Below are 72,089 nucleotides of genomic sequence, written 5' to 3'. Positions count from 1 at the left end.
TCCAGTGAAATACAAAGAAGATTATATATAGTTCTGGGCACACACATCTCATTTGACCCAACGATGTACATCAATGAAAGACTGAAGGCCAATCACCACTCCATGGGAGAATTTAAAAATAAATTTACTAATGAGGCCTTCACTTGATGTTATTCTATAAGATAAATCCTACGATCAAGTTTCAATTTTAAATTCTTACAATTTTAAATTCTTAAATCCTTATGAAGAAGCATCATTTGGAGGGAGCAGTTTTCATAATTTATCATCCATCAGCCTTTTTAAAATATTTTATTTATTTATTGGACACAGAGAGAGAGAAAGAGAGAGAGAGAGATCACAAGTAAGCAGAGAGGCAGGCAAGCAGGGAGGGAAGCAGGCTTCCTTTTGAGCAGAGCCCAATGTGGGGCTGGATCCCAGGACCCAGAGACCATGACTTGAGATGAAGGCAGAGGCTTAACCCACCACACACGTGATGAGAGAGCCACTCATGTGCCCCTCATTCATCAGTCTTAATTGATTGGAGGAAAATGTGTGGAGGAATAATGCCTTAGGGAGCTAATCTCTCTAAAGAATTTTCAAGTCTTTACCCCTTCAAGGTTTTTGTACAGTTCTGATAGCTTCTAAACATCCAGCGGATTTCTACAGTGACAGGCCTGTTAAAACCTGTCTTCAAACCAGGAATAGAGCTTAAAACATACCAGTCAAGAGCAACTTTGAGTCTTTTAAGGAGTTTATCATCATTTCTTTGTTTTTGGTTAATATCTGAAATAGTTCCATATTACACTTGCATAATTTCTCCAGAGCTGACTTTGAAGGAGGCATTCAGTTCCAGCTAGTTCCATAATTTGGCAAGAACTTAATTCTATATTAAAAAAAATCATATTTTAGGGCGCCTGGGTGGCTCAGTGAGTTAAAATCTCTGCCTTCGGCTCAGGTCATGATTCCAGGTTCCTGGGATTGAGTACCACAGTGGGCTCTCTTCTCAGAAGGGAGCCTGTTTCCATTCTTCTCTCTCTCGGGCTGCCTCTCTGCCTTCCTGTGATCTCTGTCAAGTAAATAAATAAAATTTTTTAAAAAACACATTTTATACCAGTTATTCATGTTTATTAACTAAGATATCACAATACAAATAATACAAACAGTTGCTCTTTATTAATACCTTCAACCAAGATCAAAAAATATGTCATATTTTCTCCAAAAATTTTATATTCTGATAGGTCAGATATATATAAAATTACATTTAAAGTTTTAAAAATATCAGCAAATATTTTCATTTAAATGCAAATTTGAAAAAAAATCTACTTTTCCAAACAGAACTTTTTATCCTATTTATTTTTAATTTTGTCGACAACTGATAAAATGTTTAGCGAGACTATAAATGTTAGATCGAAAAAAATGATTAATAGATGTAGGTTCAAATTATTATGTTCCATTAAAAATGATTTAGTCTTTGATGAACATCTGTTTGGTAATATGTTGTATCCAGATATAGTAATTTAATGACATATATAAAATTATAGGGAAATGACACCTTCCGTTCCATTATGAGTAGAGCTTTTAAAATGCTATTTGTCACAACCTGTCATCTTGTCATTATGTAGCATTATGTAGCAATTAAAAAATGTATACTCTTCACTTCGAAGTCTTGTAGAAATCTAAAATATGACTTTCTATGGTTTGTGTCTACATATTCCTTTATTTCCAGTTTGAACAAATCCACATGCTTTGATTCAAAGGTAATAAATTCCTCTAATTTGGAAAAATGATGTTTATTTTTGTTCTCTCACCCTTAGCAGGTGGTTTCATTTTAGCACACTTCAGAGTTATAATTTCGTGCTTATTAAAAACATTTATTATGATCTACATAGATGAATGAAACTTTTATTTTATTAAATTATTTGACAAAACATCTGTTATTTTTAAAAATGTATTTCTTTGAAGGGTTATTTTAGAGCATTCAGAGAGGATCTAGGAGTGTGGTATTATGCAGTTTTTAAGTAGGTATGAAATGGTTATTTATAGGATTAATTCTTTAAGGCTTATGTATATTGTCCATTATATGCTATAAAATATTTTGAAAGTAAATTTAAAGTATGTTTTACATAGTTTGTTTTTTGGAATAAAATATTGAAATGACTTGTGACATTCAGTATACTCTCAACATTAATTTATTCTGAAATTTACCAGTTGTCTACTGAACCTATTATATGGCAGATATTACTTCAGACTACACTGGTAAATGAAATACTTGGCTTTGTAGAACTTTTATTTTAATGGGTGAGACAATTAAAAGCTATAAACCTTAATAAAAATTGCATAGTGCATTCAAAAATGATGAGTACAATGGAGAAAAAGAAAAATTCGATCAGGGTGAGAAAAATCAAGGTTGCTAGGCAGGGGATGGGGAGTTAAAATTTTTAATAGGAAGATCAGGGTAGTTACAATGAAGCTGACAATTAAACAAAGGTATGGAAAGGTGATGAAGTTGCCCAGAACTATCAGCAATAAAGTCACTCCAGACAAAGGAATTGGCTATCTTCAAGGCCATAAGGTTGGATCATGCCTGGCATATCTGAGGAATAGCAAGGAGGCCACTGTGAGTGACTGAAGAGTAGCAGGGAAAGAGGTCACAGAGGTTAAATGAGTGGCTAGATCATGTAAAAGCTTAGAAGTCATTGTAAAACTCTGGCTTTTATATTTGGAAACTTACTGTGTGATAGAATTTCTGCTAATAACTGAGAGTTCAAATGTCCATAAAATTTCAAGGATTCTTATTCTAGTAAGACAGAATAAAGAGAAAGAGTTCATATTTTCACATTTTTAATTTTATTTATTTGTAAGAGAGAGAGTGAGAGAGAGCACAAGCAGGGGGAGAAGCAGGGTGAGGGAGAAGCAAACTCCCGGCTAAGCAGGGAGTCTGTTGCAGAACTGAGTCCCAGGACCCTAAGATCAGGACCCGAGCTAAAGGCTCAGGCGTTTAACTGACTGAGCCACCCAGGTGTCCCTATCTGAGAAGAGTTCTGTATGTTATTCCTATTAATATGCAGTTTAAAGTCTAGGTAATTAACTTAATATTTTAGTGGCTATTACATAGATAGCACTATGTTCCAGGCAGAGAGGAAGAAAGAAATATTAAATCAACCGTATTCTATGCATTCTAAATGAAAATAGTTAACCAATCATAATAAATCCTTCTATTTATGGAATATCAACTTATAAGCTTTCCTCCATATGAACAATGCCAAATGCCAGAATAAAGGGTCATCTAATACAAATAAAGGATAGAATTAAAGAATTCTGGTAAGCCATTTAATTTTGAAAAATGGTGTTCTATTGTTGCTGAGTTGTGGTTTTCAGTTACATAATATCTGATAAGTGTAGAAGTAACATGAGTGTTATGTGAGATGAGAAATGGTATATAATTAAGATATTTTTAAAAGTACAGATAAATACAAATTTGTAAACATAGCATTATGGAGGAGTAAAAAGAAATGATAGCTACACACTCTAAAGTGAATAAAACCTGGAAAGCTAATAGAGAAGTAAAACAAGGACAGTGCAAAAAGTATGGTACATTTTTATGAAGTTCAAACAAATTCTGTGAAACCATAGATGGACTTAAAGATACTATTATGTATCAAATATTGTAAAAATTAAGCAAGGAAATAGCAAACATAAAATAACCAAAGCATACAAGCTTGGCTAGATACAATAGGTGTGATCATGTTCTACTTCATAAAGACATGAGTTAATAGATAAATAGAAGTAACTAGACTTTTTAGAAGTTAATAACACTTTGCCTGTTATTTCTTAGTAATATAAAATATATGGTTTTCTAACAAAAACGTTATCTTAAAAATATTTAAAAATAAATTTCAGGCTACTCCTAAGGTTCTATTTACTTTTCCACTGAAGGAAAAGCTGGTTGTTGTAGTTGTAGTTGTAGTTGTTTGTTTGTTTTAGTCTCCTCCTAGTTTTTATTATTATAATGTGGAATGAGGAATGTTAGATTGAAAAGTGACTTATTTTATAGACAAAAATCATTACTTAATTCACCTCCTGGTACAGCAGATGGAACTCCTGAAAATATGCCCTTTTGCCTTATGGAAGAGTAACAGTTATGCTTACTTCTGAAACATACTTGGTGGTGGCCCTAAATAGTGACACCATCTTAAACATTTTGAATATTTGCAATTAATTTTTATAGTCATAGGGCTCCAAAAGGCACTGCTGGTATCTTAGCAGGTATTTCAATAAAGCACCCTCCCAATTCTCTCTCTCTCTGTCTCAAATAAGAAAATAAACCAGTAATAGAATAATGATTGATGGTTGATGGTGATAAGTGTTACAAAGAAATACAAGAAAGCTTAAAGCCATTGGAAAATGCTGGGATGAAAGTTAATTTTATTTTGTGTTGGGTGGTTATATCTCATTTATGAGATGTTATTTGCACAAAGACCCAGGAAGTGAAGGAGAGTGTTATACAAATATTAAAGGAAAAGATTGCTCTAGGCAGAGCAAGTAAGTATATAGACTTTGTGTGAACAGCTTGTCTGTTACTTTTGAGGAAAAGCAAGGAGGCCAATGAGGAGTTCATAGTGGTGCAGAGAGGAAGAACGTATTGATGTATGACCTTCTAGTACATTGAAACGCCTTCAGTTTTTATTTAATATGAAAGGGGAAGATACCAAAAGACTTTCAACAGCAGAATAAAATCATCTGACTTGATTTTTAGGTTAAATTGCTGTACCAAAATAAATTTGCAGGGAGAAAGGAGTGCAGTATGTGTGGAAGTGGGGTTATCAATCAAGTCAATAATTCAGGAACATATGATGGTGTTTTTAGCATGCTGGGTGGTAATAGAAGTGGTGAGGTATGGTTTTCATTTTGTATATATTTTGATGGTGAATATTCTGGTGAACAGGATGGGGTATGTGCAGGACAGACAATATCAACATTTATTTTACCTGCACAAACAGAAGTGTGGAGTCTTCATTCCCTGATATGGAGAGAACTCTGAGTTCAAATGTTCTTTCTCATTAAATGGCATAGTGATGATGAGGATTTAGTCAGACAGTGAAAGAGAGCAGTAAGCATAGTGTTAAGCGGTAAGACAATATAATACATTTGAACATCAAAAAACGTTGTATTGGATCATTTGATTATGTGGGGTTCTGATAGAGGTAAAGAAGACTGCTATATGATCCAAAGGGGCACGTGCACCAAATGTTTATAGCAGTAATATCCACAATAGCCAAACAATGGAAAGAACCTAGATGTCCATCAACAAATGAATGGTATATATATATATATATATATATATATATATATATATATATATATGATGGAATACTATGCAGCCATCAAAAGAAATGAAATCTTGTCATTTGCGTTGACATGGATGGAACTGGAGGGTATTATGCTTAGCAAAATAAGTCAACTAGAGAAAGACACTATCATATGATCTCCTTGATATGAGGAAATGGAGGTGCAATGTGGGGGGTTTGGGGGACAGGAAAAGAGTAAATGAAACAAGATGGGATCGGGAGGGAGACAAACCATAAGAGACTATTAATCTCACAAAACAAACTGAGAGTTGCCGGGGGGGGGTGAGGAGGGTAAAGAGAGGGTGGTGGGGTTATGAACATTGGGGAGGGTATGTGCTGTGGTGAGTGCTGTGAAGTGTGTAAACCTGGCGATTCACAGACCTGTACCCCTGGTGCTAATAATACATTATATGTTAATTAAAAAGAAGAAGAAGAAGAAGAAGACTACTATAAATCAAATGCTATGGTTTTCAGCAAAGAGTGTGTTATCAGGCATATTTTATTAAAGTAACCAAGTAAAATGATGGTCGAAAATTGGAATAACAGAAAACATAAAAATCAGAGATTTTAAAAAGAGATATGGGACAGTGTAGAGAATATAGTCAATGATATTATAATAGTGTTATATGGTGACAGATGGTGGCTATATTTGTAGTGATCATGGAATAATGTATGGAGATATTGAAAACCTGAAACCAATGTAACACTGAATATCAACTACACTCAAATAAAAAAAAATAGTAAAAAGAAAACATTTTAATTTAAAAAGATAAAAAGAGGGACAAGAATTTGAAAAGTGAATTTCAAAAAGAGTAAAGATGAGGCTACAACATACTCTGAACCTTGAGGAAAACACCATTTTGAAAATTCTTCCCATTTTGAGAAAACTCAAATGAATCAATACCATAAAAGAACACATTTTAACTGAGAGATGTAATGAATGCTCAAGAAATAATTTTATGACAGGATAATTCTTCCCTATGAAACAGCATACAGAAACCCGGGGAAACACCTGGAAGCAAAATAAACTATACTGAAAATAAGAATTAGGAAAAAGATAAATGATGAAAGATAAGAAAATTAGACCTGCGACAGAGACCTAGTGAAGAGAATTTTTAGCTTGTGGTTTAATGTTTTTGAGGATAATCTAGAGTTCATAACTGCCTTGAGGCAGGCTGGTTGTAGGCAGTTTAGGCAGACCCCTAAGACAGGCCTACTTTGGGCAGGTGGTGTTAGAGGAGGTCATTGGGCTGGACAAAGACAAATCCAACCATTTGTCTAAAGTGTCTGTGAAGATGTTGAAGTCAGATGCAACAGAGAAAGACCTGTCAAACCTAATCTCAGAAATGGAGATGATGAAGATGATTGGACAGCACAAGGACACCATCAACCTGCTGGGTCCTGCACACAGGATGGTCCTTCGTACACTATCATGGAATATGCCTCCAAAGACAACATACAGGAGTACCCGCAGGCCCAGAGGCCTCCTGACCTGGAGTACTGTTACAATATCAGCCACAATGCAGCAGAGCAACTCTCCTCCAAGGACCTGGTATCCTGTGCCTACCAGGTAGCCTGAGGCATGGAGTACCTTGCCTCCAAGAAGTGCATACACCAAGACCTGGCCACCAGGGAAGTGCTGGTGACAAAGGACAACATGATGATGATCTCAGACTTCAGCCTTGCCAGAGATATCACCACATCAGTTACTATAAAAAGACAACCAACAGTGGACTGGCTGTGAAGTGGATGGTCCCTAAGGCCATGTTTGACCAGATCTACATCCACCAGAGTGACTTCTGGTCTTTTGGGGTGATCCTGTGAAAAATTTTCACTCTGGAAGCCTCCCATATCCTGGAGTGCCTGTGGAGGTGGTTTTCAAGCTGCTGCAGGAGTCATTTGATGGATAAGCCAATAAGTGCACCAGAGAGTTATACACAATAATGAGGGGTGGCTGGCATGTGGTACCTTCAAGCTGCTGGTAGAAGACCTGGATCATACTGTGGCCTTGACCGCCAACCAGGAGTACCCGGACCTGTCCTTGGCCCTGGAACATACTGTGGCCTTGACCGCCAACCAGGAGTACCCGGACCTGTCCTTGGCCCTGGAACAATACTGTCTATGCTTTCCCAACACCCAAAGCTCCACCTGCTCCTCAGAGAAGAATTCCACCTTCTCTCATGTGCCGTTGCCCAGGGAGGCCTATCTGCCCTGACACCCAGCCCAGCTTGCCAATGGTGGACTCAAATGACTAGTATCCCTATTACTCCTGTCCAGATTCCGTCATAAGCTGTAACCCTTACCCCCCACCCTCCCTGCAAGACTCACTGCCTTCTCCTTTGTCCCTTTCCTACTGGCAGGAGCCAGCTGCCTACCTGAGGCCTTCACCCCTTGAAGTTCACCTCTCTTCCCCTTCCTCTTCCTCCTCCTTACAACCTGCTCATGAAAGAAAGGAACAGAGAGGCAGGTACTTGCTCGTGGCTACTTCCTTCCCTCCCATATGTTGGACCAAGACCCCTCCCTGTCATCTGGTACTGCCTGGACGTCGAGGGAGTTGGAGATGAGGCATGCCAGTGAAAGCTGTCGGAGCTTTCCTGTTTTGGTTTTGTCTGCTTAGCATAACATGTAAGACTGAGTTCTGGTGGCAGGGACCTAGTCCTTGGGGCTATAGCACTAGCGAGGGGAGGTCAACTGCTCTGGGCCTTGGCTAAGAGCAAGCCCTGCTCCAGAGATATGGTGCCAAGGGCTTATTAATTTTGATACTAATTTGCTTTGCTGACCAAATACCTGGTATCAAAAGATGGGAAGGCAAAGACTGGAAGCAGTGTTGTGACCATGGGGTCCAGCCCCAAACTATGAAGAAAACACAAAGTGTATAAATCTGAGTAAGTATATATTTACACACCTTTTTAAATAGGTTGTTATCAAAGATTTAATCAATGGGTAATATGCTCCTCGTGGCTGGGAAGCATCAGTTGCCATATATTAAAAACAAAGAAAAGAGGTGTCTGGGTGGCTTCCTCCAAGAAGTGTCCCTTCTTTTCAGGTCATGATCCCAGGGTCCTGGGATGGAGCCCCACATCAGGCTCTCTGTTCAGTGGGAAACCTGCTTCTCCTTATCCCTCTGCCATGCTTATAGTTCCTCTTCCTGTCTCTCTGTCTGTCAAATAAATAAAATATTAAAAAAAAAACAAGAAAGAAACAAAATGTTTTTAATATTTTATTTATTTTTATGACAGAGAGAGATCACAAGTAGGCAGAGAGGCAGGCAGAGAGAGAGAGAGGAGGAAACAGGCTCCCTGCTGAGCAGAGAGCCTGATGTGGGACTCGATCCCAGGACCCTGTGATCATGACCTGAGCTGAAGGCAGCGGCTTAACCCACTGAGCCACCCAGGCGCCCCGAAACAAAATGTTTTTAAAAGGTCTTTTTTTTTTTTTTTAAATTTTCTAGGGGTGCCTGGATGACTTAGTTGTTTAAGCAGATGTTTGCCTTTGGCTGAGGTCATGATTCCAGTGTACAGGTATCCAGCCCTGCATGGGACTACTTGCACCCCAAGGAGCTTGCTTCTTCCTCTCCCTTTGCACGTGATTCCCCCTGCTTGTGTGCTTCTTCTTCTCTCTGTCTCTCTCTCTATCTCTCTCTTGCTGTCAATAAACAAAATAAAATCTTTTACTAAATAAATAAATAAATTTCTAAACCTACTTTCAGTTTAGGTCCCTTAACAAAAATTGCTACTGCTTCATTTAAAAAAAATAGGATAATTTAGAAAGATGCTTCCAGAGTTAAAAAGCTGTTTAGTTTCTTTGTCAGGATTAAATATAGAAGTGCTTTAAAAAGTAAAAGAAAAAATATGCTATATTAACTCTAATCACACTATAACTTTGGTGGTTATATCAAGATAATGAAAAGTGATTTTAAAGCAAATTTCATTATCAGACATAAAGATCAAGTCAAAATTACAGAAGCGTAAAAGGATGAATTCATCAGGGAGTATAATAATTCTTGACTTTTAATACTTAATAACAGATTTGGGAATATATAGGGAAAAACTAAGAACAAAAATCATAACTTCTGGGACGCCTGGGTTGCTCAGTTGGTTGGACGACTGCCTTCGGCTCAGGTCATGATCCTGGAGTCCCGGGATCGAGTCCCGCATCGGACTCCCAGCTCCATGGGGAGTCTGCTTCTCTCTCTGACCTTCTCCTCGTTCATGCTCTCTCTCACTGTCTCTCTCTCAAGTAAATAAATAAAATCTTAAAAAAAAATCATAACTTCTACCTTGGAAGACAAATGGAAAAAAAATTTCAACACCCTTATTTTAAGATTATATAGACAAATGGTCATCACATTGGTAAGATATGTAAGACTTGAACAAAATGATCAACTAACTAGATATGCTTGATATTACATTACAGTAACTGAGGTCAGTCTTTGGTGAATCACAGAAACAGGTGGAGTTGTCAAACAAAGGAATCTTTGTTTACTACATACAAGGAGATCACAGGGAATAAGTTCCAAAGCCTTGACTGTTTGAACAGGAGAGAGATTTTTATTTAGTATTTAAGATGAATACTCAGAAGGGAGAGTTTTATTATCCCGTGTATGGTTGGTCATAAGGTTGTGGATGCATGCACATCCACATATGTATTTGTGCAATGTGTATTGCATGTTCACCTGAATGAAGCTTGTATTCCACCGAGGGCAGAAACTTCAACGTTAGAATAAAGCAGAGGTAACTGTTGGACAAGGGAAAGGGACTCTGCAGGCTTCAAAAGCAGATATAAACTAGATGGGGTCTTGGGCTTATTTTCTGGTACAAGGAATGCAAGGCCTTGATTACTTTTGAAATAGCACTAGGAGTTTTACAACTGATTTATTGTCTAAAGATAAGGATTTACAGTTAAGGTCCCATTTATGATTTGACTGGTAGGGTCTGAATCATTTTTACAATTGTTTTGACTATTACTTGAAACCTATAGTAGTACTTGGGATATGTGTTGTGTCTTCTGTGAACATGTGCTATTTTTAGATTAGATAATTTCTGTCTCGAACCCCTGTTAATTTGTTTGTTTTTGTTTATTTGATAGTGGTTTCAGTAAATGGATATATCTGAAAAATTGCAAAGCCACTATTAAAATAAGTTATGATTATATATAGCATGGAATTGCACATTCCTCCTTTGAATCTGACAGAGCTTCACCATATCCTTAACAATTTGGGAAAAACATGCTATTATTTTTCTTTATAAAATTTCTCCTGTTAGGCTGTGATGGTTGTCATCAGCAGTAACTCCTCTGAAGGCTTTGTCAAAAGAGTTGAAAAAATTGGAAAGGTGTGAATGAAGCTGTTTGCTGAATATAAAGAAAAGAGCATTGAAGTACAATTCACACTCTTACTTCTCCTTCTATGCTTTCAGATGTTTGACATTTGAAAAGTTTGCTTCTAGAAGAGATGCCATATATAATTCTTACTTTAAGGAGCAAGTTGCTTTTATAATTTTTTTATTATTCTACCATTCAAGTATTTCCATTAAATTAAATTCAATACAATGGTATTGTAAAAAAAAATCAAAAGTGCAGCCAGTATTCAATTCCTGGGCTAAATAATTTTAGAAAGCTTTGTGTTATTGAACCTACAGGGTTTTTCTGTAGTTTTAACTCTTTCTTTCTGTGATTTTTCCCATTAGTCACGTAAGTGACTGCAATATAACAGACATTGAGGATAAAGAAGGACTGAATAGAACAATCCTTGGCCTCATGAAGTTGAGAATCTAGCAATGGAGTCAAGCAATTCAATCATTCAGAGACAATTTATTGAGTGCCTGGCCTAAGATGAGCACAACAAAACCCTAGCCCAGAGGAATCATTTTAATGGGAGAGATAGATAATAGGTAAGCCAACGTTAAAAAAAAAAATCGTACTGGTTTTTCTTTAATAGAGAAGCATATTTGAACTAAATAAGCACATTTTAAAAAGAGCAGTGATTGAGAAGAGGTTTTTTAACTGAGTGGTCCGAAAGGGCCTCCCTGAAAAAGTCTGTTTTGAACAGATTTCTGAATAATATCAGCTAGGAAGCTGTGTAAAAATCTCAGGGATGGGTGATTTTTCCAGTCAAAAAACTGTAAAGGCACCAAAGTCACAATAGAGCTATAAGTTTCTCTAATAAAGTAACTTCTGACAAAGAATGAGAAGAATTAACTAACCCAGGTTTGAAAGAAAAGGGACAGACTTTCTATGGAATTCATATTTAATTAAAGCTCTAAAGGACAAAAATACAATAGAGCAAAATTCTGGTCATGCTGATATACCTAACGAAAGTTCATAAACAAGGTGTGGGTAGCAAAGAGTGTGTGGGAATGTTGGTAAGAACAGTGGGGAAGAGTCATCCATGAACATGTTCTTAAATGAAGCAATTCTTGTGTTGTTTTAAAGGGTAAATTGGAGTTTGCCTAAGTGATTAGAGAAGGATGCCTCAGCTTATGGAAGTTCAAAGCCATAAAGATGTGATAAACTACTGCAGATATTTTCATGTATATTTGTTGTTGCTTCTAGTAATGGTGATCTAAAAACTCCTACTTAAGACAACTAAAAATCCAGACAAAATAGCTTTTAAAGTTAAAAATATCAGAATGATTATAAAAATAAGTGAGGGATTACTGGGCCAAAATACGAAATACAATGAGAGCCTAGAGATATATGCCCTGAAGCCATTTTAGCTATGAGAGCATTTGAAACTGCTAAAACACACTGAGCTGTGTTGTTAATAGACTCTTGATACTAGAGAAACAAAATTCAAAATCCAGCAGCAATCAAATTTGAGGACTTTGGTACAACCCAAATTTAAGTTGAGATCCCCAAAGCACAAGGAGAAGCAGAAATAAGACTATAGCCTACCTTGCCTTCTGTGTAAACTGAGAAAGCCAATCACTGAATTTGGAGTATGATTGTCTTGTAGAGTCTCAGATATAAGAGAAAATCCTGCCAAGGGGGACCATACCATTACTATAGCTCTTAATTATCCCTACTCAATAAGAGTTTCAAATATAATGTCTTGAACATAGCAAAATGTAACAAAGCGCACAAAGAAAAACCATTAACAAGATTTGATAGACAAAATGGGATTAAGTATGATGTTAAAATGATCAATAAAGATTGTAAAATGGCTTGATTACTCTGCTCAAAGAAATGAGAGGGGAAGCAAATTGAACAAAAAACTGAAACGAAAAATGATATTGTGAAAGGTTTTATAAATTAACCAAATGGATACTCTAGAACTTTAAAGATATGACAGCTAATTTAAGATACCGCAGGGGTGCCTGGGTGGCTCACTTAATTAAACCTCCAATTCTTTTTCCTTTTTTTTTAACACCTTAATTTTATTTTATCTCTTTAATTTGGCTCAGGTCATGATGTCAGGGTTGTGAAATAGAGCCCAGAGTTGGGCTCTGTGCTGAGCCTGGAGCCTGCTTAAGATTCTTTTCCCTTCTTTTTCTATCCCTCCCTGCGCTCTCACTTGCTCACTCTCTCTTGCTTGCAAATAAATAGATAGATAGATAATAGACAAAGCAAAATAAAAGCAGATTATGAAAATAAATATAAAGATTTTGAAATGAAAACAAGTTCAAAATAAAATAGAGAAGACCTACACAGCTAAAAGTTCATTCAGAAAATCTACTATTAAAGAAGTCAGTATGACACAATGTTAAGATATCAAAAGATTTGAGCACGTACTTTACAGAAAGGGTAATCCAAATGGCCACTCATATATAAAAACTGTTTATCTTTATTATGAATCTGGAATTAAATTAAATTAAATTAAAAATAAATTAAAACCTAAAATGACATACTATTACACACTTACCATATTGGACAACAGTATAATTGCCTTGCAAGAATGTGAAAGAATGAAAGTGCCCATAATAAAAATATTTGAGGTAAGTTGGACAATATTTAGAAAACTTAAAAATAAAAATAAAAATTTGGTCCATTCCTAGAAATACAACATGGAACTCAATGAATATTTTCACCAGGATATGCAAACAGATGATTATAGCTATTTCATTCATAACGGCAGATCAGTAGCGGTCTATTTGCACAATGTTACATTAAATAAGAGAGAATATAAACAAACTGGGAGGAGGGGCTAGGTTGTTATCATAAACAGATCTTCTATGGTGCTGATTATGTTCTATTTCTCAAAATCTTTAAGTTAAAAAAGTTTTCAAATTTATATCTAGATAGATAGATGATAGATAGACAGATATCCCAGAAGCTGCAATGCTAGGCTAAGACCAGGCTTTAAAGGGCTTTTCTATACTCTACTAAATACTTGAAACCATTCATTATATCCTAGCTCAGTGTTCAAATCTCCATTTGTTTCCTCAGTTTCCTAATATTTATCTTAAGGTGACCTGATCCAGACTTTTGATCACCTTTGTCTAAATATTTCTATTTTAACAAAATCCTTTTTAACACTGAGAGACTAAAATTTAGAAAAATACTCTGATTGTTATCTCACTAGAGTGGAAAATATATAGTTACCCATTAACTAATGATATCCATGTCTACATTAGATCCATGACATTTTTAATTCTTGGGAACTTTTGGTTACATGAAATTTTTAAGCTTCCTTTAAATGAAGCTTTAAGCCATCACCACATGAATAAAATTAAAGAACCAAATGAAAAGAGACCAAGTATTTACAGAGTAATAGAATGTGCAGTGGAAAGAGTACAATTCTGAAATCATAAAGCCTAAACTAGTGTGATGCATCTTTACTATTCATGTAATCATAAACCAGTTATCTAAATGTGTTAGCCTCAGTTTTTTCACCCATGAAATGGTGATGATAATACTTATTATGCAGCGTTGTTGTGTGGATGTGATGAAGCATGGAGCATGAGAGTCTCCTATTCCATGCTAAAATGATAGCTATTTTTATACTTATAATAATTCTAGTAATAGTAATTATATTGTTCAAAATGGTGATATTCATTTATATTGAGGCATTGTATTGGCTATTCATTTACCAAAATAAATTTCATTTTACTTTACCCCCTGTGAGGATATATATTCCCTAATTCAATATGAATCTCATTATGAATAATAATTATCATAATAAATATGCTGATTTTTCTTCTATTTATTTTTAGGGAGGTATCCTTTACTGTTGAACATAAAGAAACTTAAGCAAGTCTGTCTTATTCAAAATTTGCATGCTGCTTTCTTATGAAACTAGATTATAGAGTTGTATGAAATAAATTCATGCAATTAAGACATTGATGTTTGGAAAACTGGGTGGTCAGTTTAGTATTTCAAAAGAAGATTTTAAATTTAAACCTTAAAACTGAGCTCTTTCAGCCTTATTTATAGACCATCCTTCATGCTTCATAAGTACTGCTCCATTGTAAACTAAGTAATAGTTTTTGTCACAGTGTATATAACGAAAATGGATTTTATATTCTATTATTTCAGAGTTAGTTGCAGTTTCTACAGCCTTACTTCCTTTTTTGAAAAATAGATTAATTCTACAAAAAGTTTTTTCCAGCTTTATTGAAAAAAAAAAACAACATATTATAATTTGTAAATTTAAGAAATGATTTCTTATAACATTGCAAACTTTTAACATTGTGTAAATTTTGTACAATTTGATAAATTGGTATACATCTTTATTGCAATATAATCTACATAAAAATGTTAATACATCTACTATCTCGTATAGTTGCCACTGTTTTTCATGCATGTATCGTAAGGAATTTTAAGATCTACTCTCTTAGCAACTTTTATGTATATAGTACAGTAGAGTTAAACTTCAGAGGTCTTGTGGGTTTTGTTCCAGACTGCCTCAATAAAGTGATTATCTCAATAAACTAAGTCAAATGATTATTTTTTTTGGTTTCCCAGTGCATATAAAAAATTATGTTTCCCAGTGCATATAAAAAATAAACACTATACTGTACTGCTCAAAAGCATTTTTTTTAAAGAAAAACAATGTATATACCTTAAGTAAACTAGTTCTGAGTTTTCAGTGGGTCATAATTACTGATCACAGATCACCATAACAAATACAATAATAATGAAAAAACTTGAAATATTGCAAGAATTACCAACATGTGACAGAGAGACACAAAATGAACAAATGTTAGAAAAATGGTGGCAGCAGGCCTCTTTTATACAAGATTGCTATAAACTTTCAACTTGTAAGAATGTGATATATGCAAAGTTTAATGAAGGGAAGCACAATTAAAAAAGTATGTATATTTTATTAACTATGATCATCATGCTGTACATTAGATCCCCAGAACTTTTTCATATTATAGTTGCAAGTTTGCACCCTTTGACCACCTTACTCCACCCCAGGTTCACCCCTTGTCAACTCAACTCTGTTTCCATTAGTTTTCCTTTTCCTCAGATTCTCTATGTAAGGGATATCATAATACATAAATTAAAAAAATATATAAAATCTATGAAATATTTCACTTAGTATAATACCTTCAAGATCCATCCATGCTGTTGTAAATGGCAGTATTTCTTAATTTTTCATGGTTAAGTAGTATTCCATAGTATATATTTACCATACTTATTTTATTCATTCATCCATTAATGGATACTGAAGTTATTTCCATCTCTTGCTTAGAGTTAATAATTTTATAAATGAACATAAGAGTGCAGATATGTCTTTGAACAGTGACTTCGTTTCCTTTAGATAGATACGTAGAAGTGGGATTACTGAATCATATGGTAATTTTACTTTTAATAATATGAATCATCTCCATACTGTTTTCCATACAAATTTATATCCCTATCACAGTGCATAAGTTCCCCATTTTCCCCAATATTTACCAAAATTTGTTAGTTTCAATTTTTTGGTAGTATATATTCTAATATCTTGCTGTGTTTTTCAGAGGTAAACAACAACAACAACATAAGGACTTTGCCCTGAGATTTTTATGTTGAGCACTTTTTAATGCTCCTGTTGGTCATTTATATAACTTTTTTGAAAAAAAAAAGTCTATTGAGATCCTTTTGCTATTTTTTAAATTATATATTTTTTTCTATTTGTATCTGTTGGTTATTAACCTCTTTTCAGATATAAGATTTGGAAGTATTTTCTTACATTCTGTGGATTGTGTTTTCATTCTCTCTCTCTTTTTTTTGGCTATGCAGAAACTTTAGTTTGATGTAATACCATTTATTTATTTTTGCTTTTTTTGCTTGTGTTTTTGGTCTGGTATCCAAAAAACTATTGGCAAGACCACTGTCAAGGAGAATTCTTCCTATGTTTTCCTTTAGGAAATTTAGTTTCATGCATCACCTTTAAGTCTTTAATCTATTTCAAGTTAAGACTTATGAGTGATATAAGGTTCCAGTTCCATACTGTTTATGTGACTATTCAGTTTTAAATATCATTTATTGTACAGACTATCTTTACCCATTAGATATGTTGGCCCCTGTCAAATATTAGCTGACTGTATGAAAGGATTTATTTCTGGACTCTCAATTCTGTTCTACTTGTTTATTGGTCTGTTTTTATGCCAGTATACTTTCTTGTTTTGAGCATGAGGGCTTTGTAGTATAGTTTCAAATCAAGAAGTGTAATTTCCCATCTTCATTCTTTCTCAGAACTGCTTTGATTATTTGTTGTCTTTTATGGTCTCATATAAATTTTAGGATTCTTTACTTACTTCTGTAAAAAAATAATGTTGGATTTTTTTTTAAGATTTTTAATTTATTTATTTGACAGAGAGAGATGACAAGCAGGCAGAGAGGCAGGCAGAGAGAGAAGAGGAAGCAGGCTTCCTGCTGAGCAGAGAGCCTGATGCGGGGCTCGATCCCAGGACCCTGGGATCATGACCTGAGCCGAAGGCAGCGGCTCAACCCACTGAGCCACCCAGGCACCCCTAACATTGGATTTTTGATAGGAATTGGATTTACAGATGGTTTTCGGTAGTATGGACATTTTAACAATGTTAATTCTTACCATTCATAAATATGAGCTATCTTTCCATTTGTGTCTCCTTCAATTTCTTTATCAATGTCATAGTTTATGGAGTACAGATCTTTCATCTTCTTAGTTAAATCTATTCCTAAGTATTTTTTACTTTTGATGCTATTGTGAATTAGAATGTTTTCTTTATTTTTTTCAGATAGTTCATCATTAGAGTGTTAAAATGCTCCTGTCTTGTGCTTACTTTGGCAGCACATATACTAAAATTGGAATGATGCAGAGAAGATTAGCGTGATCACTGAACAAGGATGACATGAAAAACTGGGAAGCATTCCATATTAAAAAAAAATGAAACAAAACAAAATTCTTGTCTTTTATATATTGATCTTGTATTTGGCAGCTTTACTAAATTTGTTTATTCAAATTTTTTTGTGAAGTTTTTAGGATTTTTTAACATGTAAGTTCATGTTATCCAAAAAAAGAAAATTTTATTTCTTCCTTTTTTTTTTGGAGTCTCTTATTTCTTTGTGTTCCTTGTTTCTCTGGCTAGGACATCCAGTACTATGTCAAATGAGAGTAGTGAAAGTGGACACACTTGTCTTTCTTCTGATCTTTAAGGGGAAAACTTTCAAACGTTTTTGATTGAATATGAGATTAGCTCTGGGCTTGCAATATGTGTTTTTTCTTTAATGGATTTTTTAAATTATTTTAAAAAATTTTTTTATAAACATATAATGTGTTTTTATCCCTAGGGGTAAAACACCAGGTTCACACATTTCACAGCACTCACCATCACTCACCATAGCACCTGCCCTCCCCAATGTCCATACCCCCACCATCCTCTCCCAACACACCTCCCCCCAGCAACCCTCAGTCTGTTTTGTGAGATTCAGTCTTTTATGGTTTGTCTCCCTCCCAATCCCATCTTCTTTTATTTTTCTTTTCATACGCCCGAAACCGCCTATGTTGCATCTCCACTTCATCATATCAGGGAGATCATATGATAGTTGTCTTTCTCAGATTGATTTATTTCGCCAAGCATAATACCCTCTAGTTCCATCCACGTCATCACAAATAGCAGGATTTCATTTCTTTTGATGGCTGCATAGCATTCCATTGTACATATATACCACATCTTATTTATTGATTCATCTGTTGAAGGACATTTAGGTTCTTTCCATAGTTTAAGTATTGTGGACATTGCTGCTATAAACATTTGGGTGCATGTGCCCCTTCAGAATGCCACGTTTGTATCTGTAGGGTATATACCCAGTACTACAAGCACTGGGTCATAGGGTAGTTTTATTTTCAGCTTTTTGAGGCACGTCCACGCTGTTTTCCAGAGTGGTTGCACCAGCTTGCATTCCCACGTACAGTGTAGGAGGGTTGCCCTTTCTCCACATCCTCGCCAGCATCTGTCATTGACTGACTTGTTCATTTTAGCCATTCTGAACGGTGTGAGGTGGTATCTCATTCTGGTTTTGATTTGTATTTCCCTGATGCCGAGTGAGGTGGAGCATTTTTTCATGTGTCTGTTGGCCATTTGGATGTATTCTTTGCAGAAATGTCTGTTCATGTCCTCTGCCCATTTCTTCATTGGATTATTTGTTCTTAGGGTGTTGAGTTTGATAAGCTCTTTATAGATTTTGGATACTGGCCCTTTATCTGGTATGTCATTTGCAAATATCTTCTCCCAGATAACTTCTGACAGTCATCTTTTGGCTTTGTTAACTGTTTCCTTTGCAGTGCAAAAGCTTTTTGATCTGATGAAATCCCAATAGTTTATTCTTGCCCTTGCTTCCCTTGCCTTTGGCGATGTTCCTAGGAAGAAGTTGCTGCTGCTGAGGTCAAAGAGGTTGCTACCTGTTCTCTCCTCAAGGACTATGATGGATTCCTTTCTCACATTATGCTTCTTCATCCATTTCCAGACTATTTTAATGTATGGAGTAAGGAAATGGTCCAATTTCATTTTTCTGCTTGTGGCTGTTCAATTTTCCAAACCCCAAGGCCAACGGCTCCTTCTCTACCCCGGCGGCGGCGTGCTGTGCCTTCCCCAGACTTGCTCCTGGGGAGCGTAGTGACAGACGTGTGCAACCATGCTTCTCTCTCAGGCAGAGGGGAAGCTAGGGCAAAGAGTATTTCGCTCCATGCGGGAATCTTCCACAGTGCTACGGAAACTAACTCAGGCAAGCAGCAGCATCCCCAAACCCAACCCTGGTTTCCCAACGAATGCTGTGCTTTCCCAGGGGAGATGCCCAGGCAAAGAGGATTTCGCTCCACGTGGGATTATTACACCGTGCTGTGGAGACTAGGGAAGAGCCCCGGGAGAGCTGGTGCCTCTTGGGCCTTTCTTTCCCGGGCTCCAAGTTCGCGCCCGGGGTTCACCTTGCTAAGCCGAACTAAGCAGACAGTCACAACCCTGCAGCAGCCTCCGTGGCCTAGCATGGCACTCTATGCCTATTACCATCTCCTGGCGTAGGTAAGGCTTTGCCTTTTGCTCCGGCGCTCAGGCAGACACAGGGTCTAGGCCAGTGCTTTCACCACAGGAGAGAGGAGGCGAAAGGATCCCTGCACATGGCCCGGGCACTGGGATGGGGAACTGTGGGGGACTGTCTCCACTCCTGCCCAGGCACACCCCCTGCCACCCACCATGCTGCAACATCTTGGTGGAAGGTGGCATCTGACTGCCCGTTTCTCCATGGGGTTGTTTCTGCGAGTTCTGGGTTTGGAACCTGGTGGCAAGCCCAAGTCTGCCCTTGGGACAGGTGGCCAAGGAGATGCTTTCCCTTTCGGACCAGAGGCACAGGACAGGCCTGTCTTCTGCCCAACTCCTTCCTCAGAGTGGAGCATGCGCGCCTGCCCTAGTTGTCCCCTCATGTCTCCTTAGAAGGCAGGCTTCCATCTCTCTGCACGGGGAGCGGGTGACACCTGTCTTGCCACCGGCTTGCTGTGCGTGCCACGGCAGGTTATCCTGATTCCCCAGCGTTTCCCGAACCCAAGGCCAAGGGCTCCTTCTCTTCCCCGGGGGCGGCGTGCTGTGCCTTCCCCACACTTGCTCCTGGGGAGAGCGGTGAGAGACGTATGCAACCATGCTTCTCTCTCAGGCAGAGGAGATGCTAGGGCCAAGAGGATTTCGCTCCATGCGGGGATCATCCACCGTGCTGCGGAGACTCGCTCAGGCAAGCAGCAGAGGCATCCCCAAACCAAACTCTGGTTTCCCAACAAATGATGTGCTTTCCCAGGGGAGATGCCCAGGCAAAGACGCTTTCACTGTATGAGGGTTTCTCCCAACGCGATACTGGGCTCTGCAAGAAGCAGCAGCCCGCAGAACATTTCTCAGCGAATGCTGTGCTTTCGAAGAGGCTTTGGTTTGCAGTGAACAGCACTTCGCCGCTACTTCCTCAGCAAGGCTACAGTCGCATCAGGGAAGAAGAGCTGCGGGAGAGCTTGTGCCTCTTGGGCCTTGCTTTCCCGGGCTCCATGTTCGCGTCCTGTGATGGCCAGGTCTTTCTGGGGGTTGTTTCTCGAGTTCAGTGTAGGCGCCTGGTGGCAAGCCCCTGGCTCCACCACGGACAGGTGGCCAAGGAGCTGCTGTCTCCTTGGGACAAAGGCTCAGGACAGGCATGCTTTCTGCCCAGACTCCTTCCTCAGAGGGGAGCCCTTTCCCCTGCCCTAATCTTCCCCTCATGTTGCCTTAGCAGCCAAGCTTCCGTCGTTCTGCAGTGACAGACGTGTCCCTTTCCTTAAGGCTCTTTCCACAGGCGCCACCGCGCTTCTCTCTCAGGCACAGGGGATGCCCGGGCCAAGAGGATTTCGCTCCATGCGGGTTTATTACACCTTGCTGTGGAGACTAGATCCGGCAAGCAGCAGGCAGCATCGCACACACCCGACTCTGATTTCCCAAAGAATGCTGTGCTTTCCCAGAGGGGATGCCCTGGCAAAGAGGCTTTCGCTCTCTGCGGGTTTGTCCCATCTGCTGCGAGTACTAGTCTAAGGCAAGCCACAAAAGCAGCCCAGAGATACGACACTGATTTCCCAGCGACTGCTATGCTTTCGCAGAGGTTTTCAGCTTGGCGCGAACAGCACTTCGCTGCTGCTTCCTCAGCAAGGCTTTGGTCGTTCGCTCTGTCGCGGCAGGGAAGAAGAGCCGCGGGAGAGCTGGTGCCTCTTGGCCTTCCTTTCAGGGCTCCAAGTTCGCGCCCGGGGTTCACCTTGGTAAGCCGAACTATGCATACACAGTCACAACCCTGCAGCAGCCTGCGTGGCCTAGCATGGCACTCTATGCCTATTACCATCTCCTGGCGTAGGTAAGGCTTTGCCTTTTGCTCTGGCGCTCAGGCGGACTCGGGGACTCGGCCAGTGACTTCACCACAGGAGAGAGGAGGCGAGAGGATCCCTGCAAACCGCCCGGGCTTTGGGTTGGGGAACTGTGGGGACTGTTTCCACTCATGCCCCGGCACACCCCCTGCCACCCACAATGCTGCCAAATCTTGGTGGAAGGTGGCATCTGACTGCCCGTTTCTCCATGGGGTTGTTTCTGCGAGTTCCGGTTTTGGAACCTGGTGGCAAGCCCAAGTCTGCCCTTGGGACAGGTGGCCAAGGAGATGCTTTCGCCTTGGGTCCAGAGGCACAGGACAGGCCTGCCTTCTGCCCAAACTCCTTACTCAGAGTGGAGCACGCGCCCCTGCCCTAATCGTCCCCTCATGTCTCCTTAGCAGGCAGGCTTCCATCTCTCCGCACAGGGAGCGGGTGACACTTGTCTTAACACCTGCCTGCTGTGCGTGCCAAGACAGGTTATCAGGCTTCCCAAGCGTTTCCCGAACCCTAGGCCAAGAACTCCTTCTCTTCCCCGGGGGTGACGTGCTGTGCCTTCCTCACACTTGCTCCTGGGGAGCGCGGTGACAGACGTGTGCAACCATGCTTCTCTCTCAGGCAGAGGAGATGCTAGGGCAAATAGGATTTCGCTCACGCGGGTATCATCCACCGTGCTGCGGAGACTCCCTCAGGCAAGCAGCAGCAGCATCCCCAAACCCAACTCTGGTTTCCCAACCAATGCTGTGCTTTCCCAGGGGAGATGCCCAGACAAAGAGGTTTGCTGTATGAGGGTTTCTCCCACCATGAGACTGGGCTCTGCAAGCAGCAGCAGCCCGCAGAACATTTCTCAGCGAATGCTGTGCTTTCAAAAGGGCTTAGGTTTGCAGTGAACAGCACTTCGCCGCTACTTCCTCAGCAAGGCTACAGTCGCATCAGGGAAGAAGAGCTGCGGGAGAGCTTGTGCCTCTTGGGCCTTGCTTTCCCGGGCTCCATGTTCGCGTCCTGTGATGGCCAGGTCTTTCTGGGAGTTGTTTCTCTAGTTCTGAGTAGGCGCCTGGTGGCAAGCCCCTGGCTCCACCATGGACAGGTGGCCAAGGAGCTGCTGTCTCCTTGGGACAAAGGCTCAGGACAGGCATGCTGTCTGCCCAGACTCCTTCCTCAGAGTGGAGCCCTTTCCCCTGCCCTAATCTTCCCCTCGTGTTGCCTTAGCAGCCTGGCTTCCGTCGTTCTGCAGTGACAGACGTGTCCCTTTCCTTAAGGCTCTTTCCACAGGCGCCACCGCGCTTCTCTCTCAGGCACAGGGGATGCCCAGGCAAAGAGGATTTCGCTCCATGCGGGTTTATTACACCTTGCTGTGGAGACTAGATCCGGCAAGCAGCAGGCAGCATCCCACAGACCCGACTCTGATTTCCCAAAGAATGTTTGCTTTCCCAGAGGGGATGCCACGGCAAAGAGGCTTTAGACCTATGCGGGTTTGTCCCATCGTGCTGCGAATACTAGGCTAAGAAATCAACAAAAGCAGCCCACAGAACCGACTCTGATTTCCCAGCGACTGCTATCCTTTCGCAGACGTTTTCCGCTTGGCGCGAACCGCACTTCGCTGCTGCTTCCTCAGCAAGGCTTTGGTCGTTTGCTCTGTCGCGGCAGGGAAGAAGAGCCGCGGGAGAGCTGGTGCCTCTTGGCCTTCCTTTCCAGGGCTCCAAGTTCGCGCCCGCGGTTCACCATGCTAAGCCGAACTAAGCAGACACAGTCACAAACCTGCAGCAGCCTGCGTGGCCTAGCATGGCACTCTATGCCTATTACCATCTCCTGGCGTAGGTAAGGAGCTCAGGCGGACTCGGGGTCTAGGCCAGTGCCTTCACCACAGGAGAGAGGAGGCGACAGGATCCCTGCAAACCCCCCGAGCACTGGGTTGGGGAACAGTGGGAGACTGTCTCCACTCCTGCCCCGGCACACCCCCTGCCAACAACAATGCGGCCACATCTCGGTGGAAGGTGGCATCTGACTTCCCGTTTCTCCATGGGGTTGTTTCTGCGTTTTCCGGGTTTGGAACCTGGTGGCAAGCCCAAGTCTGCCCTGGGACTGGTGGCCAAGGAGATGCTTTCGCCTTGGGACCAGAGGCACAGGACAGGCCTGTCTTCTGCCCAGACTCCTTCCTCAGAGTGGAGCACGCGCCCCTGCCCTAGTCGTCTCTTCATGTCGCCTTAGCTGGCAGGCTTCCACCTCTCCGCACGGGTAGCGTGTGACACTTGTCTTGCCACCGGCCTGCTGTGCGTGCCACGGTAGGCTATCCTGCTTCCCGAGCGTTTCCCGAACCCAAGGCCAAGGGCTCCTCCACTTCCCCGGGGTCGGCGAGCTGTGCCTTCGCCACACTTGCTCCTGGGGAGCGCGGTGAGAGACGTGTGCAACCATGCTTCTCTCTCAGGAAGAGGAGATGCTAGGGCAAAGAGGATTTCGCTCCATGCGGGGATCATCCACCGTGCTGCGGAGACTCGCTCAGGCAAGCAGCAGCAGCATCCCCAAACCCAACTCTGGTTTCCCAACCAATGCTGTGCTTTCCCAGGGGAGATGCCCAGACAAAGAGGCTTTCGCTGTATGAGGGTTTCTCCCACCATGAGAGGGCTCTGCAAGCAGCATCAGCCCGCAGAACATTTCTCAGCGAATGCTGTGCTTTCGAAGAGGCTTTGGTTTGCAGTGAACAGCACTTCGCCGCTCCTTCCTCAGCAAGGCTACAGTCGCGACATCAGGGAAGAAGAGCTGCGGGAGAGCTTGTGCCTCTTGGGCCTTGCTTTCCCGGGCTCCATGTTCGCGTCCTGTGATGGCCAGGTCTTTCTGGGAGTTGTTTTTCTAGTTCTGAGTAGGCGCCTGGTGGCAAGCCCCTGGCTCCACCATGGACAGGTGGCCAAGGAGCTGCTGTCTCCTTGGGACAAAGGCTCAGGACAGGCATGCTTTCTGCCCAGACTCCTTCCTCAGAGTGGAGCCCTTTCCCCTGCCCTAATCTTCCCCTCGTGTTGCCTTAGCAGCCTGGCTTCCGTCGTTCTGCAGTGACAGACGTGTCCCTTTCCTTAAGGCTCTTTCCACAGGCGCCACCGCGCTTCTCTCTCAGGCACAGGGGATGCCCAGGCAAAGAGGATTTCGCTCCATGCGGGTTTATTACACCGTGCTGTGGAGACTAGTTCCGGCAAGCAGCAGGCAGCATCCCACAGACCCGACTCTGATTTCCCAAAGAATGCTGTGCTTTCCCAGAGGAGATGCCACGGCAAAGAGGCTTTAGCCCTATGCGGGTTTGTCCCATCGTGCTGCGAATACTAGGCTAAGAAATCAACAAAAGCAGCCCACAGAACCGACTCTGATTTCCCAGCGACTGCTATCCTTTCGCAGACGTTTTCCGCTTGGCGCGAACCGCACTTCGCTGCTGCTTCCTCAGCAAGGCTTTGGTCGTTTGCTCTGTCGCGGCAGGGAAGAAGAGCCGCGGGAGAGCTGGTGCCTCTTGGCCTTCCTTTCCAGGGCTCCAAGTTCACGCCCGGGGTTCACATTGCTAAGCCGAACTAAGCAGACACAGTCACAACCCTACAGCAGGCTGCGTGGCCTAGCATGGCACTCTAGGCCTATTACCATCTCCTGGCGTAGGTAAGGCTTTGCCTTTTGCTCCTGCGCTCAGGCAGACTCGAGGTCTAGGCCAGTGCCTTCACCACAGGAGAGAGGAGGCGACAGGATCCCCGCAAACCACCCGGGCACTGTGATGGGAACTGTGGGGGACTGTCTCCACTCTTGCCCCGGCACACCCCCTGCCACCCACTATGCTGCCACATCTTGGTGGAAGGTGGCATCTGACTGCCCGTTTCTCCATGGGGTTGTTTCTGCGAGTTCCGGGTTTGGAACCTGGTGGCAAGCCCAAGTCTGCCCTTGGGACAGGTGGCCAAGGAGATGCTTTCCCTTTGGGACCAGAGGCACAGGCAGGCCTGTGTTCTGCCCAGACTCCTTCCTCAGAGTGGAGCACGCGCCCCTGCCCTAGTCGTCCCCTCATGTCTCCTTAGCAGGCAGGCTTTCATCTGTCCGCACGGGGAGCGGGTGACACATGTCTTGCCACCGGCCTGCTGTGCGTGCCACGGCAGGCTATCCTGCTTCCCGAGCGTTACCCGAACCCAAGGCCAAGGGCTCCTCCACTTCCCCGGAGGCGGCGAGCTGTGCCTTCGCCACACTTGCTCCTGGGGAGCGCGGTGAGAGACGTGTGCAACCATGCTTCTCTCTCAGGCAGAGGAGATGCTAGGGCAAAGAGGATTTCGCTCCATGCGGGGATCATCCACCGTGCTGCGGAGACTCGCTCAGGCAAGCCAGCAGCAGCATCCCCAAACCCAACTCTGGTTTCCCAACCAATGCTGTGCTTTCCCAGGGGAGATGCCCAGACAAAGAGGTTTCGCTGTATGAGGGTTTCTCCCACCATGAGAGGGCTCTGCAAGCAGCATCAGCCCGCAGAACATTTCTCAGAGAATGCTGTGCCTTCGAAGAGGCTTTGGTTTGCAGTGAACAGCACTTCGCCGCTACTTCCTCAGCAAGGCTACAGTCGCATTAGGGAAGAAGAGCTGCGGGAGAGCTTGTGCCTCTTGGGCCTTGCTTTCCCGGGCTCCATGTTCGCGTCCTGTGATGGCCAGGTCTTTCTGGGGGGTTGTTTCTCGTGTTCAGAGTAGGCGCCTGGTGGCAAGCCCCTGGCTCCACCACGGTCAGGTGGCCAAGGAGCTGCTGTCTCCTTGGGACAAAGGCTCAGGACAGGCATGCTTTCTGCCCAGACTCCTTCCTCAGAGTGGAGCCCTTTCCCCTCCCCTAATCTTCCCCTCATGTTGCCTTAGAAGCCAAGCTTCCGTCGTTCTGCAGTGACAGACGTGTCCCTTTCCTTAAGGCTCTTTCCACAGGCGCCACCGCGCTTCTCTCTCAGGCACAGGGGATGGCCTGGCAAAGAGGATTTCGCTCCAACCTGAGTGATCGTCTCATCCTCGCCCTGACTTCAGATGCACGAGATCTTGATTCAGGTCTGTAGATTGTTCTTGACATGTCTTCACCCAGAAACCTAAGCCTAGCTTGTGTTCTCAGACTTCCGTCTTTAGGTTTCCCTGGGTTTGAAGGTTTTGTGTGACACAGACTGAGCCAGGACATCCAGTCAGCCACCCAGAGATGGGCCCCATTTCCTGAAGATGTGACTTCCTGTGGCCTTAAACCAACATCTCTACTCAACCTGGATATTCAGTCCTCTGTCCCAGACCGTAGCTCAAATCCATTCCTATGGGGGAACCTGATGCACAAGAGTACTCCTCCTTCCCAACTCTTTGAGTGGCAACCAGCTGCATGGCCCATGAGACCACGGTCACACATAGAAGACTCCCTGGATACACACAGGCATTGTGATCCTCAGCGTGAGCTTGCTTCCAAACAAAACCCCGCAGTAGCTGGATCAGGAGCCCACAGAGTGGGACTTCCAGGTCCCTAAGGCCAAATCCTCACCCTTGTTCATGTTTTCCAGGCACCCAGACCCAGAACCTGTCTCTGGAATCCCTATTTGGGTGTCCTCTGAGACGGAAAACAACATTCTTCCCTTCCCTCAGAGACACCAAACTCTTGGGAGCTGAGCAGAATCCCCAGAGGTGAAGAATTTCTCATGGACTCATGAAGCCACACCTACCTTTCGTGACCATCCCGGACACACACCCGACAGAAGAACCTGCGCTATGACACCTTAATTTCAGTACACTATGAGCTGCCCTCAGGGCCTGAACATCGGACCTGTGATCACCTCGGCCCTCACTCTAACCCTAGTTTGCTTTTGCAGATATCTCTCCCCAAAGCGCTGGCCCACATGCCCCCCCATGATGGGGCCTATGGTGCCACACCAGATGACTCTCCTTACACTCCCAAAGGAAACTCTGCCTTTCACGTTTGCCCAAACCCTGAAGATTAGGAGCAAAGTAAAATCCCCTGAGCCCACCTCAATTTCTAAGAAGGCTCTGGACCCAAATGCACATTCTGACACATAATCAGCCACTGCCTCCAGGCAGACATCCAAATCCAAGGGCCTGAGTCAGAAGTTTGAACCTACCATGACTATAGGACTTCATTGATACCCCAGTTTAGATTTTTAGGCACCTGTTCCCAGAGGCCTGTTCTCCAATACTGACTTATATTCCAACATGTGTTACTTGAGCCACACAACAGAACCGCTTCTGTCCCCAAAAGTATACCTTGCTTTTGGTAGCTGTGTCCATGTCTCAGTGTAGGAGAATCCTGCATGGCCTCTGACCACCCCAACATTCTAACGTCTCCCTGGATACAAACCAGCATTGTGATTCAACAGCATGAAACTCCAGGTCAACTCAGGCCGCTTGTAACCTCACCCCAGAGCCACCAGATCGAACCTGCCATGTTCCTTGCCTGCAGTGGTCAATGGAGTTGTGCTTTTCAGTCATCCATGCGGGAGAGCTCTGCACCCAAACTTTCCATATGGGGGACACTGGAGCAAGCATACCAGACTCACCCTGTCCAGTAGAAGGAAACCTTGCTATTTGGAGCATCTCACAAGCCTCAGGGTGGGAAATCCTCCATGGCCTCGTGACACCACCCCTCCATTTGGCGGTCATTGTAGACACAAACTCCAGTGTGAGCAAGCATCTGACATCTGCCCTTACTCAGGTCCTGGGTACCTCACATCAGCTGCTGCACACTGGAACTGTCTTTCGCTTGGCACTGAATTGAACCATAGATTATATTTACAAGTCCATCTTCACCTTCCTTGTCCCCAAACCCTCTTGATAGAGAACTTTGGAGCCACAATGCTGCATTCTGCCTACCACAAAGAAAGAAGACGTGCCTGTAGAGTCTGCCTGAAACCCCACATGAGGATCCACCTGCTTGGGCCTTGACGACACCTTAATATCATAGGCCACTATGGGCACTCAGGCTCTGTCTGACACAGTTTGAGCCATGACCTCCAGACAGCCACGCAGACAGTGGGCCCCATATCCTCTAGGTGGGACATGTCATAGCCCAAAAACCATGATCTCTATCCAACATGAGTATTCAGGCATCTTTCGTAGTTTTTAGGATTTTTTAATATGTAAGTTCATGTTATCCAAAAAAAGAAAATTTTACTTCTTCCTTTTTTTTTTTTTTGGAGTCTCTTATTTCTTTGTGTTCCTTGTTTCTCTGGCTAGGACATCCAGTACTATGTCAAATGAGAGTAGTGGAAGTGGACACAATTGTCTTTCTTCTGATCTTTAAGGGGAAAACTTTCAAACGTTTTTGATTGAATATGAGATTAGCTCTGGGCTTGCAATATGTGTTTTTTCTTTAATGGATTTTTAAATTATTAAAAAAATTTTTTTTATAAACATATAATGTGTTTTTATCCCTAGGGGTAAAACACCAGGTTCACACATTTCACAGCACTCACCATCACTCACCATAGCACCTGCCCTCCCCAATGTCCATACCCCCACCATCCTCTCCCAACACACCTCCCCCCAGCAACCCTCAGTATGTTTTGTGAGATTCAGTCTTTTTTGGTTTGTCTCCCTCCCAATCCCATCTTCTTTTATTTTTCTTTTCATACGCCCGAAACCGCCTATGTTGCATCTCCACTTCATCATATCAGGGAGATCATATGATAGTTGTCTTTCTCAGATTGATTTATTTCACCAAGCATAATACCCTCTAGTTCCAACCACGTCATCACAAATAGCAGGATTTCATTTCTTTTGATGGCTGCATAGTATTCCATTGTACATATATACCACATCTTATTCATTGATTCATCTGTTGAAGGACATTTAGGTTCTTTCCATAGTTTAAGTAATGTGGATATTGCTGCTATAAACATTTGGGTGCATGTGCCCCTTCAGAATGCCACGTTTGTATCTGTAGGGTATATACCCAGTACTACACGCACTGGATCATAGGGTAGTTCTATTTTCAGCTTTTTGAGGCACGTCCACGCTGTTTTCCAGAGTGGTTGCACCAGCTTGCATTCCAACGTACAGTGTAGGAGGGTTGCCCTTTCTCCACATCCTCGCCATTCATCTCTCATTGACTGACTTGTTCATTTTAGCCATTCTGAACGGTGTGAGGTGGTATCTCATTCTGGTTTTGATTTGTATTTCCCTGATGCCGAGTGATGTGGAACATTTTTTCATGTGTCTGTTGGCCATTTGGAGGTATTCTTTGCAGAAATGTTTGTTCATGTCCTCTGCCCATTTCTTCATTGGATTATTTGTTCTTAGGGTGTTGAGTTTGTTACGCTCTTTATAGATTTTGGATACTGGCCCTTTATCTGGTATGTCATTTGCAAATATCTTCTCCCAGATAACTTCTGACAGTCATCTTTTGGCTTTGTTAACTGTTTCCTTTGCAGTGCAAAAGCTTTTTGATCTGATGAAATCCCAATAGTTCATTCTTGCCCTTGCTTCCCTTGCCTTTGGCGATGTTCCTAGGAAGAAGTTGCTGCTGCTGAGGTCAAAGAGGTTGCTACCTGTTCTCTCCACAAGGACTATGATGGATTCCTTTCTCACATTATGCTTCTTCATCCATTTCCAGACTATTTTAATGTATGGTGGAAGGAAATAGTCCAATTTCATTTTTCTGCTTGTGGCTGTTCAATTTTCCAAACCCCAAGGCCAACGGCTCCTTCTCTACCCCGGTGGCGGCGTGCTGTGCCTTCCCACAATTGCTCCTGGGGAGCGTAGTGAAAGACGTGTGCAACCATGCTTCTCTCTCAGGCAGAGGGGAAGCTAGGGCAAAGAGTATTTCGCTCCATGCGGGTATCTTCCACAGTGCTACGGAAACTAACTCAGGCAAGCAGCAGCATCCCCAAACCCAACCCTGGTTTCCCAACGAATGCTGTGCTTTCCCAGGGGAGATGCCCAGGCAAAGAGGATTTCGCTCCACGTGGGATTATTACACCGTGCTGTGGAGACTAGGGAAGAGCCCCGGGAGAGCTGGTGCCTCTTGGGCCTTTCTTTCCCGGGCTCCAAGTTCGCGCCCGGGGTTCAGCTTGCTAAGCCGAACTAAGCAGACACAGTCACATCACTGCAGCAGCCTCCGTGGCCTAGCATGGCACTCTATGCCCATTACCATCTCCTGGCGTAGGTAAGGCTTTGCCTTTTGCTCCGGCGCTCAGGCAGACACGGGGTCTAGGCCAGTGCTTTCACCACAAGAGAGAGGAGGCGAAAGGATCCCTGCACATGGCCCGGGCACTGGGATGGGGAACTGTGGGGGACTGTCTCCACTCCTTCCCCGGCACACCCCTGCAACCCACAACGTTGCCACATCTTGGTGAAAGATGGCATCTGACTACCCGTTTCTGCATGGGGTTGTTTCTGCGAATTCCGGGTATGGAACCTGGTGGCACGCCCAAGTCTGCCCTTGGGACAGGTGGCCAAGGAGATGCTGTCCCCGTGGGACCAGAGGCACAGGACAGGCCTGCCGTCTGCCAAGACTCCTTCCTCAGAATGGAGCACGCGCCCCTGCCCTAGTCATCCCCTCATGTCTCCTTAGCAGGCAGGCTTCCATCTCTCCGCACAGGGAGCGGTTGACACTTGTATTGCCACCGGCCTGCTGTGTGTGCCAGGGCAGGTTATCCTGCTTCCCGAGCGTTTCCCGACTCCAAGGCCAAGAGCTCCTTCTCTTCCCCGGGGGCGGCGTGGTGTGCCTTCCCCACACTAGCTCCTGGGGAGCGCGGTGACGTGTGCAACCATGCTTCTCTCTCAGGCAGAGGGGATGCTAGGGCAAAGAGGATTTCGCTCCATGCGGGTATCATCCACCGTGCTGCGGAGACTCGCTCAGGCAATCAGCAGCAGCCTCCAGAAACCCAACTCTGATTTCCCAACCAATGCTGTGCTTTCCCAGGGGAGATGCCCAGGCAAAGAGGCTTTCGCTGTATGCGGGTTTCTCCCACCGCGAAACTAGGCTCAGGCAAGCAGCCGCAGCCCGCACAATATTCCTCGGAGAATGCTGTGCCTTCGCAGAGGCTTTGGTTTGGAGCGAACAGCACTTCGCCGCTGCTTCCTCAGCAAGGCTTCAGTCGCGTCAGGGAAGAAGAGCTGCGGGAGAGCTGGTGCCTCTTGGGCCTTGCTTTCCCGGGCTCCATGTTCGCGTCCTGGGTTCACCCTTCTAGGCGTAACTAAGCAGACACTGTCACAACCGTGCAGTAGCGCGCTTAGCCTAGGATGGCACTCTATGCACACTACCATCTCCCGGTGTAGGAATCGCTTGGCCTTTCACGCTGGGGCTCAGGCGTACTCGTGGACTATGCCAGTGCTTTCCCCAAAGGAAAGGAAAGGTGACAGGATCCTTGCACACCGCCCGTGCACTGAATAGGGAGCTTTCGGGGACTATCCCCACTCCTACCCCTTAAACCGCGTGCCTCCTTCAAGCTTATACATCCTGGAGGAAGACAGCATCTGATGGCCAGGTCTTTCTGGGATTTGTTTCTCTAGTTCAGGTTAGGCACCTGGTGGCAGGCCCATGGCTCAACCACGGACAGGTGGCCAAGGAGCTACTGTCTCCTTGGGCCCAAGGCTCAGGACAGGCATGCTTTCTGCCCAGACTCCTTCCTCAGAGGGGAGCCCTTTCCCCTGCCATAATCTTCCCCTCGCGTCTCCTTAGCAGCCAGGCTTCCGTCGCTCTGCTGTGACGGACGTGTCCCTTTCCTTAAGGCTCTTTCCACAGGCGCCACCGCGCTTCTCTCTCAGGCACAGGGATTGACCAGGCAAAGAGGATTTCGCTTTATGCGGGTTTATTACACCGTGCTGTGGAGACCAGTTCCGGCAATCAGCAGGCAGCATCCCACAGACCCGACTCTGATTTCCCAAAGAATGCTGTGCTTTCCCAGAGGGGATGCCACGGCAAAGAGGCTTTAGCCCTATGCGAGTTTGTTCCATCGTGCTGCGAATCCTAGGCTAAGAAAGCAACAAAAGCAGCCCACAGAACCGACTCTGATTTCCCAGCGACTGCTATGCTTTCGCAGAGGTTTACAACTTCGCTGCTGATTCCTCAGCAAGGCTTTGGTCGTTCGCTCTGTCCTGGCAGGGAAGAAGAGCCGCTAGAGAGCTGGTGCCTCATGGGCCTTGCTTTCCAGGGCTCCAAGTTCCGGCCCGGGTTTCTCTTTGATAAGCCGAACTAAGCAGACACAGACACAAACCTGCAGCGGCCTGCGTGGCCTAGCATGGCACTCTATGCCTATTACCTTCTCCTGGCGTAGGTAAGGCTTTGCCTTTTGCTCTGGCGCTCAGGCGGACTCGGGGTCTAGGCCAGTGCCCTCACCACAGGAGAGAGGAGGCGACAGCGTCCCTGCACAGGGCCCCGGGCACTGGGATGGGGAACTGTGGGAGACTGGCTCCACTCCTTCCCCGGCACACCCCCTGCCACCCACAATGCTGCCACATCTTGGTGGAAGGTGGCATCTGAATGCCCGTTTCTCCATGGGGTTGTTTCTGCGAGTTCCGGGTATGGCAGCTGGTGGCAATCCCAAGTCTGCCTTTGGGACAGGTGGCCAAGGAGATGCTTTCCCCTTGGGACCAGAAGCACAGGAAAGGCTTGCCTTCTGCCCAGACTACTTCCTCATAGTGGAGCATGCGCCCCTGCCCTAGTCGTCCCCTCATGTCTCCTTAGCAGGCAGGCTTCCATCTCCGCACAGGGAGCGGGTGACACTTGTCTTGCCACCGGCCTGCTGTGCGTGCCACGGCAAGCTATCCTGCTTCCCGAGCTTTTGCCGAACCCAAGGCCAAGGGCTCCTTCTCTTCCCCGGGGGCGGGGTGCTGTGCCTTCCCCACACTTGCTCCTGGGGAGCGCGGTGACAGACGTATGCAACCACGCTTCTCTCTCCGGCAGAGGGGATGCTAGGGCAAAGAGGATTTCGCTTCATGCGGGTATCATCCACCGTGCTGCGGAGACTCGCTCAGGCAAGCAGCAGCAGCATCCAGTAACGCAACTCTGATTTCCCAACGAATGCTGTGGTTTCCCAGGGGAGATGTCCAGGCAAAGAGGCTTTCGCTGTATGCGGGTTTCTCCCACCACAAGACTGGGCTCAGGCAAGCAGCAGCAGCCCGCACAATATTCCACGGCGAATGCTGTGCCTTTGCTGAGGTTTTGGTTTGTAGCGAACAGCACTTCGCCGTTGCTTCCTCAGCAAGTCTTCAGTCGCGTCAGGGAAGAAGAGCTGCGGGAGAGCTGGTGCCTCTTGGGCCTTGCTTTCCCGGGCTCCATGTTCACGTCCTGGGTTCACCCTGCCAGGCCCAACTAAGGGTAAAAGCTGACAGCCTAAGCTTTGAAATCAGGAACATGACAAGGATGCCCACTCTCACCAATCTTGATCAACATAGGATGTGAAGTCCTAACAACAGCAATCAGACAACAATGAGGATAGAAGTTATCCATGTTGGCAACCAAGAAATCAAACTCTTTCTCCTCATAGGACATACTTGATATGGAAAACCAAAAAGACTCTGCCCCCAAACTCTCAGAACTCATACCGCAATTCAATAATGTGACAGGATATAAAATCATAGAACCGAAATCAGTGGCTATCTCCTACATTTTCAATGAAAATACAGAAAGGGAATTTAGAGAATCAATTCCATTGATACAGCACCCAAACCATAAGAAAAATGGGAATAAACCAAACCAAAGAGGTAAAGGATTTGTACTCGAGATACTAGAGAACACTCATGAAAGAAATGCACGAAATCCAAAAAGACGGAAAGCCATTCATTCTCATGGATCAGAAGAATAAACATTGTTAAAATGTCTATACTGCTTAGAGCAATTGGTCCATTTAATGCCATTGCAATCAAAATTGCACTGGAATCTTTCAAAGAGCTGGAACAAACACACGCCTCAAAGTTGTGTGGAATCAGAAGTGACCCTGTATTGCTAAGAATTGCTAAAAAGAGAAACAAAACTAGGAGAAACACGTTGCCTTATTTCAAGGTTTACTCTGAAGCAATGATCACCAAGAGAGCATGGGACTGGCATAAAAGCAGACCCATAGACCAGTGGAACACAGTAGACAGCTCAGATATGGACCATCAAATCTATGGACAAATAATCTTCAAGAAAGCAAGGAAAAATATACAGTGGAAAAAAGAGAGTCTTCAATAAATGGTGCAGGATAACTGGGCAGCTCTATGTAGAAGAATGAAACTCGACCATCCTCTTACACCACACACAAAGATAAACTCATAATAGGTAAAAGACCTCAATGTGAGATAGGAATCTATCAGATTCCTAAGGAGAACATAGGCAGTATTCTCCTCAAATTCAGCAACAGTGACTTCTTTCAAGATATGCCTCCAACCCAAAGGAAACAGAAGCCAAAATAAACTTCTGGAACTTCATCAAAATCAAACGCTTCTGCAGTGCATAGGAAACAGTCAAGAAAGCAAAGAGGCAACCCACAGAATGCAATAAGATATTTTCAAATGACAGGACAGACAAAAAGTTCATATCCAGGATTTATGAAGAACTCCTCAAACTCAACACACACAAAACAGATAATCATATCAAAAAATGGGTAGAAGATATGAACAGACACTTCTTCATGAATACAAATGGCTATCAGACAGCTGAAGAAATGTACATCATCACTAGGCATCAGGGAGATTCAAATGAAAACCATATTAATTGTCACCTTACAGTTAGAATGGCGTAAATTAATAAGACGGGAAACAACATGTTTGGGAGAGGATGTGGAGAAAGGGGAATCCTCTTACACTGTGGGTGGGAAAGCAAGTTGGTGCAGCCTGTTTAGAGAACAGTGTGGATATTCCTCAAGAAATTAAAAATAGAACTTCCCTATAACCCTGCAATTACACTGAGGGGTTTGAAGTGGCATGGGGGTGGGAGGTTGGGGTACCAGGTGGTGGGTATTATAGAGGGCACAGATTGCATGGAGCACAGGGTGTGGTGAAAAAAAATAATGAATACTGTTATTCAGAAAAGAAATAAATTTAATTTAAAAAATATATGCAACAGTAAAAAAATTATCTGAGACATTGAAAGAGAGGGGTTGGGATGTTGGGGAAACACGTGGTGTGTAATAGAGAGGGCACGGATTGATGGAGCACTGGGTGTGGTGCTAAAACAATGAATACGGTTACACTGAAAAGAATTTGGAAAAAGAACACAAGTATATGCCAATAGCTAAGCAACCTAGGTGAAATGGATGCATTCCTAGAAAACTGTAAATACCAAAATTGAACCAGGAAGGAATGTACAACCTAAATGGACCATTATCCAGTAACGAGATTAAAGCAGTGATCAAAACCCTCCCAAATCAAGACCCTATGACCCGAAGGATGTCTTAGCGAATTCTACCAAACTTTATGTAAGAACTAACACCTCTTCTCCTGAAGCTCTTTCCAAAATATGAAGCAGAAGGAAAACTTCCAGACACTTTCTATGAAGCCAGCATTACCCTGATCCACAAACCAGGCAAAGTCCTCATCAAACAGGAGAATTTCAAACCAATATCACTGACGAATATGGATGCTAAGATTCTCAACAAGATTCTAGCTCTTAGGAACCTACAGTACATTAAAAAGTCTATCCACCATGACTGAGTAGGATCTATCCCTGGGTTGCAAGGTTGGTTCGACATTCACAAATCAATCAATGTCATAGAACCAATTAAGAAGTGAAGAGAGAAGAACCACATGGTCCTCTCAATTGGTGAAGAAAAAGATTTGGACAAAATCCAGCATTCGCTCCTGACTAAAACGCTGCAAAGTATAGGGATAGAGGGAATATTCGTCAACTTCATAAAATGTTTCTATGAAAAACCCACAGTGTATACCATCCTCAAAAGGTAAAAGCTGACAGGCTTTGCTTTGAAATCAGGAACATGACAGGGATGCCCACTAAACCACTCTAGTTCAACATAGGCTGTGAAGTCCGGCAACAGCCATCAGACACAAAGAGAAATAAAAGTTCTCCAAATTAGCAACGAAGAAGTCAAACTCTCCCTCCTCACAGATGACATACTTGATATGGAAAACGCAAAAGACTCCGCCCCCAAACTACCAGAACTCATACAGCAAATCAATAATGTGGCAGGATACAAGATCATGGTAGAGAAATCAGTGGCTTTCTTCTACATTATCAATGAAAATCCAGAAAAGGAAATTAGAGAATCAATTCCATTTACTACAGCACCCAAAACCTAAGATACCTGGGAATAAACCAAACAAAGAGTTAAAGGATTTGTACTCGACAAACTAGAGAACACTAATGAAAAAATGCAAGAAAACGAAAAACATGGAAAACCATTGCATTCTCATGGATGAAAAGAATAAACTTTGTTAAAATGTCTATACTGCCTACAGCAATCGATCCATTTAAGGCCATTCCAATCAAAATTCAACCGGTATCTTTCAAAGAGCTGGAACAAACACACACCTCAAATTTCTGTGGAATCAGAAGTGACCCCGTATGCTAAGAATTGCTGAAAAGAGAAACAAAATTGGGAGCACCACGTTGCCTGATTTCAAGTGATACTATGAAGCTGTGCTCACCAAGAAAGCATGGGACTGGCATAAAAACAGACCCATAGACCAGTGGAACACAGTAGAGAGCTCAGATATGGACCATCAACTCTATGGACAAATAATCTTCAAGAAATCAGGGGAAAAATATACAGTGGAAAAAAGACAGTCTCTTCAATAACTGGTGCAGGGAAAACTGAGCAGCTCTATAAAGAGGAATGAAACTCGACCATTCTCTTACACCATACACAAAGATAAACTCATAATGGGTAAAAGACCTCAATGTGAGACAGGAATCCATCAGAATCCTAGCGGAGAAAATAGGCGGTAATCTCTTCGATATCAGCCACAGCGACTTCTTTCAAGATATGTCTCCATAGGCAAAGAAAACAAAAGCAAAAATAAACTTCAGGGACTTCATCAAATTCAGAAGCTTCTGCGCTGCATAGGAAACAGTCAAGAAAGCAAAGAGGCAACCCACAGAATGCAATAAGATATTTGCAAATGACAGGACAGACAAAAGTTTGATATCCAGGATCTAGGAATAACTCCAAAACTCAATACGCAAAATACAGATAATCATATCAAAACATGGGCAGAAGATATGAACAGACACTTCTCCAATGAAGACATACAAATGGCTATCAGACACCTGAAAAAATGTTCATCATCAATAGGCATCAGGGAGATTCAAATGAAAACCACATTAAGATGTCACCTTGCACCAGTTAGGATGGCCTAAATTAGCAAGACGAGAAACAACATGTGTTGGAGAGGATGTGGAGAAAGAGGAAATCTCTTACACTGTTGGAGGGAATGCAAGTTGGTGCAGCCTCTTTGGAGAACAGTGGGGAGATTCCTAAAGAAATTAAAAATAGAACTTCCCTATAACCCTGCAATTGCACTTCTAGGTATTTACCCCAAATATAGAGATGGCGTGAAAGAAGGGCCATCTGTAATCCAATGTTTAGAGCATCAATGGCCATGGTTGCCAAACTGTGGAAAGAACCAAGATGCCCTTCAACGGAAGAATGGATAAGGAAGGTCCATATACACTATAGAGTATTATGCCTCCATCCAGAAAGGATGAGTACCCAACTTTGGTAGTAACATGGACAGGACTAGAAGAGATTCTGCTGAGTGAAATAAATCAAGCAGTGAGTGGCTATTATGATATGGTTTCATTTACATGTGGTGTGTAACAAACTGCATGGAGGACAAGGGGAGATGGAGAGAAGAAGGGAGTGGAGGGACATCGGAAGGGGAGAAAAACCATGAGAGACAATGGACTCTGAAAAATAACCTGAGGGCTTTGAAAGAGCGGGGGTGGGAGGTTGCGGAAACACCTGGTGGGTAATAGAGAGCACGGATTGCATGGAGGACTGGGTGTGGTGGTAAAACAATGAATACAGTTACACTGAAAAGAAATTGGGGGAAAAAACAATATATGCCAATTAGGAAAGCAACTTAGGTGAAATGGATGCATTCCTACAAAACTGTAAAATCCCAAAATTGAACCAGGAAGAAATGTACAACCTGAATGGACAATTATCCAGTAATGAGATAAATGCAGTGATCTAAAACCTCCCAAAAGACAAGATCCCGCAACCTGAAGGATGCCTTAGCGAATTATACCAATCTTTAAGAAAAGAACTAACACCTCTTCTCCTGAAGCGCTTTCCGAAATTTGTAGCAGAAGGAAAACTTTCAGACACTTTTTATGAAGCCAGCATTACCTGATCCACAAACCAGGCAAAGACATCAACAAAAAGAAGAATTTCAAGGCAATATCACTGATGAATATAGATGCTAAGAACTCAATAAGATTCTAGCTCCTAGGAACCTACTGTACATTAAACAGTCATTCCACCAAGACTGAGTAGGATCTATCCCTGGGTTGCAAGGTTGGTTCGACATTCACAAATCAATGTCATAGAACCTATTAAGAAGTGAAGAGAGAAGAACCACATGGTCCTCTCAATTGGTGAATAAAAAGCATTTGACAAAATCCAGCATCTGCTCCTGACTAAAACGCTGCAAAGTATAGGGATAGAGGAAATATTTGTCAACTTCGTAAAATGTTTCTACGAAAAACACACAGTGAATACAATCCTCAAATGGTAAAAGATCCCAGCCTTTGCTTTGAAATCAGGAACATGACAAGGACACCCACTCTCACAACCCTTGTTCAACATAGGCTGTGAAGTTCGGCAACAGCAATCAGACAGCAAAGAGAAATAAAAGGTATCCAAGTTGGCAACGAAGAAATCAAACTTTCTCTCCTCAAGCATGACATAATCGTTATGGAAATCCCAAAAGACTCCACCCCCAATCTATCAGACCTCAAATAGCAATTCAAGAATGTGGCAGGATACAAAATCATGATACAGAAATCAGTGGCTTTCTTCTACATTATCAATGAAAATACAGAAAGGGAAATTAGAGAATCAATGCCATTTATTACAGCACCCAAACCATAAGATACCTGGGAATAAACCAAATCAAAGAGGTAAAGGATTTATACTCGAGGAACTAGAGAACACTCATGACAGAAATGCAAGAAAACCAATGAGACGGAAAACCATTGATTTCTCATGGATCAGAAGAACAAACATTCTTAAAATGTGTATACTGCTTAGAGCAATTGATCCATTTAATGCCATTGCAATAAAAATTCCACCGATATCTTTCAAAGAGATGGAACAAGCACAAGCCTAAAATTTGTGTGGAATAGAAGCGACCCCGTATTGCTAAGAATTGCTGAAAAGAGAAACAAAAGGGGAGCACCACGTTGCCTGATTTCAAGGGTTATTATGAAGCTGTGATCACCAAGACAGCATGGTACTGGCATAAAAACAGACCCCTAGACCAGTGGAACACAATAGAGAGCTCAGATATGGACTATCAAATCTATGGACAAATAATCTTCAAGAAGGCAGGAAAAAATATACAGTGGGAAAAAGGCAGTCTCTTCAATAAATGGTGCAGGGAAAATTGGGCAGCTCTATGTAGAAGAAGGAAACTCGACCATCCTCTTACACCATACACAAAGAGGAAATCATAATGGATAAAAAGATTCCTGTCTCAAGGTGAGACAGGAATCCATCAGAATCCTAGAGGAGAACACAGGCAGTAATCTTTTGATGTCAACCACAGCGAATTCTTTCAAGATATGTCTTCAAGGGCAAAGGAAACAAAAGCCAAAATAAACTTCGGGGACTTCGTCAAAATCAGATATTTACAAATGACAGTACAGACAAAAGGTTGATATACAGGATCTATGAAGAACTCCTCAAAATCAACACACACAAAACAGATAATTATATCAAAAAATAGGCAGAAGTTATGAACAGACACTTCTCCAATGAAGACATACAAATGGCTGTCAGACACTTGAAAAAAATGTTCATCGTCACTAGGCATCAGTGAGATTCAATTTAAGATCATATTAAGATGTCACTTTACACCAGTTAGAATGACCTAAATTAGCAAGACGAGAAATAATATGTTTTAGAGAGGATGTGGAGAAAGGGGAATCCTCTTATACTGTGGGTGGGAATGCAAGGGGTGCAGCCTCTTTAGAGAATGGTGTGGAGATTCCTCAATAAATTAAAAATGGAACTTCCCTATAATCCTGCAATTACATTCCTAGGTATTTAACCCAAAGATACAGATGGCGTGAAAAGAAGGGCCATCTGTAACCCAAATTTATAGCAGCAATGGCCACGCTTTCCAAACTGTGGGAAGAACCAAGATGCCCTTGGAAGAATGGATAAAGAAGATGTGGTCCATATACACTATGAAGTATTATGCTTCCATTCAGAAAGGATGAATACCCAACTTTTGCAGCAACCTGGACGGGACTGGAAGAGATTCTGCTGAGTGAAATAAATCCATCAGAGAGAGTCAATTATCATAGGGTTTCACTTATGTGTGGAGTATAACAAATAGCATGGAGGGCAAGGGGAGATGGAGAGGAGAAGGGAGTGGAGGGAAATTGGAAGGGGAGGGGAACCATGAGAGACTATGGACTCTGAAAAAGAATCTAAGAGAGCATTGAAAGAGCAAGGGTGGGAGGTTGGGGAAATACCTGGTGGGTAATAGAGAGGGGACGGATTGCATGGAGCACTGGGTGTGGTGCTAAAACAATGAATATGGTTAAACTGAAAAGAAATTGGGAAAAAAGTATATGCAAATAAGCTAAGCAACCTAGGTGAAATGGATGCATTTCTAGAAAACTGTTAAATCCCAAAATTGAACAAGGAAGAAATGTACAACCCGAATAGACCGTTATCCAGTAACGGGTTTAAACAGTGATCAAAAGCCTACCAAACGACAAGACCCCAGGTCCTGAAGGATGTCCTAGCGAATTGCACCAAACTTTAAAAAAAGAACTAACACCTCTTCTCCTGAAGCTCTTTCCAAAATTTGAAACAGAAGGAATACATCCAGACACTTTTTTTGAGGCCAGCATTACCCTGATCCACACACCAGGCAAAGTCCTCATCAAGAAGGAGAATTTCAAACCAATATAATTGATGAATATGGATGCTACTATTCTCAGCAAGATCCTAGCTAATAGAATCCAACAGTACATTAAAAAGATTATCTGCCATGATCGGGTGAGATCTATGCCTAGGTTGCAAGGGTGGTTCAACATTTGCAAATCAATGTCATAGAACAAATTAATAAGAGAGGTGAGGGAACGACATGGTCCTCTCAATTGATGACGAAAAAGCATTTGGCAGCATCCATTCCTGATTAAAACGCTTCGAAGTATAGGGATAGAGGAAATATTTGTCAACCTCTTAAAATGTTTATATGAAAAATTCACAGTAAATATCCTCCTCAATGGGTAAAAGCTGACAGCCTTCCCTTTGAGATCAGGAACATGAGAAGGATGCCCACTCTCACCACTCTTGTTCAACATAGTATTTGAAGTCCTCACATCAGCAAACAGACAATAAAAAGAAATAAAATGTATCCAAATTGGCAATGAAGTCATCTCTCTCTTCACATTTGATATACTTTATATGGAATACCCAAAAGCCTCCACCCCCAAACTACTAGAATTCATTCAGCAATCCAATGATGTGGCAGGATACAAAATCATTGTACAGGAATCATTGGCTTTCTTACATTACCAATGAAAATACAGAAAGGGAAATTAGAGAATTGATTCCGTTAGCTACAACACCCAAACAAGAACATACCTGGGAATAAACAAAACCAAAGAGGTAAAGGATCTGTAAGTGAGGAACTATACAACACTCATGAAAGAAATTGAAGAAAACAAAAATGACAGAAGCCCATTGCATGCTTATGGATCAGAAGGATAAACATTGCTAAAATGTCTAGACATTTAATGTTAAGGGACTGCCTAGAGCAATTGATCCTTTTAATGCCATTCCAAAAAAATTCCACCGGTATGTTTTAAAGTGCTGGAGCCAACACAAGCCTAAAATTTGTGTAGAATCAGAGAGACACTGTATTGCTAAGGAAATGCCGAAAAGAAAAACAAAACTGGGAGCATCATGTTGTCTGATTTCCAGTGTTATACAAAGCTCTGATCACCAATACAGCATGGGACTCACACAAAAACAGAACCATAGACCAGTAGAACTGAGTAGAGAGCAATATGGGCAATAAACTCTACAGTCAAATAATCTTCAACAAAGTAGGAAAAATATACAGTGGAATAAAGGCAGTCTCTTCAATAAATGGTGCTGGGAAAATTGGGACAGCTATGTGTAGATGAATGAAACTCGACCATTCTCTTACACCAAACACAGAGAACTCGAAATGGATAAAAGACCTAAACTTGAGGTAGGAATCCATGAGAATCATAGAGGGGAACATAGGTAGGAACCTTTTCAACACTGGCCACAACAACTTCTTTCAAGATATGTCTCCAAAAACAAAGCGAACAAAAGCAAAGGTGAATTTTTGGACTTCATCAATTCAAAAGCTTCTGCACAGCAAAGGAAACAGTCAACAAAACACAGAGGCAACCCAGGGAATGGGAGAAGATATTTGCAAATGATAGTACAGACAACATGTTGATATCCAGGATCTATAAAGAACTCCTCAAACTGAACACACACAAAGCAGACAATCATATAAAAACATGGGCAGAATATAGGAACAGACATTTCTCCAATGAAGACATACAAATGGCTATCAGACACATGAAAAAATGTTCATCATCACTAGCCCTCATGGAGACTCAAATTAAAACACATTGAGATAGCACCTGACACCAGTTAGAACGGCCCAAATCAGCAAGATAGGAATCAACATGTGTTGGAGAGGACGTGGAGAAAGCGGAACCTGTATCTCAACTCTGCTCCAGGAATGCTCCTCTGCACTGGTGCCCCCAGGTGGGTCGCCTCATTTGTCACATTTTCCAGGTGTCCGTGACAAGTCCCAGGCAAGTAAGGGCCCAGGGCCACGGGGAGCAGGGTGAACCCCAAGGCTGCCCAATGCGAGCCAATTCTCAGGAGCGTTCTGCCCAACCGATCCTGGTTTGGGCAGCACGCTCCTGAGAATAGGCCGGAAAATAGGCCGAATTCGCTTCCAACGCCGCACGTCTGAAGGGCCGCAACCCCCTGCCCACCAGCCTGGCCCAGCATCGCGAGGGCTCGCGCCAGAACACGGTCAGGAAGCCCTCTGCGAGGCAGACTGTGTTGAGGCCGACTACTCCTGCTTCATGGCCTGCAGGGGTCCCCTTCCGGGCGCTGTCCCATGGGGCCGGGCCCACCACCAAGCCCATGCTCGAACCATCGCCTGCATCCCCAGCCTTCTGCTTCCAGGGTCCTGTCCCTCGTGGCCTCCATATCGGGAACCCTGTGTCCCGCAGCCACACATCTCCCTACCACACCGGTGCCAACGGTGCCTTTCAGCACTTCGGACAACCCTCGGAGCGAGATAACCTGCCTGCCCACAATGAGGTCAGCCCCATCCTTGGGCGCCCCATCAGGCCGAAAAGACGGAGGCGAACGCCAGGCCGCCACCTGTCCTTCAAATTTGCTCTGGGAATGCTCCCCTGCACCAGGGCCCTCGGGCGGGCCACGTCATTTCCACGGTTTTTCCGGGCGGCCGGCCCATGCAACGGGCGAGAAAGGGCCCTGGGCCACGGAGAGCAGGGCGGTCCGCAGTGCTACCCAATGCCGGCCAATTCTCATATGTGTTCTGCCCAGACCAATCCCGGTTTGGGCAGAACGCTCGGGAGAATTGGTCGGACAACAACCAGCGAACTCGCTTCGGGTGAAGCACGTCTGCAGCCTTCCCCCACCGGGCCTGGCCTGGCATCGCGAGCACTCGAGCCGGAAACCGGCCAGGAAGCCCTCCATGAGGCAGGATGTGGTGAGGCCGAAGCCTGTTGATCCTCGGCCTGGGGTGGTTCCTTCCCTGGTGCTGTCCCATGGGGCCGGGCGTGGCACGAAGCCCGGACTCCAACACTCGCCTGCTTCCTGAGCCTTCCGCTTCCGGTGTCCTACCTTCGTGGCCTCAGTATGGGGAACCCTGAGTCCCGCGGCCACTCATCTCCCTACCACCCCGGCGCCAAAGGTGCCTTTCGGCGCTTTGGACAAGCCTCAGAGTGAGAGAAACCTGCATGCCCCAACTGAGGTCAGACCCAATCTTGCGCGCCCCATCCGCCTGAAAGACGGAGGCGCACGCCCTACCGCCACCGGTCCTTCAACTCTGCTCTGGAAACGCTCCCATGCCCCGGGGACCCCTCATGGGCCACGTCCTTTCCGTGCCTTTTCTGGGCGGCTGCCCCATGCCCGGGCGAGAAAGGGCCCTGGGCCACGGAGAGCAGGGTGGTCCGCAGGGCTGCCCAATGCCGACCAATTCTCAAGAGCGTTCTGCCCATCCCAGTTTGGGCAGAACGCTCCTGAAAACTGGCCGGAAAACGTCCAGCGAACTCGCTTTGGGTGTTGCACGTCTTTACAGCTGCCCCCATGGGCCTGGCCTGGCTTTTCGAGCAATTGCACCCGAACACTGGCAGGAAGCCCTACGTGGGGCAGGCTGCGGCGAGGCTGATGCCTCCTGCTCCTCGGCCTCTGAGGGTCCCCTCCTTGGAACTGTCCCATGGGGCCAGGGATGCCCTGAGACTCGGGCTCGAAATTTCACCTGCTTCCCAGCCTTCCGCTTCCGCTGTCCCTCCGTACCTCCATCTGGGGAAACCCGAGTCCCCTGGCTCCTCCTCCCCTTTCCACCCCGGCGCCAACGGTGCATTTTGGTGCTTCGGACAAGCCTAAGAGCGAGAGAAACCTCCATGCCCCAACTGAGGAGAGCCCCATCCTTGGGCGCCCCATCCCACCGAAAAGATGGAGGCGCACGCCCTGCCGGCACCCGTTCTTCAACTCTGCTCCGGGACCAGTCCCCTGCACCGGAGCCCCGCGTGGGCCGCATTGTTTCCGCACCTTTTCCGGGCTGCTGTCCCATGCCCCGGGCGAGAAAGGGCCCTGGATCACGGAGAACAGGGCTGTCCCCAGGGCTTCCCAACGCCGGCCAATTCTCAAGAGCATTCTTCCCAAACCGATTCTGTTTTGGGCAGAACGCTCGTGAGAATTGGCTAGAAAACATCCAGCTAACCCGCTTCGGGTGTCACATGTCTGCACGGCCGCCCCACTGGGCCTGGCCCGGCTTTTCGAGCAATTGCCCCACGAACACCGCCAGGAAGCCCTACGTGGGACAGGCTGCGGCGAGGCCGACGCCTCCAGCTCCTCAGCCTGCAGAAAACAACCGGAGAACTCGCTTTGGGCGCCGCTCCTCTGCAGGGCCGCCTCCCCCGGGCCTGGGCGGCATCACAAGCGCTCGAGCATGAACCTCGCCAGGAAGCCCTCCGCGAGGCAGGCTGCCGGGAGGCCGACGCCTCCTGCTCTTCAGCATGCGGGGGTCCCCTCCTTGGCACTGTCCCATGGGTCCAGGGCTGCCCCGAGACTCGGGCTCGAAATTTCACCTGCTTTTAAGCCTTCCGCTTCCAGGGTCCTGTCCCTCCGTGCCTCTATCTGGGGAAACCTGAGTCCCGAGGCCATGCCTCCCCCTCCAACCCCGGTACCAACGGTGCACTTTGCCTTTCGGACAAGCCTCGGAGTGAGAGAAACCTGCATGACCCAACTGAGGACAGCCCATCCTTGGGTGTCCTTTTCAGCCCGAAAAGACCGAGGCACACACCCTGCCACCACCCGACCTTCAACTCTCCTCCGGGAACAATCCCCTGTGCCGGGGGTCCCGCGTGGGCCGTGTTGCTTGCTGCCCCTTTTCCAGGCAGCCGCCCCATGCCCCAGGCGAGAAAGGGCCCTGGGCCACGGAGAGCAGGGCGGTGCGCAGGGCTGCCCAACGCCAGCCAATTCTCATGAGCTTTCTGCCCAAACCGATCCCAGTATGCCCAGCCACCACCCATCCTTCAACTCTGCACTGGGAATGCTTCCCTGGCCAGGGCCTCCGGGTGGGCCTGGAGGAAACTCGTTTTGTTTCTGCGCGTTTTCCGGAAAGCCGACCCTTGCTCCAGTCGAGAAAGGGGCCTGTGTAATGGAGAGCAGGGTGCTGCGCAGGGCTGCCCATGGCCGGCCAATTCTCCCTATCCCAGTTTGGGCAGAACCCTCGTGAGAATTGGCTGGAAAATGCCTGGCGAACTCGCTTCGGGCACTGCACGTCTGCAGGGCCGCCCCACCTGGAATGGCCGGCATCGCGAGCGCTTGAGCACGCACATCGCCAGGAAGCCCTCCCCGAGCAGGCTGTAGTGAGGCCGACCTCACTGCTAATCCTCGACCTGGGGGGTCCCTTCCCTGGCGCTGTCCCATGGGGCCAGGCCTGCCATGAATCCCAGGCTCGAAATTTTGCCTGCTTCCCAGCCTTCTGCTTCCGGGGTCCTGTCCCTCGGTGCCTCCATCTGGGGATCCCTGAGTCCCACGGCCACGCCTCCCCCTCCCACACCGTCACCAAAGGTGCCTTTGGGCGCTTCGGACAGTCCTCGGAGAGAGAGAAATTTGCATGCCCCAACTGAGGTCAGCCCCATTCTTGGGCGCCCCATCCACCCTAAAGACGAAGACGTTCGCCCGGCGGCCTCCTGTCCTTCAACTCTGCTCCGGGAACACACCCCTGCGCCGGGGCCTCCGGGTGGGCCGCGTCGTTTCCCTGTGTTTTCCGGGCAAGAAAGAGCCCTGGTCCACGGAGAGCAGGGCTGTCGGCAGGGCTGCCAAACACCGGCCAATTCTCACGAACGCTCTGCCCAAAACAATCCCGGGTTGGGCAGAACTCTCGTGAGAATTGGTTGGAAAACGCCCGGCAAACATGCTTCGGGTGCCGCACGTCTGCAAGGCCGCCCCCCCCATCCCTGGGGCTTGGCACAGCATTGCTAGCAATCCAGTAGGAATCCCGCCAGGAAGCCTTCTGCGAGGCAGGCTACGGCGAGGCCGACGCCTCCTGCTAATCCTGGGCCTGCGGGGAGTCGCATCCCTGGTGCTGTTCCATGGGGCCAGGCCCGTCACGAAGCCCTGGCTCAAACTATCGCCTGCTTCCCCAGCCTTCTGCTTCCGGTGTCCTGTCCCTCATGGCCTCCATATCGGGAACCCTGAGTCCTGCAGCCACGCATCTCCCTACCACACCAGTGCCAATGGTGCCTTTTGGCATTTCGGACAACCCTGGGAGTGAGAAAACCAGCGTGCACACAATGAGGTCAGCCGCATCCTTAGGCGCCCCATCTGCCCGAAAGACGGAGGGGCACGCCTGGCCGCCACCTGTCCTTCAACTCTACTCCGGGAACGCTCCCCTGGGCCAGAGGCCCCGCGTGGGACACGTCGTTTCCGTGCGTTTTCCAGGTAGCCGACCCATGCCCCGGGCGAGAAAGGGCCCTGGGCCACGGAGAGCTGGGCGGTCCACAGGGCTGCCCAACACCGACCAATTCTCACGAGCATTCTGCCTAAACCGATGCTGGTTTGGGCAGAACGCTCCTGAGAATTGGCCCCAGTGCATAGGAGCGTTCCCAGAGCAGAGTTGAAGGACAGGTGACGGCCGGGCTTCCGCCTCCGTCTTTAGTGCGGATGGGGCGCCCAAGGATGGGGCTGACCTCAGTAGGGGCATGCAGGTTTCTCTTGCTCCGAGTCTTGTCCGAAGCAACCAAAGGCACCGTTGGCGCTGGGGTGGGAGGGGGAGGCGTGGCTGCGGGACCCAGGGTTCCCCAGATGGAGGCACCCAGGGACAGGACCCCGGAAACAGAAGGCTGGGAATCAGGCGAAATTTCGAGCCCGGTCTTCGTGGTGGGCCAGGCCTCATGAGACAGCACCAGGGAGGGAACCCCCCAGGCCGAGGATTAGCAGGAGGCGTCGGCCTCACTGCAGCCTGCCTCACGGAGGGCTTCCTGGTGAGGTGCATGCTCGACCGCTCGCAATGCCGGCCATGCGCGGTGGGGCTGCCCTTCAGACGCCTGGCGCCCGAAGAGAGTTTGCCGGGCGTTTTCCAGGCTCAGGGACAGGTTGTATCATAAGATGGTATTCCAAAACAGAACCCTGAGGGCAGATGCCTGAAAACCTAATCAGGTGTTCCAATGAGGTCCAATGGCATGTGAGGTTCAATCTTCTGACTCAGGACCATTGACGTGGCTGTCCATCTGAATGTAGCTAATCAGGTGTTTCATACTGTGCATTTGCATCTAGACAGCCGCCAAAATTGGAGTGGGCTCAGGGGCCTTGCAGGTTTCTCTTAATCTGGAAGGTTTGGGCACCGTTTCCTTGGGGAATTCAGCCACAGTCCTTTGGTGCACCTCGAGTGACTCCATCCAGGAGGGCATGTGAGCCATGGTTTTGGGAAAGAAGTCTGCAAACACAAATTCAGGTTCGGATTAGTCACGAGGTGATCACAGGCCAATTGCATAGACCTGGGTGTCAGCTCATCAGGAACTGTAATTCGGATGACTAGAAGACAGTAGCACAGACTTTTCCATCTGGATTGTGTGTCCAGAATGACCTCAGAATGTAGGTGAGGTCTCATGCATCCATGGGAGACTTTTTGTCTCTAAGGATACTGGCGGCTCCCCTTAGCTTGGTGGCTTTTTCAGGGAAAATAAGAGTGCTGTTTTACATCTTAGAGGTGCCCCAAAACAGGGATTTTAGATATGGGTTCTAAGTCTGGGTGCCTGGAAAATCCCACCAAGGGTTAGAATTTGGGGTTAGGGGAGTACCAGGCCTGCAATGCAGGAACCTTGTGGTGGAACTGAGAGAGTTTGTTTGAAAGCATACTTGGGTGAGGGTCACAATGCCTGTTTGTGCCCTGGGGAGCCATCAGGAGTTGGCGTGGTCACATTGGCCATGTACCTTGCTCCCACTTTGAGAGCTGGATACCCATTTCAACACCCAGGTGTCCTTCCATGGAAAAGGAGTAGAACTCTATAGTGTTTCAGGTTCCCCCATTGGAAGGATTTCAGCAAAATCTGGGGAAAGGTGCGAGAATATCAAGTATGGGTAGAGATGACAGACTTGGGCCATGGCCAGTCCCACATGCTAGATATGGGACCTGCACTCCCTGTGACTGACTCTAGGTCGGGACACAGGCTCTGTAAGACACAACACTAGTGGCCAGGGAAGTCTATAAATCGGGGTTCCCTCCAGGGCCAAGCAGACTGATCCTAATGTGGGGATTCTGGGCAGACTAACCAGGCACTTCTTCCTATGAGGGAGGCAGAATGCTGCATTGCGGCTCCAGAATTCAATATCAAGAGGCCTTGGGGAGCAGTAGGGTGAGGATGGAATTGTAGACACAAGCTACTGTCCAATTCAGTGCCAAGCGGAACGCAGTTCCAGTGTGAAGCGTCTTTTTTGATATATCCAGCACCTGAGTAAGGACGGATGTCAGATGTTTGCTCACACTAGAGTTTGTGTCTACAATGACCAATAAATGGAGGGGTGGCATCAAGAGCCCATGGAGGATTTCCCACTCTGAGACTTGTGAGATGCTCCAAACAGCAAGGTTTCCTTCTACTGGACAGGTGGAGTCTGGTTTGTTTGCTCCACAGGACCCCATGTTTGGGTAGGAGAGCTCTTCGGCATGGATGCCTGGAAAGCACACCTCCATTGACCATTGCAGCTGAGGAATATGGCAGTTTTGTTCTGATGACTCTGGGGCGAAGTACCAAGGCCTTGAGTTGACATGGAATATCTTGCACATGGGTCACAATGCTGGTTTGTTACCAGGGAGATCTTACAATGCACTGTTGGCAAAGGGGCCTTGCAGGATTCTCCTACCCTGAGAGTTTGACACATGTCCAAGAGCACGGTTTCCTTCTGGGGACAAGAGTTGTTCTGTTGTGTGGCTCAGGGACCACATGTTGTATCATAAGTTTTTTTATTCCAGAATAGGCCTCTGAGGACAGATGCCTTAAAAACTAATGGGGGGTTCCAATGAGGTCCTGGTTCAATGTCTGGTTCAATATTCTGACTCAGGACCATTGACTTGGGTGTCTGACTGGACGTAGGGAATCAGGGTGTTTCAGAGTGTGCATTTGCATAGAGTGTCCTCCAATATTGGGGTGGGCTCAGGGACCTTGCAGGTTTCTCCTAATCTAGAGGTTTGGGGCAACTATGATGGGTGAAGTTTCCTTGGGAATGACAGGCACAGTCCTGTGGTGTGTCTCCAAAGACGAGATCCTGGAGGGCATGTGAGCTATGGTTTGGGAGAGACGTATGCAAAGAAAAACTTGGGTTAGAGTTAGTGTCAAGGCGATCGCAGGCCCAATGCATAGACCTGGAGAGCAGCTCATCAGGAACTGTAAAGAGGGTGATACTAATGCGGTAGTACAGGCTATTATATCTGAATTGTGTGTCCCGGATGGCCTTGGAATGCAGATGTGTTCTCATGGATACATGGGAAACTTTTCCTCTCTAAGGATTCTAGCGGCTCCCAATAGTTTGGTGGCCTTTTCACGGAAGGGAATAGGGCTGTTTTCCATATTAGGGGTGCCTCAAAACAGGGATTCAAGAGACGGGCTCTGGGCCTGAGTGCCTGGAATATCCCGCCAAGTGTTAGTATTTGGAACTAGGGGAGTACCAGGCCTGCAATGCGGTATCCTGGTGATGCAACTGAGAGGGCATATTTGAATGCATGCTCAGGCTTAGGGGCACAATGCCTGTTTGTGTCCAGGGTGGCACCCATGAGTGACAGTGGGCCCCACTCTGAAGGTTGGACACCCATCTCAACAGCCAGGTTTCCTGCCCTCAGGAATGAGGAGTTCTCCTGTGCTTCAGGTTCCCCCATAGGCAGGGATTTGAGCTATGGTCTAGGAAAGATGCCTGAATACTCATGTTGGATAGAGATCATGGTTTTTGGGCTATGACATGTCCCACCTAGAGGATATGGGGCCCACTGTCTGCGTGGCTGTCTGGAGGTCATGGCTCAAACTGTGTCAGACAGAGCCTGAGTGCCCATAGTGGCCTATGATATTAAGGTGCCGTCAAGGCCCAAGCAGGTGGATCCTCATGTGGGGTTTCAGGCAGACTCTACAGGCACGTCTTCTTTCTTTGTGGTAGGCAGAATGCAGCATTGTGGCTCCAAAGTTCTCTATCAAGAGGGTTTGGGGACAAGGAAGGTGAAGATGGACTTGTAAATATAATCTATGGTTCAATTCAGTGCCAAGCGAAAGACAGTTCCAGTGTGCAGCAGCTGATGTGAGGTACCCAGGACCTGAGTAAGGGCAGATGTCAGATGCTTGCTCACACTGGAGTTTGTGTCTACAATGACCGCCAAATGGAGGGGTGGTGTCACGAGGCCATGGAGGATTTCCCACCCTGAGGCTTGTGAGATGCTCCAAATAGCAAGGTTTCCTTCTACTGGACAGGGTGAGTCTGGTATGCTTGCTCCAGTGTCCCCCATATGGAAAGTTTGGGTGCAGAGCTCTCCCGCATGGATGACTGAAAAGCACAACTCCATTGACCACTGCAGGCAAGGAACATGGCAGGTTCGATCTGGTGGCTCTGGGGTGAGGTTACAAGCGGCCTGAGTTGACCTGGAGTTTCATGCTGTTGAATCACAATGCTGGTTTGTATCCAGGGAGACGTTAGAATGTTGGGGTGGTCAGAGGCCATGCAGGATTCTCCTACACTGAGACATGGACACAGCTACCAAAAGCAAGGTATACTTTTGGGGACAGAAGCGGTTCTGTTGTGTGGCTCAAGTAACACATGTTGGAATATAAGTCAGTATTGGAGAACAGGCCTCTGGGAACAGGTGCCTAAAAATCTAAACTGGGGTATCAATGAAGTCCTATAGTCATGGTAGGTTCAAACTTCTGACTCAGGCCCTTGGATTTGGATGTCTGCCTGGAGGCAGTGGCTGATTATGTGTCAGAATGTGCATTTGGGTCCAGAGCCTTCTTAGAAATTGAGGTGGGCTCAGGGGATTTTACTTTGCTCCTAATCTTCAGGGTTTGGGCAAACGTGAAAGGCAGAGTTTCCTTTGGGAGTGTAAGGAGAGTCATCTGGTGTGGCACCATAGGCCCCATCATGGGGGGGCATGTGGGCCAGCGCTTTGGGGAGAGATATCTGCAAAAGCAAACTAGGGTTAGAGTGAGGGCCGAGGTGATCACAGGTCCGATGTTCAGGCCCTGAGGGCAGCTCATAGTGTACTGAAATTAAGGTGTCATAGCGCAGGTTCTTCTGTCGGGTGTGTGTCCGGGATGGTCACGAAAGGTAGGTGTGGCTTCATGAGTCCATGAGAAATTCTTCACCTCTGGGGATTCTGCTCAGCTCCCAAGAGTTTGGTGTCTCTGAGGGAAGGGAAGAATGTTGTTTTCCGTCTCAGAGGACACCCAAATAGGCATTCCAGAGACAGGTTCTGGGTCTGGGTGCCTGGAAAACATGAACAAGGGTGAGGATTTGGCCTTAGGGACCTGGAAGTCCCACTCTGTGGGCTCCTGATCCAGCTACTGCGGGGTTTTGTTTGGAAACAAGCTCACGCTGAGGATCACAATGCCTGTGTGTATCCAGGGAGTCTTCTATGTGTGACCGTGGTCTCATGGGCCATGCAGCTGGTTGCCACTCAAAGAGTTGGGAAGGAGGAGTACTCTTGTGCGTCAGGTTCCACCATAGGAATGGATTTGAGCTACGGTCTGGGACAGAGGACTGAATATCCAGGTTGAGTAGAGATGTTGGTTTAAGGCCACAGGAAGTCACATCTTCAGGAAATGGGGCCCATCTCTGGGTGGCTGACTGGATGTCCTGGCTCAGTCTGTGTCACACAAAGCCTTCAGCCCAGGGAAACCTAAAGACGGAAGTCTGAGAACACAAGCTAGGCTTAGGTTTCTGGGTGAAGACATGTCAAGAACAATCTACAGACCTGAATCAAGATCTCGTGCATCTGAAGTCAGGGCGAGGATGAGACGATCACTCAGGTTGGAGCGAAATCCTCTTTGCCAGGCCATCCCCTGTGCCTGAGAGAGAAGCGCGGTGGCGCCTGTGGAAAGAGCCTTAAGGAAAGGGACACGTCTGTCAATGCAGAATGACGGAAGCTTGGCTGCTAAGGCAACATGAGGGGAAGATTAGGGGAGGGGAAAGGGCTCCACTCTGAGGAAGGAGTCTGGGCAGAAAGCATGCCTGACCTGAGCCTTTGTCCCAAGGAGACAGCAGCTCCTTGGCCACCTGTCCGTGGTGGAGCCAGGGGCTTGCCACCAGGCGCCTACTCTGAACACGAGAAACAACCCCCCAGAAAGACCTGGCCATCACAGGACGCGAACATGGAGCCCGGGAAAGCAAGGCCCAAGAGGCACAAGCTCTCCCGCAGCTCTTCTTCCCTAATGCGACTGTAGCCTTGCTGAGGAAGTAGCGGCGAAGTGCTGTTCACTGCAAACCAAAGCCTCTTCGAAGGCACAGCATTCGCTGAGAAATGTTCTGCGGGCTGCTGCTGCTTGCAGAGCCCTCTCATGGTGGGAGAAACCCTCATACAGCGAAACCTCTTTGTCTGGGCATCTCCCCTGGGAAAGCACAGCATTGGTTGGGAAACCAGAGTTGGGTTTGGGGATGCTGCTGCTGCTTGCCTGAGCGAGTCTCCGCAGCATGGTGGATGATCCCCGCATGGAGCGAAATCCTCTTTGCCCTAGCATCTCCTCTGCCTGAGAGAGAAGCATGGTTGCACACGTCTGTCACCGCGCTCCCCAGGAGCAAGTGTGGCGAAGGCACAGCTCGCCGCCTCCGGGGAAGTGGAGGAGACTTTGGCCTTGGGTTCGGGTAACGCTCGGGAAGCAGCATAGCCTGCCGTGGCACGCACAGCAGGCCGGTGGCAAGACAAGTGTCACCCGCTCCCCGTGCGGACAGATGAAAGCCTGCCTGCTAAGGAGACATGAGGGGACGACTAGGGCAGGGGCGCGTGCTCCACTCTGAGGAAGGAGTCTGGGCAGAACACAGGCATGTCCTGTGCCTCTGGTCCCAAAGGGAAAGCATCTCCTTGGCCACCTGTCCCAAGGGCAGACTTGGGCTTGCCACCAGTTTCCAAACCCGGAACTCGCAGAAACAACCCCATGGAGAAACGGGCAGTCAGATGCCACCTTCCACCAAGATGTGGCAGCATAGTGGGTGGCAGGGGGTGTGCCGGGGCAGGAGTGGAGACAGTCCCCCACAGTTCCCATCACAGTGCCCGGGCGGTTTGCAGGATCCTGTCGCCTCCTCTCTCCTGTGGTGAAGGCACTGGCCTAGACCTCGAGTCTGCCTGAGCGCAGGAGCAAAAGGCAAAGCCTTACCTACGCCAGGAGGTGGTAATAGGCCTAGAGTGCCATGCTAGGCCACGCAGCCTGCTGTAGGGTTGTGACTGTCTGCTTAGTTCGGCTTAGCAATGTGAACCCCGGGCGTGAACTTGGAGCCCTGGAAAGGAAGGCCAAGAGGCACCAGCTCTCCCGCGGCTCTTCTTCCCTGCCGCGACAGAGCAAACGACCAAAGCCTTGCTGAGGAAGCAGCAGCGAAGTGCGGTTCGCGCCAAGCGGAAAACGTCTGCGAAAGGATAGCAGTCGCTGGGAAATCAGAGTCGGTTCTGTGGTCTGCTTTTGTTGATTTCTTAGCCTAGTATTCGCAGCACGATGGGACAAACCCGCATAAGGCTAAAGCCTCTTTGCCGTGGCATCTCCTCTGGGAAAGCACAGCATTCTTTGGGAAATCAGAGTCGGGTCTGTGGGATGCTGCCTGCTGCTTGCCGGAACTAGTCTCCACAGCACGGTGTAATAAACCCGCATGGAGCGAAATCCTCTTTGCCTGGGCATCCCCTGTGCCTGAGAGAGAAGCGCGGTGGCGCCTGTGGAAAGAGCCTTAAGGAAAGGGACACGTCTGTCACTGCAGAACGACGGAAGCCAGGCTGCTAAGGCAACACGAGGGGAAGATTAGGGCAGGGGAAAGGGCTCCACTCTGAGGAAGGATTCTGGGCAGAAAGCATGCCTGTCCTGAGCCTTTGTCCCAAGGAGACAGCAGCTCCTTGGCCACCTGTCCGTGGTGGAGCCAGGGGCTTGCCACCAGGCGCCTACTCTGAACTCGAGAAACAACCCCCAGAAAGAACTGGCCATCACAGGACGCGAACATGGAGCCCGGGAAAGCAAGGCCCAAGAGGCACAAGCTCTCCCGCAGCTCTTCTTCCCTGATGTCGCGACTGTAGCCTTGCTGAGGAAGGAGCGGCGAAGTGCTGTTCACTGCAAACCAAAGCCTCTTCGAAAGCACAGCATTCGCTGAGAAATGTTCTGCGGGCTGCTGCTGCTTGCAGAGCCCTCTCATGGTGGGAGAAACCCTCATACAGCGAAACCTCTTTGTCTGGGCATCTCCCCTGGGAAAGCACAGCATTGGTTGGGAAACCAGAGTTGGGTTTGGGGATGCTGCTGCTGCTTGCCTGAGCGAGTCTCCGCAGCATGGTGGATGATCCCCGCATGGAGCGAAATCCTCTTTGCCCTAGCATCTCCTCTGCCTGAGAGAGAAGCATGGTTGCACACGTCTGTCACCGCGCTCCCCAGGAGCAAGTGTGGCGAAGGCACAGCTCGCCGCCTCCGGGGAAGTGGAGGAGACTTTGGCCTTGGGTTCGGGTAACGCTCGGGAAGCAGCATAGCCTGCCGTGGCACGCACAGCAGGCCGGTGGCAAGACAAGTGTCACCCGCTCCCCGTGCGGACAGATGAAAGCCTGCCTGCTAAGGAGACATGAGGGGACGACTAGGGCAGGGGCGCGTGCTCCACTCTGAGGAAGGAGTCTGGGCAGAACACAGGCATGTCCTGTGCCTCTGGTCCCAAAGGGAAAGCATCTCCTTGGCCACCTGTCCCAAGGGCAGACTTGGGCTTGCCACCAGTTTCCAAACCCGGAACTCGCAGAAACAACCCCATGGAGAAACGGGCAGTCAGATGCCACCTTCCACCAAGATGTGGCAGCATAGTGGGTGGCAGGGGGTGTGCCGGGGCAGGAGTGGAGACAGTCCCCCACAGTTCCCATCACAGTGCCCGGGCGGTTTGCAGGATCCTGTCGCCTCCTCTCTCCTGTGGTGAAGGCACTGGCCTAGACCTCGAGTCTGCCTGAGCGCAGGAGCAAAAGGCAAAGCCTTACCTACGCCAGGAGGTGGTAATAGGCCTAGAGTGCCATGCTAGGCCACGCAGCCTGCTGTAGGGTTGTGACTGTCTGCTTAGTTCGGCTTAGCAATGTGAACCCCGGGCGTGAACTTGGAGCCCTGGAAAGGAAGGCCAAGAGGCACCAGCTCTCCCGCGGCTCTTCTTCCCTGCCGCGACAGAGCAAACGACCAAAGCCTTGCTGAGGAAGCAGCAGCGAAGTGCGGTTCGCGCCAAGCGGAAAACGTCTGCGAAAGGATAGCAGTCGCTGGGAAATCAGAGTCGGTTCTGTGGTCTGCTTTTGTTGATTTCTTAGCCTAGTATTCGCAGCACGATGGGACAAACCCGCATAAGGCTAAAGCCTCTTTGCCGTGGCATCTCCTCTGGGAAAGCACAGCATTCTTTGGGAAATCAGAGTCGGGTCTGTGGGATGCTGCCTGCTGCTTGCCGGAACTAGTCTCCACAGCACGGTGTAATAAACCCGCATGGAGCGAAATCCTCTTTGCCTGGGCATCCCCTGTGCCTGAGAGAGAAGCGCGGTGGCGCCTGTGGAAAGAGCCTTAAGGAAAGGGACACGTCTGTCACTGCAGAACGACGGAAGCCAGGCTGCTAAGGCAACACGAGGGGAAGATTAGGGCAGGGGAAAGGGCTCCACTCTGAGGAAGGATTCTGGGCAGAAAGCATGCCTGTCCTGAGCCTTTGTCCCAAGGAGACAGCAGCTCCTTGGCCACCTGTCCGTGGTGGAGCCAGGGGCTTGCCACCAGGCGCCTACTCTGAACTCGAGAAACAACCCCCAGAAAGAACTGGCCATCACAGGACGCGAACATGGAGCCCGGGAAAGCAAGGCCCAAGAGGCACAAGCTCTCCCGCAGCTCTTCTTCCCTGATGTCGCGACTGTAGCCTTGCTGAGGAAGGAGCGGCGAAGTGCTGTTCACTGCAAACCAAAGCCTCTTCGAAAGCACAGCATTCGCTGAGAAATGTTCTGCGGGCTGCTGCTGCTTGCAGAGCCCTCTCATGGTGGGAGAAACCCTCATACAGCGAAAGCCTCTTTGTCTGGGCATCTCCCCTGGGAAAGCACAGCATTGGTTGGGAAACCAGAGTTGGGTTTGGGGATGCTGCTGCTGCTTGCCTGAGGGAGTCTCCGCAGCACGGTGGATGATACCCGCGTGGAGCGAAATCCTATTTGCCCTAGCATCTCCTCTGCCTGAGAGAGAAGCATGGTTGCACACGTCTGTCACCGCGCTCCCCAGGAGCAAGTGTGAGGAAGGCACAGCACGTCACCCCCGGGGAAGAGAAGGAGTTCTTGGCCTAGGGTTCGGGAAACGCTTGGGAAGCCTGATAACCTGTCTTGGCACGCACAGCAGGCAGGTGTCAAGACAAGTGTCACCCGCTCCCTGTGCGGAGAGATGGAAGCCTGCCTGCTAAGGAGACATGAGGGGACGACTAGGGCAGGGGCGCGTGCTCCACTCTGAGTAAGGAGTTTGGGCAGAAGGCAGGCCTGTCCTGTGCCTCTGGACCCAAGGCGAAAGCATCTCCTTGGCCACCTGTCCCAAGGGCAGACTTGGGCTTGCCACCAGGTTCCAAACCCGGAACTCGCAGAAACAACCCCATGGAGAAACGGGCAGTCAGATGCCACCTTCCACCAAGATGTGGCAGCATTGTGGGTGGCAGGGGGTGTGCCGGGGCATGAGTGGAAACAGTCCCCACAGTTCCCCAACCCAAAGCCCGGGCGGTTTGCAGGGATCCTCTCGCTTCCTCTCTCCTGTGGTGAAGTCACTGGCCGAGTCCCCGAGTCCGCCTGAGCGCCAGAGCAAAAGGCAAAGCCTTACCTACGCCAGGAGATGGTAATAAGCATAGAGTGCCATGCTAGGCCACGCAGGCTGCTGCAGGGTTGTGACTGTGTATGCATAGTTCGGCTTACCAAGGTGAACCCCGGGCGCGAACTTGGAGCCCTGAAAGGAAGGCCAAGAGGCACCAGCTCTCCCGCGGCTCTTCTTCCCTGCCACGACAGAGCGAACGACCAAAGGCTTGCTGAGGAAGCAGCAGCGAAGTGCTGTTCGCGCCAAGCTGAAAACCTCTGCGAAAGCATAGCAGTCGCTGGGAAATCAGTGTCGTATCTCTGGGCTGCTTTTGTGGCTTGCCTTAGACTAGTACTCGCAGCAGATGGGACAAACCCGCAGAGAGCGAAAGCCTCTTTGCCAGGGCATCCCCTCTGGGAAAGCACAGCATTCTTTGGGAAATCAGAGTCGGGTGTGTGCGATGCTGCCTGCTGCTTGCCGGAGCTACTCTCCACAGCACGGTGTAATAAACCCGCATGGAGCGAAATCCTCTTGGCCCGGGCATCCCCTGTGCCTGAGAGAGAAGCGCGGTGGCGCCTTTGGAAAGAGCCTTAAGGAAAGGGACACGTCTGTCACTGCAGAACGACGGAAGCTTGGCTGCTAAGGCAACATGAGGGGAAGATTAGGGCAGGGGAAAGGGCTCCCCTCTGAGTAAGGAGTCTGGGCAGAAAGCATGCCTGTCCTGAGCCTTTGTCCCAAGGAGACAGCAGCTCCTTGGCCACCTGTCCGTGGTGGAGCCAGGGGCTTGCCACCAGGCGCCTACTCTGAACTCGAGAAACAACCCCCAGAAAGAACTGGCCATCACAGGACGCGAACATGGAGCCCGGGAAAGCAAGGCCCAAGAGGCACAAGCTCTCCCGCAGCTCTTCTTCCCTGATGCGACTGTAGCCTTGCTGAGGAAGTAGCGGCGAAGTGCTGTTCACTGCAAACCAAAGCCTCTTCGAAAGCACAGCATTCGCTGAGAAATGTTCTGCAGGCTGCTGCTTCTTGCAGAGCCCAGTATCGCGTTGGGAGAAACCCTCATACAGTGAAAGCGTCTTTGCCTGGGCATCTCCCCTGGGAAAGCACATCATTTGTTGGGAAACCAGAGTTGGGTTTGGGGATGCTGCTGCTGCTTGCGTGAGCGAGTCTCCGCAGCACGGTGGATGATCCCCGCATGGAGCGAAATCCTCTTGGCCCTAGCATCTCCTCTGCCTGAGAGAGAAGCATGGTTGCATACGTCTGTCACCGCTCTCCCCAGGAGCAAGTATGGGGAAGGCACAGCACGCCGCCCCCGGGGAAGAGAAGGAGCCCTTGGCCTTGGGTTCGGGAAACGCTGGGGAATCAGGATAACCTGCCGTGGCACGCACAGCAAGCCGGTGGCAAGACAGGTGTCACCCGCTCCCCGTGCAGAGAGATGGAAGCCTGCCTTCTAAGGAGACATGAGGGGACAACTAGGGCAGGCGCGCATGCTCCACTCTGAGGAAGGAGTTGGGCAGAAGACAGGCCTGTCCTGTGCCTCTGGTCCGAAAGGGAAAGCATCTCCTTGGCCACCTGTCCCAAGGGCAGACTTGGGCTTGCCACCAGGTTCCAAACCCAGAACTCGCAGAAACAACCCCATGGAGAATCGGGCAGTCAGATGCCACCTTCCACCAAGATGTTGCAGCATGGTGGGTGGCAGGGGGTGTGCCTGGGCAGGAGTGGAGACAGTCCCCCACAGTTCCCCATCCCAGTGCCCGGGCCATGTGCAGGGATCCTTTCGCCTCCTCTCTCCTGTGGTGAAAGCACTGGCCTAGACCCCGTGTCTGCCTGAGCGCCGGAGCAAAAGGCAAAGCCTTACCTACGCCAGGAGATGGTAATAGGCATAGAGTGCCATGCTAGGCCACGGAGGCTGCTGCAGGGTTGTGACTGTCTGCTTAGTTCGGCTTAGCAAGGTGAACCCCGGGCGCGAACTTGGAGCCCGGGAAAGAAAGGCCCAAGAGGCACCAGCTCTCCCGGGGCTCTTCCCTAGTCTCCACAGCACGGTGTAATAATCCCACGTGGAGCGAAATCCTCTTTGCCTGGGCATCTCCCCTGGGAAAGCACAGCATTCATTGGGAAACCAGGGTTGGGTTTGGGGATGCTGCTGCTTGCCTGAGTTAGTTTCCGTAGCACTGTGGAAGATACCCGCATGGAGCGAAATACTCTTTGCCCTAGCTTCCCCTCTGCCTGAGAGAGAAGCATGGTTGCACACGTCTGTCACTACGCTCCCCAGGAGCAAGTCTGGGGAAGGCACAGCACGCCGCCGCCGGGGTAGAGAAGGAGCCGTTGGCCTTGGGGTTTGGAAAATTGAACAGCCACAAGCAGAAAAATGAAATTGGACCATTTCCTTACTCCATACATTAAAATAGTCTGGAAATGGATGAAGAAGCATAATGTGAGAAAGGAATCCATCATAGTCCTTGAGGAGAGAACAGGTAGCAACCTCTTTGACCTCAGCAGCAGCAACTTCTTCCTAGGAACATCGCCAAAGGCAAGGGAAGCAAGGGCAAGAATGAACTATTGGGATTTCATCAGATCAAAAAGCTTTTGCACTGCAAAGGAAACAGTTAACAAAGCCAAAAGATGACTGTCAGAAGTTATCTGGGAGAAGATATTTGCAAATGACATACCAGATAAAGGGCCAGTATCCAAAATCTATAAAGAGCTTATCAAACTCAACACCCTAAGAACAAATAATCCAATGAAGAAATGGGCAGAGGACATGAACAGACATTTCTGCAAAGAATACATCCAAATGGCCAACAGACACATGAAAAAATGCTCCACCTCACTCGGCATCAGGGAAATACAAATCAAAACCAGAATGAGATACCACCTCACACCGTTCAGAATGGCTAAAATGAACAAGTCAGTCAATGACAGATGCTGGCGAGGATGTGGAGAAAGGGCAACCCTCCTACACTGTACGTGGGAATGCAAGCTGGTGCAACCACTCTGGAAAACAGCGTGGACGTGCCTCAAAAAGCTGAAAATAGAACTACCCTATGACCCAGTGCTTGTAGTTCTGGGTATATACCCTACAGATACAAACGTGGCATTCTGAAGGGGCACATGCACCCAAATGTTTATAGCAGCAATGTCCACAATACTTAAACTATGGAAAGAACCTAAATGTACTTCAACAGATGAATCAATAAATAAGATGTGGTATATATGTACAATGGAATGCTATGCAGCCATCAAAAGAAATGAAATCCTGCTATTTGTGATGACGTGGATGGAACTAGAGGGTATTATGCTTGGCGAAATAAATCAATCTGAGAAAGACAACTATCATATGATCTCCCTGATATGATGAAGTGGAGATGCAACATAGGCGGTTTCGGGCGTATGAAAAGAAAAATAAAAGAAGATGGGATTGGGAGGGAGACAAACCATAAAAGACTGAATCTCACAAAACAGACTGAGGGTTGCTGGGGGGAGGTGTGTTGGGAGAGGATGGTGGGGGTATGGACATTGGGGAGGGCAGGTGCTATGGTGAGTGATGGTGAGTGCTGTGAAATGTGTGAACCTGGTGTTTTACCCCTAGGGATAAAAACACATTATATGTTTATAAAAAAATTTTTAAAAATAATTTAAAAAATCCATTAAAGAAAAAACACATATTGCAAGCCCAGAGCTAATCTCATATTCAATCAAAAACGTTTGAAAGTTTTCCCCTTAAAGATCAGAAGAAAGACAAGTGTGTCCACTTTCACTACTCTCATTTGACATAGTACTGGATGTCCTAGCCAGAGAAACAAGGAACACAAAGAAATAAGAGACTCCAAAAAAAAAAGGAAGAAGTAAAATTTTCTTTTTTTGGATAACATGAACTTACATGTTAAAAAATCCTAAAAACTTAACAAAAAAATTTGAATAAACAAATTTAGTAAAGCTGCCAAATACAAGATCAATATATAAAAGACAAGAATTTTTTTTTGTTTCATTTTTTTTAATATGGAATGCTTCCCAGTTTTTCATGTCATCCTTGTTCAGTGATCACGCTAATCTTCTCTGCATCATTCCAATTTTAGTATATGTGCTGCCAAAGTAAGCACAAGACAGGAGCATTTTAACACTCTAATGATGAACTATCTGAAAAAAAATAAAGAAAACAATCTAATTCACAATAGCATCAAAAGTAAAAAATACTTAGGAATAGATTTAACTAAGAAGATGAAAGATCTGTACTCCATAAACTATGACATTGATAAAGAAATTGAAGGAGACACAAATGGAAAGATAGCTCATATTTATGAATGGTAAGAATTAACATTGTTAAAATGTCCATACTACCGAAAACCATCTGTAAATCCAATTCCTATCAAAAATCCAATGTTAGGGGTGCCTGGGTGGCTCAGTGGGTTGAGCCGCGGCCTTCGGCTCAGGTCATGATCCCAGGGTCCTGGGATCGAGCCCTGCATCAGGCTCTCTGCTCAGCAGGAAGCCTGCTTCCTCTTCTCTCTCTGCCTGCCTCTCTGCCTGCTTGTCATCTCTCTCTGTCAAATAAATAAATTAAAAATCTTAAAAAAAAATCCAACATTATTTTTTTACAGAAGTAAGTAAAGAATCCTAAAATTTATATGAGACCATAAAAGACAACAAATAATCAAAGCAGTTCTGAGAAAGAATGAAGATGGGAAATTACACTTCTTGATTTGAAACTATACTACAAAGCCCTCATGCTCAAAACAAGAAAGTATACTGGCATAAAAACAGACCAATAAACAAGTAGAACAGAATTGAGAGTCCAGAAATAAATCCTTTCATACAGTCAGCTAATATTTGACAGGGGCCAACATATCTAATGGGTAAAGATAGTCTGTTCAATAAATGATATTTAAAACTGAATAGTCACATAAACAGTATGGAACTGGAACCTTATATCACTCATAAGTCTTAACTTGAAATAGATTAAAGACTTAAAGGTGATGCATGAAACTGAATTTCCTAAAGGAAAACATAGGAAGAATTCTCCTTGACAGTGGTCTTGCCAATAGTTTTTTGGATACCAGACCAAAAACACAAGCAAAAAAAGCAAAAATAAATAAATGGTATTACATCAAACTAAAGTTTCTGCATAGCCAAAAAAAAGAGAGAGAGAATGAAAACACAATCCACAGAATGTAAGAAAATACTTCCAAATCTTATATCTGAAAAGAGGTTAATAACCAACAGATACAAATAGAAAAAAATATATAATTTAAAAAATAGCAAAAGGATCTCAATAGACTTTTTTTTTTCAAAAAAGTTATATAAATGACCAACAGGAGCATTAAAAAGTGCTCAACGTAAAAATCTCAGGGCAAAGTCCTTATGTTGTTGTTGTTGTTTACCTCTGAAAAACACAGCAAGATATTAGAATATATACTACCAAAAAATTGAAACTAACAAATTTTGGTAAATATTGGGGAAAATGGGGAACTCATGCACTGTGATAGGGATATAAATTTGTATGGAAAACAGTATGGAGATGATTCATATTATTAAAAGTAAAATTACCATATGATTCAGTAATCCCACTTCTACGTATCTATCTAAAGGAAACGAAGTCACTGTTCAAAGACATATCTGCACTCTTATGTTCATTTATAAAATTATTAACTCTAAGCAAGAGATGGAAATAACTTCAGTATCCATTAATGGATGAATGAATAAAATAAGTATGGTAAATATATACTATGGAATACTACTTAACCATGAAAAATTAAGAAATACTGCCATTTACAACAGCATGGATGGATCTTGAAGGTATTATACTAAGTGAAATATTTCATAGATTTTATATATTTTTTTAATTTATGTATTATGATATCCCTTACATACAGAATCTGAGGAAAAGGAAAACTAATGGAAACTTAGAGTTGAGTTGACAAGGGGTGAACCTGGGGTGGAGTAAGGTGGTCAAAGGGTGCAAACTTGCAACTATAATATGAAAAAGTTCTGGGGATCTAATGTACAGCATGATGATCATAGTTAATAAAATATACATACTTTTTTAATTGTGCTTCCCTTCATTAAACTTTGCATATATCACATTCTTACAAGTTGAAAGTTTATAGCAATCTTGTATAAAAGAGGCCTGCTGCCACCATTTTTCTAACAACATTTGTTCATTTTGTGTCTCTCTGTCACATGTTGGTAATTCTTGCAATATTTCAAGTTTTTTCATTATTATTGTATTTGTTATGGTGATCTGTGATCAGTAATTATGACCCACTGAAAACTCAGAACTAGTTTACTTAAGGTATATACATTGTTTTTCTTTTTAAAAAAATGCTTTTGAGCAGTACAGTATAGTGTTTATTTTTTATATGCACTGGGAAACATAATTTTTTATATGCACTGGGAAACCAAAAAAAATAATCATTTGACTTAGTTTATTGAGATAATCACTTTATTGAGGCAGTCTGGAACAAAACCCACAAGACCTCTGAAGTTTAACTCTACTGTACTATATACATAAAAGTTGCTAAGAGAGTAGATCTTAAAATTCCTTACGATACATGCATGAAAAACAGTGGCAACTATACGAGATAGTAGATGTATTAACATTTTTATGTAGATTATATTGCAATAAAGATGTATACCAATTTATCAAATTGTACAAAATTTACACAATGTTAAAAGTTTGCAATGTTATAAGAAATCATTTCTTAAATTTACAAATTATAATATGTTGTTTTTTTTTTTCAATAAAGCTGGAAAAAACTTTTTGTAGAATTAATCTATTTTTCAAAAAAGGAAGTAAGGCTGTAGAAACTGCAACTAACTCTGAAATAATAGAATATAAAATCCATTTTCGTTATATACACTGTGACAAAAACTATTACTTAGTTTACAATGGAGCAGTACTTATGAAGCATGAAGGATGGTCTATAAATAAGGCTGAAAGAGCTCAGTTTTAAGGTTTAAATTTAAAATCTTCTTTTGAAATACTAAACTGACCACCCAGTTTTCCAAACATCAATGTCTTAATTGCATGAATTTATTTCATACAACTCTATAATCTAGTTTCATAAGAAAGCAGCATGCAAATTTTGAATAAGACAGACTTGCTTAAGTTTCTTTATGTTCAACAGTAAAGGATACCTCCCTAAAAATAAATAGAAGAAAAATCAGCATATTTATTATGATAATTATTATTCATAATGAGATTCATATTGAATTAGGGAATATATATCCTCACAGGGGGTAAAGTAAAATGAAATTTATTTTGGTAAATGAATAGCCAATACAATGCCTCAATATAAATGAATATTACCATTTTGAACAATATAATTACTATTACTAGAATTATTATAAGTATAAAAATAGCTATCATTTTAGCATGGAATAGGAGACTCTCATGCTCCATGCTTCATCACATCCACACAACAACGCTGCATAATAAGTATTATCATCACCATTTCATGGGTGAAAAAACTGAGGCTAACGCATTTAGATAACTGGTTTATGATTACATGGCTAGTAAAGATGCATCACACTAGTTTAGGCTTTATGATTTCAGAATTGTACTCTTTCCACTGCACATTCTATTACTCTGTAAATACTTGGTCTCTTTTCATTTGGTTCTTTAATTTTATTCATGTGGTGATGGCTTAAAGCTTCATTTAAAGGAAGCTTAAAAATTTCATGTAACCAAAAGTTCCCAAGAATTAAAAATGTCATGGATCTAATGTAGACATGGATATCATTAGTTAATGGGTAACTATATATTTTCCACTCTAGTGAGATAACAATCAGAGTATTTTTCTAAGTTTTAGTCTCTCAGTGTTAAAAAGGATTTTGTTAAAATAGAAATATTTAGACAAAGGTGATCAAAAGTCTGGATCAGGTCACCTTAAGATAAATATTAGGAAACTGAGGAAACAAATGGAGATTTGAACACTGAGCTAGGATATAATGAATGGTTTCAAGTATTTAGTAGAGTATAGAAAAGCCCTTTAAAGCCTGGTCTTAGCCTAGCATTGCAGCTTCTGGGATATCTGTCTATCTATCATCTATCTATCTAGATATAAATTTGAAAACTTTTTTAACTTAAAGATTTTGAGAAATAGAACATAATCAGCACCATAGAAGATCCGTTTATGATAACAACCTAGCCCCTCCTCCCAGTTTGTTTATATTCTCTCTTATTTAATGTAACATTGTGCAAATAGACCGCTACTGATCTGCCGTTATGAATGAAATAGCTATAATCATCTGTTTGCATATCCTGGTGAAAATATTCATTGAGTTCCATGTTGTATTTCTAGGAATGGACCAAATTTTTATTTTTATTTTTAAGTTTTCTAAATATTGTCCAACTTACCTCAAATATTTTTATTATGGGCACTTTCATTCTTTCACATTCTTGCAAGGCAATTATACTGTTGTCCAATATGGTAACTGTGTAATAGTATGTCATTTTAGGTTTTAATTTATTTTTAATTTAATTTAATTTAATTCCAGATTCATAATAAAGATAAACAGTTTTTATATATGAGTGGCCATTTGGATTACCCTTTCTGTAAAGTATGTGCTCAAATCTTTTGATATCTTAACATTGTGTCATACTGACTTCTTTAATAGTAGATTTTCTGAATGAACTTTTAGCTGTGTAGGTCTTCTCTATTTTATTTTGAACTTGTTTTCATTTCAAAATCTTTATATATATTTTCATAATCTGCTTTTATTTTGCTTTGTCTATTATCTATCTATCTATTTATTTGCAAGCAAGAGAGAGTGAGCAAGTGAGAGCGCAGGGAGGGATAGAAAAAGAAGGGAAAAGAATCTTAAGCAGGCTCCAGGCTCAGCACAGAGCCCAACTCTGGGCTCTATTTCACAACCCTGACATCATGACCTGAGCCAAATTAAAGAGATAAAATAAAATTAAGGTGTTAAAAAAAAAGGAAAAAGAATTGGAGGTTTAATTAAGTGAGCCACCCAGGCACCCCTGCGGTATCTTAAATTAGCTGTCATATCTTTAAAGTTCTAGAGTATCCATTTGGTTAATTTATAAAACCTTTCACAATATCATTTTTCGTTTCAGTTTTTTGTTCAATTTGCTTCCCCTCTCATTTCTTTGAGCAGAGTAATCAAGCCATTTTACAATCTTTATTGATCATTTTAACATCATACTTAATCCCATTTTGTCTATCAAATCTTGTTAATGGTTTTTCTTTGTGTGCTTTGTTACATTTTGCTATGTTCAAGACATTATATTTGAAACTCTTTTTGAGTAGGGATAATTAAGAGCTATAGTAATGGTATGGTCCCCCTTGGCAGGATTTTCTCTTATATCTGAGACTCTACAAGACAATCATACTCCAAATTCAGTGATTGGCTTTCTCAGTTTACACAGAAGGCAAGGTAGGCTATAGTCTTATTTCTGCTTCTCCTTGTGCTTTGGGGATCTCAACTTAAATTTGGGTTGTACCAAAGTCCTCAAATTTGATTGCTGCTGGATTTTGAATTTTGTTTCTCTAGTATCAAGAGTCTATTAACAACACAGCTCAGTGTGTTTTAGCTGTTTCAAATGCTCTCATAGCTAAAATGGCTTCAGGGCATATATCTCTAGGCTCTCATTGTATTTCATATTTTGGCCCAGTAATCCCTCACTTATTTTTATAATCATCCTGATATTTTTAACCTTAAAAGCTATTTTGTCTGGATTTTTAGTTGTCTTAAGTAGGAGTTTTTAGATCACCATTACTAGAAGCAACAACAAATATACATGAAAATATCTGCAGTAGTTTATCACATCTTTATGGCTTTGAACTTCCATAAGCTGAGGCATCCTTCTCTAATCACTTAGGCAAACTCCAATTTACCCTTTAATACAACACAAGAATTGCTTCATTTAAGAACATGTTCAGGGATGACTCTTCCCCACTGTTCTTACCAACATTCCCACACACTCTTTGCTACCTACACCTTGTTTATGAACTTTCGTTAGGTATATCAGCGTGACCAGAATTTTGCTCTATTGTATTTTTGTCCTTTAGAGCTTTAATTAAATATGAATTCCATAGAAAGTCTGTCCCTTTTCTTTCAAACCTGGGTTAGTTATTTCTTCTCATTCTTTGTCAGAAGTTATTTTATTAGAGAAACTTATAGCTCTATTGTGACTTTGGAGCCTTTACAGTTTTTCGACTGGAAAAATCACCCATCCCTGAGATTTTTACGCAGCTTCCTAGCTGATATTATTCAGAAATCTGTTCAAAACAGACTTTTTCAGGGAGGCCCTTTCGGACCACTCAGTTAAAAAACCTCTTCTCAATCACTGCTCTTTTTAAAATGTGCTTATTTAGTTCAAATATGCATCTCTATTAAAGAAAAACCAGTACGATTTTTTTTTAAGTTGGCTTACCTATTATCTATCTCTCCCATTAAAATGATTCCTCTGGGCTGGGGTTTTATTGTGCTCATCGTAGGCCAGGCACTCAATAAATTGTCTCTGAATGATTGAATTGTTTGACTCCCTTGCTAGATTCTCAACTTCATGAGGCCAAGGATTGTTCTATTCAGTCCTTCTTTATCCTCAATGTCTGTTATATTGTAGTCACTTACGTGACTAATGGGAAAAATCACAGAAAGAAAGAGCTAAAACTACAGAAAAACCCTGTAGGTTCAATAACACAAAGCTTTCTAAAATTATTTAGCCCAGGAATTGAATACTGGCTGCACTTTTGATTTTTTTTTTTACAATACCATTGTATTGAATTTAATTTAAATGGAAATACTTGAATGGTAGAATAATAAAAAAATTATAAAAGCAACTTGCTCCTTAAAGTAAGAATTATATGGGGCATCTCTTCTAGAAGCAAAGTTTTCAAATGTCAAACATCTGAAAGCATAGAAGGAGAAGTAAGAGTGTGAATTGTACTTCAATGCTCTTTTCTTTATATTCAGCAAACAGCTTCATTCACACCTTTCCAATTTTTTCAACTCTTTTGACAAAGCCTTCAGAGGAGTTACTGCTGATGACAACCATCACAGCCTAACAGGAGAAATTTTATAAAGAAAAATAATAGCATGTTTTTCCCAAATTGTTAAGGATATGGTGAAGCTCTGTCAGTTTCAAAGGAGGAATGTGCAATTCCATGCTTATATAATCATAACTTATTTTAATAGTGGCTTTGCAATTTTTCAGATATATCCATTTACTGAAACCACTATCAAATAAACAAAAACAAACAAATTAACAGGGGTTCGAGACAGAAATTATCTAATCTAAAAATAGCACATGTTCACAGAAGACACAACACATATCCCAAGTACTACTATAGGTTTCAGGTAATAGTCAAAACAATAGTAAAAATGATTCAGACCCTACCAGTCAAATCATAAATGGGACCTTAACTGTAAATCCTTATCTTTAGATCAAAGCAGGTAATTGGGTGCTGAAGATACATTACAGAACTAATATGTTATAGAACTCCTCTGAAATGAGTCATTTATTCCATCACTTTTCCTGCACAGCTGCTGACCCATGTTTTGGTTCCTGGAAACAGCTGCTACCCTGTCATACTTCTTAAAAGCACATATATTGATAACTCTACTCATTCCTCCATTCCTCTGTGACTGTCACTGTGTTAAAATGTGGAGTCAGCTGACTCACTTGTGGTGGTAATAAAGTAGATGCGTTTGCAAAGTATTTTGTTATATCTAAAAATGCAAAAACCAAATTACATTGAAATCATAAGGGGTGTTTCAGGGAGAGCTGTAGGATGTGGTTTCTTGTGTAATCCACAGAGATTAGCTCCAACACATATTTAAACTCTCCTCTAGGAGCAACCTTAGTGGTAAAGCAAGAAGATAAACAGATGTATACACACCCTGGCACAAAATTATCACTTATGTTTGGCTTCCTAGTCTCCTCGTGTTACTTATTTATCTTAACTTCTCTCTGAAATCAGGGAACACAGAATCTCAATCAGTTGACATTTTTCTACTGAATTACCCAATAGTCTGATCATACCCCTAAGACTTTTTTAAATTATTTCACTCATAATCCCAAATCTGCTTTGCTTCCTCATCTTAGTACACTGTAATTTGATTTCAAAATGAGGACAGTTGTCAGTAATGCCACATTCATTAATCTATTTTACAATTCCATGTGCTTATAACTATGAAGATATGTTAATAGCATCCATTCCAATAAGCCACCCTAAATTTATTATCATGAAACAAGACCTCAAGAAAGAGAATTCAAAATCATCCATGTATTTGCAACTTATTGCAATAAAGCCTATATCAATAGACTTCCCTGTGCACATGGTGGGCAAATTGCTGGTGAAAACCAGCCAGATCTATTACAAGCTTTCTCATGGCTTCTAGGTAACCCAAGTGAGCCTTTATTGATACTGGGAAGGAATAAAGCAGGGAAGAGATAAACAGTGCTGTAAGAATTGGCTAGACAAAAGTAATGACTCTCATTACAAAGTGAGTATTTTAAAGCAAAAGAGCCTGTTGGGAATATTGTTTTATAAAATAGTGGTTTTTTAAATTAACTTTTTAAAATTCAATTAGGTAACATATAGAGTACCATTCGTTTCAAATGTAGATTTCAGTTATTCATCCATAGCATATAATAGCTAATGCTCAGTACTTACTGTTATAGCTTCATGAAAGCAGAATTTTAACCCACTGAGCCACCCAGGCGCCCTTGAAAGCAGAGTTTTAGATCACATTTTCTGATTACTTCCATGTCGTACAACACTTTCCTGCTAGCAACCTTCAAAACATACTGTTTGTTAGAGGAATTTCTTTAATAATAAATAAATAGGAATTTATTTAAATTTATAAATATATAAAATAAATAGGAATTTATTTAAATTTATTTAAATATTGCACACTGTTTCATTGTTCATAAATAGGTGATGATATTATAGCCATTAGTTGGTAGCACTGATATATCACTTTCTTTTTACTTCTCAGTGCGTTCTCTTTACACAAAATAGATATATCTTTTAAAAGAATCTGAATCTGTGGCAAATTTTTAAAAACCCTATACAGTAAAGTTTATCATTTTAAGTAATCTCAATTATCTTCCTCAATTGTGATATCCTTCTATTTAGGCCAGATATTGTATGAGGGATTTGAAGAGACATACTTTTCTAAATTTCACTTTTCTCATCTGCAAAATGCTTATCATGATCCTACAATTTTTTGATGAAAATTTATTTATTTATTTTAAGATTTTTTTTATATAATTTTTTATTTTTTATAAACATGTATTTTTATCCCCAGTGGTACAGGTCTGTGAATCACCAGGTTTACACACTTCACAGCACTCACCAAAGCACATACCCTCCCCAATGTCCATAATACCACCCCCTTCTCCCAAACCCCCTCCCCCCAGCAACCCTCAGTTTGTTTTGTGAGATTAAGAGTCACTTATGGTTTGTCTCCCTCCCAATCCCATCTTCTTTCATTTATTCTTCTCGTACCCACTTGAGTCCCCATGTTGCAACACCACTTCCTCATATCAGGGAGATCATATGATAGTTGGCTTTCTCCGCCTGACTTATTTCGCTAAGCATGATACTCTCTAGTTCCATCCATGTTCATTTCTTTTGATGGCTGCATAGTATTCCATT

The 72,089-nt window shown here is 44.9% G+C and overlaps 2 non-coding genes across 2 annotated transcripts; one reads left to right on the top strand and one right to left on the bottom strand.

The window, feature by feature from the left end:
• Positions 1 to 17,510: 17,510 nt before the first annotated feature.
• Positions 17,511 to 17,617, top strand: LOC131839991 (U6 spliceosomal RNA). Its single transcript, XR_009357111.1, has one exon. It is a non-coding gene; the product is annotated as a U6 spliceosomal RNA (small nuclear RNA).
• A 44,837-nt stretch (positions 17,618 to 62,454) lies between these two features.
• LOC131839990 (U6 spliceosomal RNA) lies at positions 62,455 to 62,561 on the bottom strand. Its single transcript, XR_009357110.1, has one exon. It is a non-coding gene; the product is annotated as a U6 spliceosomal RNA (small nuclear RNA).
• Positions 62,562 to 72,089: the final 9,528 nt, after the last annotated feature.

This window comes from Mustela lutreola, chromosome 8, assembly GCF_030435805.1.
Source record: "Mustela lutreola isolate mMusLut2 chromosome 8, mMusLut2.pri, whole genome shotgun sequence".
Classification (NCBI taxonomy): domain Eukaryota; kingdom Metazoa; phylum Chordata; class Mammalia; order Carnivora; family Mustelidae; genus Mustela; species Mustela lutreola.
The sequence above is the reverse complement of the archived record's forward strand: the minus strand, read 5'-3'. Positions and strand labels throughout refer to the sequence as shown.